Source organism: Melanotaenia boesemani, chromosome 4 (assembly GCF_017639745.1).
Source record: "Melanotaenia boesemani isolate fMelBoe1 chromosome 4, fMelBoe1.pri, whole genome shotgun sequence".
Classification (NCBI taxonomy): Eukaryota; Metazoa; Chordata; class Actinopteri; order Atheriniformes; family Melanotaeniidae; genus Melanotaenia; species Melanotaenia boesemani.
In genome coordinates, this window is record NC_055685.1 from 18,140,673 (window position 1) to 18,212,761 (window position 72,089).

The window sequence follows — 72,089 nt, forward strand, 5'->3', positions numbered from 1 at the left end:
ATTTCCATAATTGCCCACAATCAAACCAACCCCTCCTGGATTCCACCCGCTCCAGATTCCTGCAGATAAGCTGAGCCAGGAATCTGATGAGTGCTGTGGACCCCCAAGTAAGAACAGGTGCCGCTAATGTAACCAATTTCAGGTTCTCTGTGTTTCCAAAAAAAGGGCAGGCTGTTGTTTCTCCAGTAATTGCCTTGGTCGGACATTCTCCTTTGGATTGCTATCATGTGACTCTCGTGAAGATGAGAATGAAAAAAGGATTAACCCACATTTGGTATTATCATGAAAAGAGCCAAATTAAGATGCCTTTCAAAATGTACTTTATGGAAACAAATGACTGGGCTGGTCAACAACTGATTCACATTGCAGCCATTTTTCCAGTTTTGTGATTCTTCTGCCAGAATCACACACACACACCCACACACACACACACACACAAGTAAAATAAAAAAAAAATCAAACAGCTCATTACATTGTGGCCAGAATTGCACTTACAGAAATAGGAGCTGAAACTCCCATGAAATTAGTCTTCTTTAAAAGAATCATAAAGCTGCATTATCATTCTAAATTAGTCTACATGCATAAATTATATTATAAACTGGCTCTGGTATCTTTCCTTACCTAAATCATAACATGTAGAAGTGATGAAAAAAATTCACAAACCATTTGGTAAGGCAAAGGTACCTTTAGCACAACATTCTTTTCCATTGAAAACTTGAAATTAGTACAATTGATCCTGTTAAAGTGATGAAATATACTTATAAACTTCTAAGAATTATTCAAGTGTTGCATATAGTTGAAATAGAGCATATGTAAACTTCTAGGCAGCTCTAAATGTAGGCTATGAGACACGAGATTCTATAACATTACTGTTAGGTGAGGCAAAACCGGCAATTATGACTCCAGGAGTTGTTAATAGTAGCTTATAAGTAGCCAATAGGTAATGATGTGGTCATGTATGAACCACACTGTACAGTTTTTTTTTTTAGTAACTATTGCCTTCCAAGTTAAAAAAAAAAAAGAGAGAGAAAGAACTATAAGGAAATAAAGAAAAACATGCAGAAAATTAAGTTTACATTACTCCCAGAGAAATAAAGATATTCTAACTAAAATGGGAGAGGAATCGTAACTATTTTATTTTCCTTTTGTTAGTTGTATAAATTCTAAGATTTAATTGAAATCGCAGGTTTTAGATGTTGTAGCGATTGGCCACACCGAAAAATATTCATTTTATGCACTTCTCCGGTCGATTGAGTAAGTCAGCAGTAGCGGGACACCCACTGGCTACACTCTGTTTCAGCGCTCTGCCAGGTGACCGTTTACCTCGACGTGGACGCGGTGGCCACACGCGCGCCCCCGCGAAGTTATACGTCACAGTGCTCGCTCCTCTTCTCGCGCGCTGGTTAAAAAGAAGGAGGAATGGGCACGGGAAAACATGTGAGCGCTCTGAGGACTTTAGTGAGAGACAACTTTTTTATTCTTATGTTGTTTTGTCCCGTGCATGAACAAACTATCTTGCTGTGCTCAAAAGGAATTACGTTTGAAAGGAACGTCAGGCTCTCTGAGTTTTGACTTTTTGTGTTCTTCAGGATAAATTCTGTTGCTTTTCTTTTCTATTCTTATTTAAATATATATTTTTTTTCCATTTTCGAGTTAAACCATATAATCAGAAGCAACGTTAAATTAGTTTCAACACCTTTCCTCAAAGCAATAGTAGAAATTGAAGACACCTGCGTTTACGAACAGTATTTCTGTCAGTTTCGTTAACGGTTTCAGTTGCTTGGACAAATATATCAGAATAAATTTACAACTGCACTGTAGGTCAGGGTTTCTGTGCTTTTGAAAGAAGAGGGCATATCTTGTTTTTATTTTGGTTGTACTTTCCTTTTCTAATTTTATATTTTTTTGAAACTATGAAGCATTTGCAATTTGTGCTCGTCTTGGCCATCGCGGTCAACGTGTGGGAATGTGGGGACGCAAAGTTCGGAGAGAGGGGAGAAATGACCTCCAGGAGGAGAAGATGTTACGACGGAAGCCTGCCTAAGCGGCTGAAGAAAAGGGAGCGAAAAGTGTTGCTTGACGGCAGCAGCGGAGAAGTTTGCCACAGGTTGTACCCTCGTGTGTCCTGCTGTCCCACCAGGAAAGCCGCCTATCAGATCCTTCACCGCAGGGATGCCAGGGTAAGTTAAAAGTCCATCCACCACGTCGGGTTTTCTCGGATGAAAAGAATGGATTTTAACACTGAGGCGCAGCACAACGCTTGAGTATTGTCATTATGTTGATTATTACCGACTGACAATTTGGGGACGAGGAAGCTGCCCAGGGATATGCTTCCGATTTCAAAAGTTTGACATTCTCACAGGGGCATATAGTTTTTCTTAACAGTGTTAGACGACGTATTTCGCCTTGTGAAATCTCCATTTCTAACATATAAGTCATAGTAAGTCTGCACATAGGGACTGTTTTTGTTTTCAGTTGCTCTTTCTGTAATAACTTATGATAAACCAACTCACATGGTCTGCATGGTTTTGCTTATGATTTCTGTTTTTCCTCTGAAGGGTTTACGCATTTTTATTATTATTTATTTATTTTTGCACACCTAGCCTGAAAGCACTTCTGGTGTTCCTTACCAACACAGATTTTGTTTACCAGGTGCTTTGCACACATTGGTGCAATTCTAATAAGCATGTCCAATGCGCTTCAGCGTTACCATGGCAATCAATCGCCGATTTACGTTACATTCAGCAACAGCCAGCTACAACTGTCAGGAAAGAGGGCTACTAGCTAAACCGTTGAACCGTTTACTCGAAAAGGTAGGACTGCGATTGTACCTCTTCCTTGTCACAGCTTGGAGCTTCTTTGTTTTAATATTGTTAATCTCATAACCATATATGAAAAAGTTTGGATTGTAAAATGTTCTATTTACCACTGTTAAAGAAAAAAGTTCCGTTTGGCTGTATGTTCTGTGCTTCTTAGGTTCTCAGTTCTGACGGTAAATATTTAATTAAATAAATAAAGTCTAGCCAGGGGTTTTAAATATCGTTATTAAAAAAAATCTTGTAGCGGATTCGGTTAGGTCCTTACCGGGCCATTCTCATGTAAAGCACTCTTCGAATAATTCAGTGGCTGGGTGGTATCTCACTTTGTATTGCGACAAAAAGCCATATTGCATAATTTAATTTGCTCAAGTCAAGTAAAAGAGGAGAAATGAATGGGACGAACTCGACTTCTCCTCCCCACTACACTGCCCACACACGGAGCCCTTTCTGATTATGGCAAAAGAAAAACAACACCATTGTGTTTGTTGGTTTCACTAATAGGAGAAGCTGGAGAACACCACTCTACCTCGGTCATCATCAGCCCTGTCCAAGTGTTAATGCCTTTGAGAGGATGTGTGTTCCTCACTGTATACCCCTGCCAGCAAACTTACACCTATTCCCTGAGGACAAGTGTTTTGTTAAAGCTTAGTGTTTCCTACCTCAGCCCTCCCCCCATCTCCTCTGTCTCTGATCATGAGTGTTATAAACTGTTGCTAATCCTTTGCATCTAAATAAGTGCGTCCCCCCTCCTTATTTTTAACAAAAATGTTTTACTTTTAGTGTGAAACCTTGTATATTGCAGTACAGTAAAAAAATGTAACAATTATTGATTTATGTCCTTAAGGAGACTTTTCATTCTTTTCTTTTCAGTATGAAAAGAAATGACAGATGTGTTGTTTCCCTTTTTGGAGAATAACAGAATCCCATCTTGGAACCCAGAGGTGTGATGAGAATTAGAGTTTTTCAATGTCAGGGAACATTATTTTCATACTGTTTTCTACTCAGTTTTTACTCTGTCTTTCTGTTTGGTTAGATTTAGGGAACTATGGCTTGGCTTAGAACAGATGCTATTTCAACATTTTCTGCAAATGTTTTAAATTACCAGTGAGACTTCCACACTATACAAATGACATTGAATAGACAATGAAGAAGCCTCCAGCTGAAGTATGTCAAATTAAAAGTTGTGCTGCATGTCTTAAAAAATGGACACTTTAAGTCCACCTACACAAATAACAAACATGTAACATTTCACTTTGTGATTATTGAAAGATTTGCTACATATCTGAACTGGTATTGATATCTCAGAGGTGGCAGTTTTGCTTTTCGAACCATTATACAAATCAGATCATAGTAATGATCTTGTAACAGCTGTTCTCCCACATGAAGCTCAAAATTACTGCTTTATAGCCAGTTTCCTAAAATGCATCACAATTATATTATGTCAGACAGCCTCAATCTATGTTATTGACTTTTTCTGAGCCTCATTGGTATTTTTTCCCCGTTTTTGAGGAACATGCCCACTGAGATTTAGCAAAACACAACATACAAAGGTGTACTTGTTCTGGTTTGGATGATGGCAACATTGGAGCCCATCCCAGCAACATATGGACACAGGGCATGGCTGAAAGCACACAAATGCCACTCTCCATGGACCTTGTGCCAGCCCATGGCACACAGAATCAATGGGCAATTTAGAACAGGAGAGCAGGCATGCCCACAGCACTACATGGCATGAGAGCAGAGCACCGAGACAGAGGGACATACCATACATACAGGGTCATAGCCAGTGTGGAGCTCCCTTTTTGAACAAAACGTTGATAGTTTGATGAATAATTATTCATAAAATTGTTACTCAGATTGGAGATTGTATGTGGATATTAATATTAACAAGACTGTTTTGACCTCCTCCTTTTAGTACTTTACACTGCCTGCTCCGATGAGAGTTTTATTCTGTTTCAGTATGATTTTAGGTAGGTAGAACATCAGGTTTTTGTCAGGGACTCTGACACCTGTTGGATAAGCACAGCTACACACAGCCTCTAAACAAAAAGTCTTTTCCACAGTTGCAATTTGTTCTGCAACTGGAGTGTAAGGTGTCCATATGTTAGCCTTGGGTCCCCTGATTTAATTGGCTTCGACAGACTGCTAATTTGTTGATACCAGAGTGGGAATGATGTGCCTGTCTATCACTAAATTGGTGTTTACACATGGACCTCACACAGAGCAAAACACTACCAGCCTGCCTGCCTGCCCAAGCAACACTGCTCTTGACCTAAAACAGATTACATTGTGTTTTATTATGGGTAATTTGTTATGTAAATAATCCTGCTAATTTCTTTTGGATTTACTCTTTGTTTACTTTTTTGCGTAATAACCCTGAGCTAGACTTTGAGGCCCATATTTAGATTGGACTCTTTTTTTTTTTTTCTTCATTTAAATTTTACTGTTCAAGAACTTGAATGAGTTCACAGCTAATGAACATTCCTTTAACTATCCAAAAATAAACCACATGAATGAGTCATGTGCAGTATACTGTATATGGAGTCCATTACATTGTCCCAAACGTTGTGATGTAGGCTGGGGGCTCGGAACTAGTGGTCACTTCAGCATGTGAATATCTCATTTTGTATGTGTTTGATGAGAGCAGAGGTGTGCTGACTTGGAATTTAAATGCAGTATGAATGTGCTGTTGTTTCTGAAAACAGAATTAGTCCACCTTTATGGGCAACAGTGTACACTATTTGGTTTTCAAAGTATTTTGATTTCAGTGGAAAACATTTTAAACTGCCCAGTTGTTCAAATAAAGATTTGGCAATTTAAAGTAGAATCTACACAGTCCTTATGTCGTAATGTTCTGCTTTGGTGATGTTGCTAAATGTGTGCTTATCCTAGAAACATTGCGCATGCAGTGTAAATTAAGGAATAAAAGTTAACAGCCTACCATTTTAATAAGGCATTGGGTCTTTTTGTGTGTGGTCTCTCCCCCAGATTTTCTCCACCAACAACACAGAATGTGGACGTCTCCTGGAGGAGATCAAGTGTGCTCGCTGCTCCCCCAATGCCCAGGTGTTGTTCCACTCCTTGGACATGGATAGGATGCCACACAGGGAGCCAGACCTTCCGTGGCTCTGCCAGGACTTCTGCCGCGAGTTCTATTATACCTGCAGGGGGCGCATACCAGGTAATTACATGCATAGAGGACCACAGTAAATGCAGCTAAGCAAACTTTATGCTCTATTTGCTCGTGTGATACTTTTAAAATGACACTAACGTGTGATTGTGATTCATTAAAATTCGCAGTAGATTTCATTTCTTAGTGACAGTGATCTTATGTAGGCCTGGCAGAGTTTTGTGCTTATGCAATAAGTGGTGCTTCAGTAATCTGGTCTATGAATATTTATTTATCCAGCTCTTACCTCATCTGACCTCACCTCCATTTGTTGCTGAGACTGTCTTACTGTTCACTCGCTACCTCACTCCCCAACTTACTAGTGCATTTTAATGTATCCGTAAAGTTATTTTCCAAATTTCCACTATGCAAATGCATGATTAGACTACAGACTGATCCATCATTTTTTGAGCTTGCAAGAACAGAATTATTTTTGTGCTTCATTTGTGTCTTTCAAAGCTTTTTTTTATCAGCAAAAATAGCAATTAAACTATTTTTGATGACTGTGAAGGTAGTAGTAATGTACAGAGACACTTACTAATAAGGAAAAGAAAATAATTTTATTTGCTTTGTAAGCAAATCCATTATAAAGGCATCCATCCATCCATCCATCCATCCATCCATCCATCCATCCATCCATCCATCCATCCATCCATCTATACTCCCACCAACCCACCTACCTGTTCAACCATTTTCTGTACTTAATCCGGTTCAGGGTTATGGAGGGACTGGAGCTTATCCTAGCTGCTATTAGGCGAGAGGAGGGGAATACTCTACATAGGTGATTAGTAGGTATGTCACGATTACTTAATTCTGTAATTAATTGCAGTATTAAAACTACAATTATTATTATTATTATTATTAATATATGAATATATTTATTTATTTTTTTACTTAATATGGGACTTCTTGCTTAAAGTTAAACAACTTTGTATGTGCAAATAGCCTAAAAAAAAATGAAGAGAGTAATACAATTATTAATCGTAAAGATGCCTTAATATAGTTACTTTGGGGCGGCGTGGCCCAGTGGGTAGAATGGTCGTCTTGCCGGTTTGACCCTAGCCTGGAGAGTTCATGTCGATGTGACACCGAACCCCAAATTGCTCCTGATGGGTCGTGGTTGAGTGCCTTGCATGGCAGCTACCGCCATCAGTGTGTGAATTTGTGTGTGAAAGGGTGAATAAGAGGTATAATGTAAAGCGCTTTGGGTATCGTTTCAGGTACAGTAAAGCAATAAATAAGTACAGACCATTTACCATTTACTTTCTATAAATGATTATGTTTGAACCATAACAGCAGATCAGCTCAGCTCCATTTGAGCAACACTCAAATTGTGTTGCTTTGTTTTAGGTTCCATGTATGTTACAGAAGAGGTGTGTAAGACACTATGGCTAGAGGAAGAGTTATTCCCCCCAAACAAACAGATTAAGTCATCCATGTGGGACTTTTTTTTTGTTTGGTTATAGAAAAAGATAAAGACCATGTGAAGGACATAATAAAAGGAAATACAAAATGTTTTACCACCTACAGGATAATATCACGTACGACTTTGGTTGGTCTTACACCTCAACGTGACACGTTTACTGAACGTTACATTATACAGATAAAAATAAAACAACAAAAACACTAAAAATGTCTTTTGTGACAGATAGTTTCACTCTTCAAACATAATCAATCCGGCATGAGGTCCATGGCTTTTAATAGTAACTGTGTAATGGTCTGTAGAAGAAAGCCTTTTTAATTCCAGATGGATACCGTGCGTTCAAAGTTCATGTGCTGGAGTTGCAGAATTATACTTTATGATGACAACATCCACTGAACAAGGAAAAACTTACAAATGCATAAGGTTTTCTTGTGTATGGTGGCCTCACATTGATGCTGTTCTTGAGCCCCAAAGTGTTTGCTCTTTACAAGAATTTCCTTTGAAGGGACACAAGATCACAGGTACCTGTTACTTTACAGTAAATACCATGCTTGATCAAACATTTTTTGGCTACAGTTTGTCTTCTAGCCAAGTTCTCTTCCGATCTCTGTTGCCACACACTGCTTAGATGTGCAAAGATTTGTAAAGAGAGACTAGTTACAGACACACTTGTCTGCAACCCACCCACATAACATACTGCAAATCAATGTCGAATATCAATTACCTACATTCCATGCGAGTACATCCTTGACTGTGTCTACTAGCCCACTCACATAGAAAGTACATCACTCAAACTACAATTGAGGCTGGCAATTGGGACTTCTTAGACCCACTGCTGATATTCTATGAAGAACTCTTTTCTGAAGTTCCATTACTTGCTCATGGATTGACAGACTTGTGTTGAGAGTCGAACCAGAAATGCTCAGGAGAGGAATCCAGAGAAGGACCCCTCCTCCTTCTGTTCCGTGCTCTGCTACTCCTTGCTCACCCCCCTCAGCCGACCACAGATCAGCATATGTGGTGACGAATGACACATTTATTTTTCTACAAAGGTTGTGTGTATGTAAAACTGCTGAAGTGCATCAAGATGTCAAGTACTTTGGGTGGGCCACCCAGGTTGCCTTGGAAGATAACCAGATGGAAGTATAACTTTAGCACTGTGGAGCCAGGAATATGGACAGAGTTCTGTCTCTGTTTCTCTTCCTCTTATACCCATTCTCCCCTTCTCTTTATCTGTCTTTTTTCCCTTTTAAATCCTACTCTTTTCTGTCTTTTTTATGTGATGGATGGAGTAATGTTGGGGCATAGTCTCAAACCCATGCCATACTGGCAATATACAGTTTAGTTTTACTGTATCTTATAACTGAGAACAGAATTTCTTTTATTTATATCCATTGTTTGTTTAAACTGTTATGGCATTTATGAATATTTGTAAAAAAAATTGTGTATAGGAATATTGTCTTCTGATACAGCAACACTGAAAATTATCCCAAACCTGCAGTGACAATTATAAAATTGTCAAATGCCTCATGTCTTTGTTTTTATTTTTATATTTGTATTGATATTTATTTGATTTTACTTGTGTTCAGCACTTTGTTAATCTGTGATTGTTTTAAAGTGCTTTATAAATAAAGGTGATATGGTATGGTAATTGTTTAACTTTTGCAAACTTAAAATGACTAGCCAGAGGTTTTAAATTAAAAACAGTAGCATTTACAGCATCCACAACTGTCGTCATGCTCCCATGAAAGTGCCTCCTGGCCCTTGATTAGGCCATGTACTTGGCCCCTGTTTCTACATGAAGATATTAACTACCTTGACTCGTACTTTTCCTCATGGGCCTCCCACCCTCTCCATTCTCCTCTTATATCTTCCTTCACTCATTCCCTCTTCCTGCACCAAAGATCCCCAACCAGCATGGTTAAGATAACTGCAGACAGAGTGTGGGTGGTAAAGCCAGAGCTATGTGTGTGTTTCTACATGTTTGATCTTCATGTTTTGTTTAGATGTTTGAGGGGGATATCCTATCACCTCCAGTATTTGGTGCGGTCAGCTCTTGCGGTGTGTGGCAGGAGAGGGAGATGAAAGAGGGACAGGGAGAGTCATGTTTGTGTTTTTACCACTGGTGTATTTGCTCTCCTCTGTCCTCAGAGGGATTGACAAGAGGAAACAATACTGTCAAGATTGTTTTCAGGTCGCAAAGTGCCTCTGAGACCCACTGACCACTTTTTTTTTTTTTTTTTTTTGAGAATAAGGAGTGATTGTGTTGGATGGAGGCATAACTGTGTGTGACAGCTGTGTTTATGCAGATCACCTTTTGTCAGCATTTTAGAACATCTTGTCTTTGTTTTGCTAATTTAAGAGATGAATATATGTAACCTTGAAAACTATTTTGTTTATTCCAAATGACATGGCATATTTAACAGACTGATTATTTGATTTCACATACTGTTACCATGTGTATCCCAGTAACACAAAACACTCAGGCCAGTTTGAAGAATGAAAGAAGTGGATGATTTATTTTGTGTCTATGAAAATGCAGAATATGAAAGTATTTCGTGGGGAATGCGGAAACAATATGTGTATATTTAAGTAAAATGACTGCTCACAGTTTAGCAAAGCAGTAATTATCAACCATAATCAAAATCATGGCAAAAAAAAATCTGTTCGAACATTATGTTAAAAAAAATTGTTCTTTTAGTTATCACATAATATTCCAGTAATGTTGCGGGACAGACGGAAAAAGTCACATTATATTTATCTGTCCTGTTTCCCTGCCATAGGGACGTATTGGTTCCAGGATTGTTTGGAAAATCTTTGGAAAGTTTATCCATTGTCTCACACCTTTCAGGAGCATACTGAAACTCTGGAAAGCGTATGTTGGGGCGACAGTTTTTTTTTTTGCTAGATATACTATAGTTTAAAAATGTATTGAATATATCACCTTAGTTCATCTTAGCTGGTTTTCACAATTGGCTGTCATTAAATACAATCAGTGATCACTGTGAGACTGAGTAAACTTTCTTGGACCAGATCCTTTTTCCACAGGAATCCATTAGGGCTTTTGCACAATCATTATGTCATAAATCAAAATGATGAGCAGGCAAATTCAAACTAAAACTGCAGTGGCTTTCTTCTTTGAAAGATGCATAGCCCATAGCATATCCCCATCTGATCAGTAATCTTTTTGGTTTGGCCTAGCATCTCCTCACTTGCTCTTTTACTCAGGATTTGTTTCCCCGACACAAAAGCATGTCTCGTTTTTTATTTCTCTCTTCATCTGCCTCCTTGTAACTTTTGTCTGGTTTTGCACAGCCATGTCAACCCACATACACTGCAGACATGCACAAATAAGTACCATACAAATAATTCCATGTTTGCTGGATTTTCTTGGTTGAGCTAGTTACATAAGCAGAGTATATTTCATTATTTAATTATGCAGCATAAAAAAATGCAGCATCAGCAATAAATGCTTATGTCTATGTCTGTATCTGTTGTGTTTGCTAGAACTGTTCCAAGCCGATGTGGATGAGTTCTGCCAGTACTATGGGAGGAGAAGTGCCAGTTTATGCTTTCCAGATTTTCTACGAAGGCAGCCTTTTGGGCAAGATTCCAACTATTTGGAAGATGAGAAAATAGAAGATATCAGCAGGTTAGTAGTTGGACTTTTACCATATTTTTTCCAACTTAAGACACATGGAAATTTATGGAAAATTAGCTTAATATATTTTTAAACGACTTCATTAGTTAAAGTTTTAATCATGTCAAAATTACACACTTAATCAGTACTGTAAGTTTAGTTTTAAGGTGTTTAGTTGTGATTTTTTTATTACTATTATCGAAGCAGGTGCAGGTTCTATAAAATATTCTGGGATAACTGGTCCATTTTGACGTGATCCATACTTTTCACAAAAAAATGTGCATTTTCTCTTTTAAAGCTTTTGCTCAGTTTTGCTAACATAATGAAAATGCTTATCCTGCATCATTCTATTTGTCTCCATCACTTCTAAGGTCTATACATCACAGAGGGCTTTGCCCTTTTGTCCACAAGGTATGCCTTTCATCTCAGGTTACCCTGAGGCAAGAAGGCCGGAAGTTATGTACACCAGAATAGCAGCAACCAATTTTTGCTTAAATAACTTCTGTCATTTAGGGTAAAGAGCTCATTTGTTGTCTCTGCACTTTATCTGCTGAGAGTTTTTTTTTTTTTTTTTTTTTTTTTTTCTTTCACAAAAATTGAGAAAGTTTCTATTTGAGACCATAAACTTATTTTTTGTAATTAAGATACAGTAATCAAATGCTCATGTACTCAGTGCACAGAGGAAGGGGTTGTGGTAACTGATGGCATGTGTTACTTACTATAGAAAGAGTACAAGGGATGATTGAGACCTAGAACAGGGTACTGTTGACAGTTCAGGCTAGTTTAAATTGTGACAATCACTATGTTACAAAGTGTGTTATAAATTGTGTTTTTCTCTTATCTCTAATCAGCTGGAAGCTGATCCAAAAGGAAAGTTTCCATGATTTGCTCCACTTCTTTTTTATTTTTTATTTATTTATTATTAATTCACTTAATGTGGTTGGGGGGGCAGACATTATGGGGTTTTGGGAGGGTGGCAGCAGGTGGGAAGCTGCAGAAAAGTGTGTAGGACTACAACTTTGCCTCTTGGTCTCAACCCTAAGTTTTCAATGTACAAATAGACAAATAAATGAATCTGGTTGTAGTTATGGGAGCCTCCCCATGCAGAGGGCTGGATGCCACCTCTCCTAATAAGACTAGAATTTCCCCAGGAAGTTTGCAAATTATCTATGTAGCCCATGTTGTTTGCTGGACACTACCTAGAATCTAAGTATGTTGGCTGTCTGGGACCTAGACAGCCAACAGATGAAGGAGGACATGCAACTTAACATTTAATCGCTGGCTAGATTTGGCAGGGCTCCAGAGATAACTAGTCCAACATTTTTTTGGCAAAGTTACATACTGACGCAACATTAACCTCCAGTTCGTTATTACCTCTAACATCGATAACAGTCTTATTGTACTTATGTTTAACCTTCACCAGCAGGTTCAAATAGGATTCCATGTCGCCTGCTCTGGCCTCTGGAATGCTTTTGACTATGGTTGCTGGAGTCTCTAATGTCACATTTCTGACTGTGGAGCTGCCAGTTACCAGAATTTTTTCCTCAGCAGATATGCACTGAATAGAGAAAGAGTGATCAGGAACTATGGGCTTAGGTTTAGGACTATGCTTTCATCACTCAGCCGGTCTGGGGTCCCGGCTGTGAGGGAGCTGCTTATTTACACTAGGAGGCTTCAGATCAACTTGAGGGCCTGTTACTGGGTTATTGTCAGAAATGCAGATCCTAGCTTCCAAGTCACAGAGCCTTGCCTCCAAAGCTACAAGCAATGTGTTCCATTATCACTAAAGGATGTAGAGGACTAGGTTAACATCTAACCCACAGAGCAAATGACAGCAGGAGACAGAGCAGGAGAGCTAGCAGCCTAGCTGATGTAATGAACTTTATAAACCAATAGCTTAGCAGGTAGTGTCAAAGCAACAAAATATCCTAGAAAACTGCAGAACAAGAGTGTGCTATGCTGTTAATGGTGCAGAACTACTACAAAGAACTGAACAATAACTAGTAAAGCAAGAGAAGCCAGCCATGGAGTACTAACACATGGAGGTACATAGGAAATTATCCAATATGCCTGACAATGCCTCACCAAATGTGTAACACCAAATGTATAACACGAAAACAACTCTGATAGCAATAACACTGGCATCATGCCACTGAGCTTTATCAAAATGTGATATCTAACTGGTGTATGTCAGAAAAAAGTTGTTTATTTTTTAAATCTCCTGTCAAATATTTGTTCTTGAAATTTTAACTTGCTTTTCTTACCTTTTTTTACTGAGTGCCACCATCATTCTTTGACCTTTTGTATGTACCTTGTTACCCAGGAAACACAAACACAACTGCTACTGTGCTCATGAGGTTTTGAGTGGCCTGAGACAACCGGTTGCTGTGGTGCACTGTGGTGATGGCTCTCAGCGGCTTTTTGTCCTGGAGAAGGAAGGAATTGTCAGGATACTCGACCATAACCTCAAGCTCATCAAGGAGCCCTTCTTAGACATCCACAAGCTGGTGCAGAGTGGCCTGAAGGTAGGAATATGTTAGCCTTCAAAATTTATTTATCAGTTTGCTGATACAGTTTTAAAATGTAAATGTATATGCCATTTCAGCCCAGATGCAAATAGTAAAAGCAAATGCATGTGGCCAGTTGACTGGAAGGTTACATCTGCCAGCATATTTCCCAACTTCAAAAAGAAATAACAGAAAAAGGTTGTATCTTGCAGCTTTTGTGGCAAATTCATGTGGCGTTCAGCATTTTCAGACACTAAAAATAAAAAAAAACTAACTAAAAATAAAAAAAACTTACTTCTTTCTTTTTACGTATGATGATAATTTAATGTTCCTGTTTGGAGCACATATTAATGTACTGCACTCTCAAAGCATTGTAAAGAAATTTGTGTTGTGGTATGAAGCTTGTTTGGGAAAGGATAATTATTTGTATCTGTAGCCTCCTTGAAATTTCATGGAATGATAGAGTAAGCCCTTTAAAAGATCTGAGACAGTGAAACTGTCCTTTGGCAAGAATTGAAGAGGATTTGGTTCTCTAGAAACAGAAGGCGTTAAGGATTCTGCTTCAGGATAAAAGCTTGAGATTTATTTGTTTACCCATAATAATTTTAGAATTAGAATTTGAAAATTGTTTAGTATGTTAAGATTGCACAAGAAGATGAGATAGCTGGGATGTTTGGGGGGCACACTCCCAGACACAGTTTATTTATCTTACATGCCCCTTGCTTCTCCACTGACAAGACGTTTGATTACAAGGAGTCAAACGGAGCACAACATGCATATGCAACTACCCCCCATGGGATCCACTTCCTGCTCTTCTCAGCTCTTTTATCATAATGCAATCCAAACTGGTTGTAGAAAAAGTGACTATTATGACAATTAGATGTGGCTCAATCCCCTGCTGGTCTCAGGAGTCCTATTCTGTGATGTTGGCTACTGGAATTGGCTTCCAGTTCTTCAGGGTGGACAGAACCAGACGAGGGCTCAAGTATTTACTGAAAGCATCAACAGGATGGAGCTACCTTTATACACAGAGAGGAACCCTGGCACCCAAGAGACAGGATAGATAGTGAGTTTATCAGCAGCCCCACGCACATGCTTTGATTGTAATGTTCTGTGTTTCCTCTTGCTTTTCTATCCCCCTCCTTCCCTAGATCCCCCGGTACCAATTAAGTTATACTGTACAGAAACGATCCTGTCTAAAAGCGGTGTGGACTCTTGACTGCACTGTGGGTGTTCTGAAATTCAGTCTCTACATTCCAGCCCATCTTAGCTTTACCATTCACACATGCTACCCTAAGGATGGCCCATTAAACCTGAACTAAGAGCTCCTTCTATCAATCAAGATCATAGCAACAGCTTTCAAATGTCCAAAAATCCACAAATGTCCATGAACCAGCTTTTAGTTGATTGTTCTATAATATTTGAGCCCTTAAAAAAATGGTTCTACATATTAGAGACAATTTATTGGCAAATGCCCTTATATTTACTCTAGTCAACTTTTTGTACACATAAGCCATAGTTCTCTGTTATTTTTGTAAACTCAAGATACTAACAGACTAATTCTTTCCTCCTTGTCTCACCAAACTAGAGAGGGAACAGCAGCACTCAAATGAGCTGGATAACATGAAAATGAAAGGCAGGCTGTTAATCTGAGATAGAAATTCTGAGATAAAAAACAAAATTCATCAATTGCTTCAACCCAGTAACATTTGATAGAACAAATAATGTTTTTGTTGTTTTTTTTTTGTTTGTTTTGTTTTGTTTTTTTTAGTAAGTTGTTGGAATTTTATACTTAATCTGTCTTTAAAAATCATATAGGACCATTGAAAACCACTAGGTGTAACAACAGTGAAACAGAGCTCAGTCAATAACATCCCATCTATACATGTGTTTTCTTTACACACTTACTCTAGTACAGCATTGTGGAGGGGCTGGAAGCTCTTCCAGCTACTATCTGGAGACTGGAGGCAGGGTACACCATGGACAGGTGTCAGTTGAAAACAAACCAAGTCAAAAACAAATGGGTAACAAATTTGAGCTTCCAAGCTGCTTGTAGATCTTTTAACTCAGAAAACCAAAGTAAAGCGTGAACTTCAGTGTTATCAGTCTCTTCAGACAAGCTTTGCAGCTAAACAGTGTAATTCATTGAGTGGAGAAAAACTGGAAGTTTACTTGGTCTGAACTGCACTGCAGTTTAGATTGCATTTGAATAATGTTATATAAATTAGGTTATATACAATATAAATTATTGGTGTGGGTCTCTTATAAGACAGCTGCAGCCCTGTATACCAAGAAACATAGTTTAAGTGCAGGAATTGTGAATATCAAAGAGAGAAGACACATAAAAAAAACAACAACAAAAAAAAAACCATTCTGATCAGCTGACATTATATGGTGCAACAGGTAGGAGTCCATCAGTGATAGACTACTACACCCGAAGTGCAAAAGGGAACGTTTCCGCAGGTCTTTCATTCCCACAGCAATTAGATTGTATAATGCTGCATTACAATCTACTGCATCACTGTAACCCACATTCACAGGACAGTATGACTGACAGCTAATTATGCACTTTTACTGTATTGTGTATATAATGTTTCTTTCTTCTAATTGTTTTTCATTTAATTCTTGTTTTTATCTCCTTTTGAGCTGTGGTAACAGTGAACTTTCCCCATTGTGGGATCAATAAAGATTATCTTATCTTATCTTTAGCCTCCAGTGTAAGTTTAGATGCTAAATCCAGTTTTTTGGGGGGTCAAATTTGCAAACCACCAGTCTAAAAAATGAAGATTAGAAACCTGGATCCCCATTTGCTTTAGTCTAACTTCTTTGGGTAAGACATGAAGGCTGAATTTCCGTTTTAATTTAATGCACCCATAAACAAAAGATGACAAGTCTGCCATCTTAACAAGAATAAAATGCCTTAGAAAACTTCTTATGCTTTATTCTGCTGTCTTCTCCACCCAGCTTGTGCTAATTTCACCTGTGTTTTGGACTAGCTTCTTATTTAACTGGGTCTTCACACTGCATGGAAATTAGCTTTAAAGCTACACCTTGCAAGCAGTCAGGAATAGTTCCTCTAATGTTTTATGCTGAACATACAGTGCAATTGATCTTATTTGGAATTTATCTTAAAACAAATGTTTTAGAATGCAGGCCAACAAGTGGTATTTATATATTTATGTTCCTCTGTATTCTTTGCAGCTTTTTATTTTTTTCTTTCTGTTTTTGTAAACTTTTTCAAGCCTCAGCTATAACCTTGACAGCATCTTCCACTCTACAACTTAAGAAAAGATACTTGTGAATTGCTTATGGGACATAAATAATATGTTTATAAATGTGGACATTTGTGCTCAGCACTTCAGGACTGATAGTCTCCTTACATAATGTACCCTATCTAATCGAAGTGAGTTAGCAGCCAATAAAAGTTTCACTATGTAAACACACATGCTGAAGCATATTATTCTTTCTGTCTATTTTGTGTCTTTACTCACCTTAGCTGTTTATTTTGCCTTGTAGTGGGGTGCGGTTACACTTTAGCTGATCTTACTTTGATAGTGGGTTAACTGCTAGTGGAAACTGAAGAGCTTATAAATGTCTCAGAAAAGTTTTCTATCTGTTAACTGTCTGGCTCAGATGATCACATCACATGCTGTTCTTAGTTGGTGGGAAGATTTAAGCTGGTCCAAAGATCTAAGCAGATTATCAGGTGTCATAACTGCAGTGGATGTTGTACTGTGTGACTGTAAGTGCATGAAAAATAGCCTTTAACAAGTCTAAGCAAATGGTTTGCCTCCATGCTTTGGCTATTTTTTGAATGAGTGTGGTGCAGACATGTTTTTGCTTTAGCCAGTTCATGGAATTTCTTTTGTTGGAGGAATGCCCATGGGCCAGCTGGAAAGGATCGAAAGGTTCATGTTAATAATGCATGCGCCAAGACATGTCACTAGAGCTCAAAGAGAAATGCCTCTGTAGAACTAGAAATTGTTTTGTGGTATGTGTCACTCTCATTCAGATGTAGACAGTCTTTAATGTGCTGCGCTGTGAGTTAACAACCGCTCCTTATCCCTGCGCACACATTTTCTGCTTTCTGTGGAATAATGCCAGTGGTTTCACAAGACCAAAACCAAACCCCCAGAGAACAGAATTGGAGGCAACACAATAATGTAGAGGCAGGTGTTTAGGAAAAAAATGAAGAGATAAAACTTCAAGAGAAATTCAATCACAACCCCTGCCTAAAGAATGATGGCTGTAATAAATAAGACAAAGATGTTTAAGGGAAAAATGCATCCAAAGATGAAACGTCCCTGTCACCGATAAGGTTTGATAGAGGTTTGGGGATGGCAGGCAATATAATAAGTTTGTTGTCATTGACAAACAATTGAGAAAATGATTTCATCATGATAATAAGGGTCCTTGCAGTTCTATCTTTTTTCATGAAGCAGTTTCATCCTGAGAATCTTTTATTATCTTCATGTATATGTACTGTGGATAAGAAATAGAATAAATATGCAGTGCAGAATCACAATTAAATGCACAAATAGGGTACAAGGCAGAACAAAACTCATAAATCTAAGCTCAGTTCAGAATCTAAAACCTAAAAATGAATTTTACAGCTGTCATTATGAGAAACCAGCACATTGTTAATTGTTGCAATGAGCTTGTTTTACCATATCAATTTTTGAGCCATGCCAAGAACATCTTATTTACTGCACCTTTGGCAGCAACTTTAATACAGTCAGTACTCTGAAAACTATGGTTTTTATTTTGTCTTCATTTGATCAAACTATCTCTTCAGATTGGTTCTGCAGCAGAGACTTGCTGACAGTGTTTCTTCCAGCGCTGATGCCAGCTCTGCTGTTAGCCTGCTGCTGCGGAGTTAGTCATTAGCAAGGGAGCTAATGTTTCAGCCCATTTAACCACTGTGTGTCCTGGTGGTCCCCCCCTGCTTGGCTCCGGATCTAGGCCTCTTTGCCCCCCTTCCTATTCCAAGTTTATTTTGGGGATGTGGGTCACTGGATTTCCATTTCCATCATATGGATCCAGCATTTCAAGACTTCTCTTCCCAAGATTAAACTTTTTGACATTTTACCAAAGTAGAGCCACCTCAGTTGTGGCTGCTGTCCAGCTTTCATTGTTCTGCAACAAATCCCAAATACTACTATAATATATTACTTCAATGATCTGATAATTAAAATTGTTCACAGTATGTCACAGAAGTATGATGTCTTTTGAGTTGTGGATTTCTTTGTCAACATATTTCAGTACATGTTTAGGCTAATAGAAGTTCTGTGACTTATCATTTTGGTGTTAATGCTTGCTTGTAATTGGAGTACCTTCTTCTTTCTATCCACATGTGGCTTGTGTCACTGCTGTAGCTGACTGAGCTAGGCCTAATGCATTCCATACTGAACTAAGAGATCTGGTACACAGATTTGACATGTGTTTCTAAGCCTATGCAGAACTGGTTCAAACAGATATTTTTTCTTATATTTCAATTAACATTTTGACAGAGAATATCTTAAAGATCAGATAGCTATACTAGTCCTTACATATTGCTCCCTGTTTTTGTAAATTGGGGGGGGGGACACAACTATTGTAAGTACAAGAATCCCGCTGTTTTAGAAAGATGCACTCACATAGGGACCACTGCATAACCATTTGTCACACCTAAGCTTAGGATTCTGTTCATTCTGTTGTCAAAAAGAAACAGTTAGGTCGAATACAACATAAAAAGGCTGACCTGGCTTGCTGTGCCTGGGGTATGAAATGCTATAGCTGATTATTATAGCTAACTATGATGGCTAGACCACCAGAGTAGTGACAACTGATGAAGCTGCCTCCGGGGTGAGACAAAGGTTTACATATTACACAAGCAATTTAGATGTTTTCTAAACATGTTGCCAAGACAGTGGGAGTTGGCAGCTCCCTCCCTGTTAAGGTCCCCCCCCTCCCCAACTCCACTCTATCTTTCCTCCCCCCTCTCATCTAAGTCTTGAATTTTGCTTGGATGTTGTGTGAATCAGGAATGAGTGAGGGGACAGGGAGCAAAAAGCACAGACTGAAGCACTCAGACTTTTGTGCTCACTATGAACTTTGAGTGAGCTAATAAATTCTTTCAGCCACTCAGCGTAGCATTCACGAATATCCCCCGAAGATTACACACACAAATCATCACACAATGGAGGCCACCGGGTGGGTCTGGGCGTCACAGGGCCCCCTGACCCTAAGGACAAGAGCACATAACTAGGCTGCAGGAAAGGCTCTCCAAAGCCGGGATAGTTGTAGAGAAGGTAGAGCTCAACCCAGAGTCAAATGTTTTATAATGGCTGGTAACGGTTAATTAAAAAAGGCTGGTGAAGGTGAGAAATAGCAATAAACAGGAAAAAAAAAAGAATGTGATAATAGCATGGCTGTGAAAGGGAAAGTGATGGACAAATATAAAAGGGGATTAGAAAAGATGGAGAATAAAAGAAGTAGAGGGTGATGGATGTGTAGAGCTTGCATGTTAGTGATGATGAAGATGACCAGGAGGGGGTGATTCCAACCCCATGCAGCTGAGTAGAAGCCAAGCAGGGACATAATTAACTCCTGGATCTTTTGTGTTTTTCATCTGACTGCAGGGTGGAGATGAAAGGGGTCTACTAAGCCTGGCATTCCACCCCAATTACAAGAAGAATGGCAAGCTCTACGTCTCCTACACCACCAACCAAGAGCGGTGGGCCATCGGACCACACGACCACATTCTCCGTGTGGTTGAATACACCGTTTCAAGGTAATGGGAAAAGTGTGTGCCAAATCTACCTTTAAAGATTTGTCTCTGCTTGAAAGAGCATCAACACCTCGACTGCCTCAACACTACCCTTCTAACAGTTTTGGATTAATATGTTATAAACACACATTTCTTTAAGAAAAACTTTCGTATTGGATCTATATTGTTTCAAGGCATATTCAGTTCATAAACACCACACAAGGCAGTTATTGGCCATTCGCAGTAATATGTGAAAGTTGGTGAAAGTCACACATTCTTGCTTTCAACACTTTCGTTAAGCACCTTATTTTGAAGATAGGTATATTACAATATAAATATTAAAAACTGAAACTATGTGATCACAAAATCTTGGATCCATATATCACTGACAGTTCAGGTCCACTGGTCTTGGTTTTTACCAGCAGCCATGGCAACAAAAAATACATACAGAGCATTTATAAAAAGATGCATTGAGAAAACAAAAAACAAGAATTTTTGACTTATGGGGATTTAGAATATAGGCCATACCTCTAAGCAAACTAACTGTAAGCCTTGGTTTGCAAAGCATCTGCAACACTCTTAAGATAATTGCAGTGCTTTGCCTTTTCATGTGTCTGTACACCACGTTCCTCTCACAATGACCTATGTTTAAAAAAACAATGTTTTCTCACGAACATGTTTAGGTGTCACATTTTAATTTACATAAACACAGTTGTATGTTTGACTTAATGTGCTAATCTTAATTATATGTCTTGGCATGCAGTCTTGGTGACTACAGTTGAGTCTTTAATTTGTGGATCCAACAGATAGATGACAGTTTAAAAGTATTAGAGGGTACTTAAAGAGATTTTGTTTTTATCTTTGGTAAGCTATTTCTTTTTTTTAAAAACATTTAGGACTACCCAAAATAACATATCATGACACATTGGGGCTGTTAAACCAAATTCTCTTGTTGCACAAGAAATTGTGTAACATTTCAAAACCTGTTGTACATTCTCACTGCCTTTGCCCTATATTTTAGAAGTTTTTAAACATATTTAATTTTTGGTTTACTTTGGTTTGTCAGCATTTCTTATCCGTGCCTCAGTATAATTTTTACAGCCAATGCAATTATTCTGTAAAGTAAATCCATACAATCAGAATGTAGATTCATTAAAAAATGTCAAATTTTAAAACATGATATTGAATTTCACCAGTGTAAACAGTTCTAAGCCAGTTGTTTCATACAATGCTATACTAAAGCATTCGATTATAGGAATGTTGTAGAAAGTCCTCGTGGGTATTCGCTTTTTTGTAGCACTGTAACCATTAAGTATTTTTGCACCATGTTAACAAAACAGTAATTCATGATTTCCTCAGGAAAAACCCAAACCAGGTGGACACCAGGACAGTCCGTGTGCTAATGGAAGTGGCAGAGCTGCACAGGAAACACCTAGGAGGTCAGCTTCTGTTCAGCCCTGATGGTCTGTTGCACATCATTCTGGGAGATGGCATGATCACTCTGGATGATATGGAGGAAATGGATGGACTCAGGTAAGATCAAAGGTCAAAATATCATTTATAGAGGTTAGTATTCTTTTGCCTGACTCAGGATTGAATTTTGTCATAGCTATTACCATTATAATTTTTTTATTTGTGTTTGTTTTAATGTAGTGATTTCACAGGATCTGTCCTAAGGGTAGATGTGGACACCGATATTTGTACATCAGCCTATTCCATACCACGGGACAATCCCTACTTCAACAGCACGAATCAGCCACCTGAAATTTTTGCACATGGATTACATGACCCAGGCAGGTAAGTAAAACATCTGTTAAGCCTTTTGAACAGCAACACACAAAGAAACTTGGCAGATTATTTCTTAATCCAAACAAATAGTTTCATTCTTTAAACAGCAGCTACTTAGACTGTTCGACATTTTTACAGCTGTTCATATACCATATGGTAATTGTTTTACTGTTGAGGAGCAGAATTTCTTTCTTGTGGTATGTTGATGTGAAGACATTACTTGCTTGTTGTACATTAGTTTATGGCTTGCTGTATTTTGTAGATGTGCAGTGGATCGACTTCAGACCGACAATGGGAGTCTTGTTATCCTCTGTACAGATGCCAGTGGTAAAAACACATCAGCTGGAAGAATTTTGGAAATTACTAAGGGAAAGGATTACGGTGAGTCAAGATCTTCTTGAGATTTTTTTTTTTTTAAAGAAATGGTCATAATATTTACTTTTCATGTTTGGAAATAGTTCATTGCTTTGTAATGTTAATACAGACCATGATAACACTAACTGAGTGCAACTTTCAGCTGATTTTTCTTTGATGGCACAACATCTTAAGTATGAAATGAAAATACATTAAATTCTCCAAAAGCTTTTTACCCTTATGTTGTTTCTGCTATGCTATGTGAGCGGATAAAACGTTGTTAGAAACTGCAGAGTTAAGGATTATTAAGCATTTTGAAAATATTTCACAAAAAAATCGAGTTTTTTCTTCAGAACAAATAGGTATTGAGGATTTCAAAAGCTTTACAATCATATTAAATCTGTCCATGTAAATACAACTGATCGAATCACTTTATCTAGCATCCATGTAAACATGCCAACTGGAATCTCTGATCAGACTGATTGCAATCGAATAGATGAAATATTTGTTCATGTAAACATAGCTATTGGAGGTTAAATGTAAAAGTTATGTGATCCAGAATTATTCTTTCCTTGTGGAGTGAAGATATTCCAATGGAATGTGAGATGTTGTCCACAAATAGAGTCAGAGCTGTCAACAACAGTAACTGTAGATGATAGTTTAGTACTGTTGAAAACACAGCTGAGGGTCTAGTTCTTCTCACATTGAGAAAATAATCAGTAACAGCAGTTTTTTCTTGAGCGCTGAGCTCAGTCTGCTACTTCTCACCAAAAAAGAAACCAAAAAGACAAAAGCAAAACAAAAAAAACAGGAAAGTTAGCTTTGCCTTGGTTACTGATTTTTTTTTTTTTTTTTAGCTGTGGCCTCTCATTCCAAATTACTTTCTAGCCCAGACTACCTCCTGCTTGGTGTAATGCCTGATTCACCATGTTACCCAAACCCTGAAATGACTGCAGGTGTAAAATGAAAACATCAAGCTTTGCTTCATAAATTTAAACTGTTGCCAAGATGTATTTAAAGTAGTCTACTAAACCAGCAAAATCTATAACAAAAATGAAGAAAATTGCTTCAGTATTGCACTTTTGAATAAAGTTATAACAAATTATTTCAGTTTTTATAAAGACATTTAAAAAAACGATACTGGCATTTCCAGACAGAAGAAGTGAGCCAGGCAGCTATTCTGTCTGTTATACTGACAAAATGAAGTGACTGTAGTTTGTTTTATTATTCCAAAGCTACACTTGATAGATAAATATATCATAATAATCGGTTCAGTAAATAGGTATGAGTAAATGAGTAAATCCCCTACAGTACATGTTAGAAGAGCAGGAAAAGATTATCTTAACTGTAGAACATTTCTCTAGTCATACTAACAGTGCATTTTTTTGTTACTATAGTGATTGTTTTAGAGATGAATGACAATCAGTAGCTCTATCAGTTGTGCCTCAAGTAGACTTATAGTTTTGTGTCTTGTCATAGAACATGAGCCATCTGTCTATGACCTGCAGTCCAGTGGAGGTGCACCACCTGTGGGTGGCTTCATCTACAGGGGCTGCCAGTCTAGAAGACTCTATGGCAGTTATGTGTTTGGTGATAAAAATGGGTAAGTATGAATAAGAAATTGTTTGTTTTGTTTTTTTTTTCAACTCAGTTATTAATTGTTATGCAATAATATAGTCTGCATAAATATTTTTTGAAAGACATTCTGGTCATGAGTTGAGAGGGAAGTGGACCCAAATGCAGGACTCAGAGGTAGGAGGCAGACAGAATGTAGGAGCAAAGCTTTAATTCTGAGAACAGACCTTAGAACAAACACCAGGGAAACACAACGGATGATCTGACAAACAAAAACTGAAACTAAGGGGTATAAAGATACCGAGGAACTAATAGGGAGCAGGTGAAACAAATGAGCATATCAAACCTGGTGTACTAATCATCAGGAAGGAGAAAGTAAAACAAAATATACAAAGGGGAAAACTACAGAGAAACAGGAAAAACAGAACTCAAAAACTCATAGAGCTTGACAATTTTAACAGATCCATTATCTTGACACGATGTATAGTTGATTTATGGCTTACTGAGGTCTTTTTCTTATCTTCTCATAGTGAAAAATCTGTCCCTTGCATAGACATGTGCCATTGTAAACACAGAGACTTCCATCCACGTGGGGGAAAACAAGTTTTGTGTTACTGTCACCACTGTAGCATGGTCCATTGAGTGTAAATGGAGATTAGACATCCTGCCCTGTGCTTTTCACACTTTTCTTTGGTTTGTAATTTATCCTACTTTGCTGATGTCAAACGCTAACGCTTGAGTAAGCAAAGAAAGTAAATAGTGTGTAGACACACCATCAGCAGTTGGCACTGTGTTTAAAACAATGTGTGGTCGGTAAATTCAGTGTCTCATTACAATTTGGGATCATATTGTTGTGGCTAAGTAAAGGCTCCGGCATGATGTTTATTTTGAAACTAAAAGCTGAGGTCTTAAATAACACCAGGGCTGTGGAGTGGAAAAGGAAGATGGGTCGTTGAACCATATTATGAAAAGTAAAAGTTGTCTTTGTTTCCAGATATCAACTGTAGCTTGGGTTGCACTTTTTGTCACTTAACAATTTGTAACTGTTAAAAAAAAAACAAAGCATGTGTGTAAAACAGTCTGTGAAGAATTACCTGTAATGGATTATGCTGTAGATTTGACAGTCACAATAATGGACTCTTCTTTTTTTGTCTTAGTAACCTGCGGATCCTTCAGAAATCTGTATTTTCAACATCAGCAAGTGACGAACATTGGCAAGAAAAGGCTTTGTGCCTGGGATCAACTGGCTTCTGCAGCTCTGTCCTTGTTGGACACATCTTAGGTTTTGGAGAAGATGAACTAGGTTAGTAGGGCAGTTGTTAAGGAATTTACAGGCTATATCTTCTCAGATGTCAAATTTAGCTGTCACTGCATTATCTGTCTTGCCTTATTCTTTTCATCTTAAGTCCAAGATATTTTCTGAAGCTAATAAAGGCATCATACTAACAACATGGATCCTTACATGTTTAAAGAATTCAAATGATGGATGTTGAAACTTTGATAAAAATATTGTCGTGTCAATCAGTTGTACTTAATATATTTTTAATGGCACAGATATTTTATATCAAAGAGCAGAGTTTTCCAGTCTGAAGTTTTATCTCAGTATTTATGATGTTTTACTATGACACAAGGTAATAAATAAAATTACTCTTGAAAATCTGGGGGAAAACCCTGAAAACACATAGCTAATGGAAAGGGTCTCTCACTATGAAACCAGTTACCTTCTGATCTAAGTCACACATTCCCAAAAGGTTATTAAGTAGTCCACACTTCCCTCTGGGTTAATTGTTATTTCCATCAGATAGCATTAGCTACGTTTACGTGGTCAAATATTTCATCCATCTGATTGTAGATTCCAGCTGACATGTTTACATGGACACTGGATCTCATCAGTTGTATTTACAGGATAGACAGATTTAATATGATCGTAGCGCTTTTGACATGCGCAGTGTCCTCTAGTTTGTAAAAAGAAGTGTTTTCTTTTTTTTTTTTTATTTAGAGCCTTTTGACCAACCCTTTTAGTTTCTAACAAAAACGTCCCGTTCTCCTTTGCTGCCTCCATTTTTTAAGTCTTTCCTGAAGACACATAACCACCATATGGTTCGAGCTTGCGCAGAGACGACATACACAAACTCACTGTTTATGAGGTTGTTTTGGTTGTATGGTTATTTTTTTCCTGCTTATCCAATTGTAAAAAAGTTTAAACCACCTCTCTCCATCGGATAGAAAATTCTTTCCAATCGAGGCTGATCGGATGTTTACATGACACATTTTTATTCCGATTGGACAGTCGATTGGATTAAAAGTGCTCCATGTAAACGTAGCTATTGGTACCTCACAGTAAGTGTAAGGGATCAATAAAACCACCTACAAGGCATTGTTTTGCATTGCTAGTGAGACTGGTTGCAATTGATCTGGGGAACTGCAGTATTATGGTACATGTTGGGTAAGCTGAGGTAAATGGATTAATGATTCATTATTTTTTTACCAGTTGGACCTCCACCATATAGTTGCAGAATTATTAACTGTCGCCTCTGGTGTTTCTAATTAAAATGAGCACATGATATTTATCGCACACACAGCCATTAAAAACGTTTGATCAAAGTTATTGCCAGGTTTTGGAGTTATTATTTAATGAGGCATTTAAAGACTCCTGCATTTGATCATGCTTTGCAAGCTGTTCAAGAATTGTGTGTCCCAAAGTAGGCCCCTCAGACACATGTTTACAATTTGTCCCCTTATGGAATTTTCTTGCAGGCTTGCTCCTCATTAAATTATCCGCCTGTTTCCCAGTCATGAGTATCCAATTGTCCTATTAAACTCTATCCTAAAGTCCTTTTGGCAAGTGCAGCAATATAGAAGCCTTTAGCTACACTTATTATCTATCTCTTCATGTCTCCTCGTTTCATCTAGTTGTTTGCTTGTCTTGTCTTATTTCTTTTAATGTAATTAATGAATGGATAGTATGAGTATACTGCAAACAGAAGTGTTTCATGCATATAATGCTAATGGCCCTTCTTCGTATCGCTGTTCTTTTTTTGCAGGTGAAGTCTATATTATAGCAAGCAGTAAAAGCATGGCACAGTCACACAGTGGGAAACTCTACAAATTGGTAGACCCTAAAAGGTACAGTCAAGAAATATTTGGTTAATTGTGGGCTATGTAATTTAATCTTTGTTCAGTACAAAAGTGACACTTCAGAACTTCCTTTTACAGAGCAGCAAACTAATCCCACCCCCCAATTTATATTGCCTTGGTTTACTGGTATATAATTCTAGATCTGGCACTCTTCACTGTAACTGACTCCCATGAAACCATGGATCATAGTTAATCACATTAAACAGCAGACAGCTTTTTTTGCACTCACTTTTCCCTTCAAGTCTTCACTACTAACACACATTGTTGTGACTGCAACATTTACACCTTTCAACAAGTCGTCTCATGAACACCTGCCTAGGCCAAAACAAATGTTGAGCACTAATTACAGGATAACGTTTCAAAATATTAGTCTAAAGTATTGCTAGTAGCAACATTTAGTAGCTGGCCATGTGCCCCTCAGTTTCACTTACCTACTGGTTATTTGCAAAACATTTGAGATTACTCAAGCAGAGACACTACCACTTTTTATGTAAGCATATGTAGAAACACTTGCACAGGTCCATATATAATAAAATAGGCAGCCTTTTTTGTTCTTCGTCATGTGGATGGAGTTTAACAAGGTATTAGCACACACATCTACTTAACTGTGAGTGGTGAAATCCAGTCTCTTTATGTGCAGTCTTAATACTGAAGTAGTTGATGTTAAATGACTGGAACGTGAAGGGAACATGCTTGAGTGCAACTTTATAATTTAAATATGTGTATGTGTTACTAGGTCATAATTATTACCATATGCATTATGTGTATGTAGTATTAAAAATAATTTGGATAATGAGGGATATATAAACTACATGTGAAAAACATTTGTCTCTCAATAGAAAAATTATTCGCACAACTGAGAAGGATGCATAACAAGTTCTGTCTGACAGGCAATGCTATATAACTGCCAATCAGAACCCCCTCTGGTGCTTTTCTTATTATCAGCATTTTTCAAGAGGGCAAGAGAAATCCTGTTGGGTTGAGCCTCACAGTTCAAGTCAGTGAATGTGTCATGTTTAGACATATGGAATACACAAGGTCAGATTTGATTGAAGGAGATGGATCAAATACAAGAAGTTGATTCCCAGAAAGAGAATTTTCAGGCCTCACAATCACAATCGAAACCTATCCACAGCTGATTATTCCTGGGTGACTCCAGTGCCACCCAGGCATTAACACAATTAATTACACCACAGATGTTTCAAAGGGGCCCTGGCTTGCTTTGTATTTATGTTTTCTGGCATGGCTGCTTGACGCATTTCTCCCGCAGAACAATTCTTTCCACCATCAGCTGGACATGTTTAGTCTGTATGGACTCTGTGGTGTTGGAGTTCTGACTTCTAATACACCCTGGCTTCGTTATTAGGATCTTGTTACAAGGACCATGGAGAGAGGATGGTGAGGGGGGAGTAAATTGGGTAGCTAACGTGTCTGACCCCAGCACGTTATCAAGTCTGGTGGTCCTCCCCTCTTTTCTCCTTCACACTACAAGGACATCTGGACCCTAAAGCTCATTCAGGCAGAGGTTTGTTTAAGAGTATGGTGGTTTCTGTGGTCCAGTATAGCATCTAGTGCTGTGTTTTGATCAACTGTGTGTTTGAGAATGTGGAGGGGGAGAAGGAGGAACTTAGGGAGAGTGGTAAAGGCTTACAAGGAAACATCAGCCATAAAATCCCTCAGCAGTGTTTGTGTAAACATGTCCTTGCCAGATGACTTCATTTCTAGGTATTTGTTTGTCAGTTTGAGTGCCCCTCCAATAATAAATAGGCCACCATGCATTCTGAAACACACTGACTGTGTGTGGCGTGATTGCGGGTGTGTTTGAAAGAAAGAATTTTAAATGAATGTGATTTAAGGTAGAACAGTGACAATATTTTGAATTATATAATCTATATGGCAAGATGCAGTGAAGGGCGCTTGTTATTATTATTAAGTACACTTCAGAATGTAGATTCCTTAATCCATATCAAGTTTCAAAGGTCAATTAAAAATAGGTACCATATCATGTATATGTTGTGTAGCGTTTTTAACATGGTAAAACAATGTGTTTCACATATTTCACAAAAAAGGCATTATGTCAATATGCAACCCAAAATAAAGCACAATTTTAAAAAAGGCTGCATATGATTGTGCCAGACAACCTGGGCTCTGAAGAGGTAAACACAGTAATATGGGTGAGATCAAATATACATAAAAACTGTAACTAACTGTTTATTTTATTAAACAAAACATTACACATGAGTAAAGCTTTCAGACAAGCAGAAAGTTTTAGAAAGGGATTTTTAGTGCTCCCGAGTTCAGCCAGCAGAGTCCCATCAATTTATGGCTCTTGACAAACTGACATGGAAATAATCAGCATAGCTCTACCATATGCTACAAAATAGGTCCAAGTCTGAGAGGTTCTTAGGGGCAATGGCACCTCAGGTGGCAGAGCAGGTCGTCGAATGACTGAAAGGTTGGCCGTCCGAATCCCACTCCCCCCAGTCCTCTGTCATTGTGTACTTGGGCAGGACACCCGTCACCCTCCTTGCTTCCAGTGGCGACATCGCTGGTGTATGAATGTGTATGAATGTTTTTCGGTGGTGGTCGGAGAGCTGGCTGCCACGCTTCTGTCAGTCTGCCCCAGGGCAACTGTGGCTGTGTGTAGCTTACCATCACCAAGTATGAATGAGGGGTGGATGAGTAATGGATCCAAAGTAAGCGCTTTGAGCACCGAGCAATAAAGTGCAATATAAATCTAATCCAATATTATGTTTTAAAGGTAAATGTTAATTTTTTTTAAGAATCAATATGAAATCTAACGGTCAGTGAAGAGGAAAAAAATGGCACATGGGTGTTATCAAGTCTCTTTGATCTCATGAGATGGACAGCATGTTTGATAGTTATTCTAGGAAAAGACCTATTATAAGAAAGTATACCAACAGACACAATGATATGCTCTCAATGTGCATTCAGTGTGTGTATGTAATAGGAATATTTTGACTTTTATATCATTGTTCCCTTTCAGCCTTGTAGTTGTGTAGAATCTGCCTTGCTCCTACTGTACATATTTGGGAGGAGCAAGACTTCCTGCTGCTTTGTGTTGTAAAATGCAGTTTGTGTTTTTTGCTCAGTGCAGTCTCTTGCTACAGAGAACAGGGCACAGCAATATTAAGAGGGACTTTTCACACATTCAGGTTGTGTCAGCTGTAGACTGGACTGATTGAATTACAGGGAACAGAGAACTTAAAAAGGCACAGTTAATTTCAAGTAGGGTCCTGGGACCTTGTGTATGAACTGTAATGACCATGAAAGTCACAATTCACTGGGTGTGCTTAGAAAGCAGATTCTGTGGGCTTGTATGTAGAAATCCTTATCTGTATGTGAATGTTCATTGTGTGTTCTGTATGTGTGCATGTGTGTGTGTGTGTGTCTGTATGTGCGGATATAAACCTTGTGGGTGGTGGGTACACGCGCACATGCACATCTGTGAACCTGTGTGAGTGTATGATGCACTAGCTCCCAGCACATTGCAGAAAAGGCTTTTCTTTTTTTTTTTTTTTTTTTTCCTATCCCTCCTAAATCTTCCTACATCTCTGCTGTGGTCCTCCCCCTGAAAAAGCTGCTTGCCAGTCCCACTGAATAGCCCTGGCTCCTACAATGCTCAGTAAATTTCTTGCACAATTAAAACAAGGAATGAAGCTACAAAAGGACCCCCCCAAACAATGGAGTCAGATGACAAAACAGCAAAGGAGACCACACTGGGCCGTTTGATTAAGCCATTGTTATGGTGCGAAAGGGTGCACAACATACACCTCTCCACAGCCCTTTTCTCACATATACCTCATGTCAATCAAGCAGGCCTGCAGGCTAACTAGCTAAACACACACACACACACTGTTGAACTTAAAAATCCACACTTCTCTGACATAGTAGACTTGGATGTTGCTGTTCTAATATTTACATGATGGGAAAGATAAAGGAAAGTTTTTCTTGCATAGTGATAGTCTTAATCTGAATTTATATTCCTTGTTTCCTCTGTCTTATTAACTGTGCAGCCTGACCTTAATTTTATACCATTTTATTTTTATGCAGCCATCTGAGTTCAGTTGTCATCATCTTTTTCCTCTGCCCATGTGTCCAACTCATGTGACATCACTACCGCCTTTTCTCATTCCCTCGCTCTCTCACATACATCACCCCTTCCAAAGTTGATAAATTCCCACAGTGGCTGTTGACCCAGCTGCCTTTGTCAAGTGGCGCTACCAGCAGGTGCTGTTTTCACAGCCACCCTGGCAGTCGTACAGACTGTTTAGTAGCGCTGCTGACCCCTGCCTGCTATTAACAGTGTTAGCTACAGACCCCCCAATTCTCAAGGGACTCTTACTCTTTCTCTCTTTCCTTCGCTTTCTGTTTTCTTCCTCCTTTTGCTCTTTTTTTAACTACATGCAGCCTGCAATAACAAAAGCCAGCATGGATGGAGTATAGAGTTGGGTGCTGATGGGAGCATGGGAATCAACCCCCACTACCTTCCATCTTTTAAATTTAAAGCCATTTGAACACATGCAGTCACGTTATTGTCACTGCCTTTAGTCTCTGTGTCTGTCAGCATTTTGAGTACATTTTTCAAACTGGGAAGTAGATTGTCTTAGTTAGAATACATGCAATTATAACAAAATGCATGTTAACCTACAGACTTTGAAAATAAGTACAATAGATGTAATATTGAAAGGGTGGTATACATGTTAACAGCATATATGGATGTAATATATTATGGACTTGTACTTATATAGCGCTTTTCCAGCCAGTTTGACCACTCAAAGCGCAAATTAAGCAAATAAAAAAATATATAATTTTTTTTATAACATTCTGATTGTAGGTACTAAACAGGGTCAGAAATCAGTATCTAGGGCAGGGGTAGCCAACGTTGGTCCTCGAGGGCACCAATCCGGCAGGTTTTCCAGATTTCCCTGCTCCAGCACACCTGACTCAAATTAAATGGATCCAACAGCCTATAAGGATCTCCACAATGGCTTGTTAGTTTAAGTCAGGTGTGTTGAAGCACGGAAATCTGGAAAACCTGCCGGATTGGTGCCCTCGAGGACCGACGTTGGCTACCCCTGATCTAGGGTCTACTAAATGTTTATTATTCTTATTTTGTTCTTATCTGGCACTGGCCAAATGCAGGTCAACATGTGAAGTTTGATCAGTGTACAAGAAAGTACTAAATGCCTCGAGTCTTATAGAGTAGGGCATAAAAACAACTGTACATGACAATGGATTTACTGCAAACTCTGTTTTATCAGTTATAAAAAGATGGGAACCAAGGTGCAGATACTTGCTAATACATGCTAATATCAACCTTGTATTGGTTAGTATTAATAGAGTTTGATGGGTGCACATTGTGTACTATTAGTAAAAAGATTGGACCAAAAATTATGTTATTTTTAAACTTTAAACATGGATGATGGTATCATCTGGAAATCTAAATATAAAGGAATTCACAAAGCTCAGTTGCCCAAAACAGCAGTTGCATAATTGGCTAAATGTTACTGTGTGGGTGTAACGAGATTTCATGGAAAAGAGAATCAAGATGCAATAACATTATCAGCATATGATTCTTGTGATGAGGATGGATTTTGGTTTTTTATAGACGAAGTGAGGCTGTGCATGTGTGTTTGTGTTTTGACTGTTTCCAGATGTTTATGGGTGTTAGAGTTTGCTTTAAAAATTTCAAGTTTTTTATGTTAAAGCAAGATTTTACACAAATGTTACACCCAAAGTGCAACTGCAACATGGTGGCAGATTAAAAAAAAATGGTTTGTAGGTTTTAAAATTCACCACCAAATTGCTGGTGGAAAATTAAATTACTTTCCAACACTGGTCCTGAACTGCATCTGACTGAATGACCATTTGCTCTGTGGCTATGATTGATGAGGCCTGTTCTCTCATGGCCTAAACATTACACACATACACGCTGACATCACTCCCAATGCCTCTCAGCTCTCATACCAGCATCCTTCCACAGGAGTCCAGCTACCCTGCTTGCATGTCTCCATATGCGCACATGTTCTCATTATCCCACGTTGTCCAGCGTTTTTCACCTCAGGACAACAGGAATGTTTACACAATAATTTTTCTTCCTCTATCTCACCGTCTTTCTCAAATGCACACTCTGATTTGTGTTTGCATGATGTGTGTGTGTGTATTTGCGTGTGGGCCAGTGGGCAACAGGCATTAACAGAGGCTTCGCATTTGAACTTGATTATCCACTCACTGTATTATTTCCAGATTTTTAGAGCGTGATATGAAATAATTCAATTTCGTGCCATTTGCCGACATGCGTGTCTGGATGTTTGTCTTAAAATGAAATGATCACAGTATGTCTCTGGTGTTCAGACCTGACACATGTGGTGCGGAGATGTTTGTGCCTGTGTGCATTTTCCAAACCATATTTATTTCTGTGGGGGCCTGTGTTGACCGAGTATATATTGTTTTGTTCCTTATATGTGGAATATAACAATAGTGTTTCTCATTCTTGTGCCCATGAAGTGAACGATTTTCATTTATGTATGTTGCATTTACTTAACCTAGGACATACTAATCTAAGTAATATGTTGAAATGAAGACATGCAGTGGTGATATCAAATAAGTGTCTAGTTTTGCCCCCTAAGATTTCCTTACAATGGCATGTGGCACTTGTATTTCCAACATACTGACTTTCCCTTGTTCTTCTTAACAACTGTTTCAGGCCTTATGCCCCCAAGGAGTGCCAGCGTCAGGTGGAACCACCAGAGCTGCTGATGACAGCTTGTTCCAGACACTGCAAGAATGGACACTGCACTCCTACTGGCAAGTGCTGCTGTAGCCCTGGCTGGGAGGGACCCTTGTGTCGAATTGGTAGGTGTTATAAGTAATCTCATTTGGATCAAAACTCTTTTTTTTTTTCTTACTCTACATGTGTAAATGAGTTTAGTAATGCCTGGCATGTACAGTGGGTCTGCTTTTTTTTTCTGTCAACATCTAAAGCCTGCTTTGATGTTTTATGACTTAAATTTACCACCTTGTGTTTTGAATATTGTTTTTCTTTGACTGTAGCCAAATGTGAACCAGCCTGCCGCAATGGAGGAGTGTGTATAGAGCCCAACAAGTGCCTGTGTAAGAGTGGCTACTCTGGTGCTCAGTGTGAGAAGAGTGAGCGGGGCCTGCCCAATGACCAGGAGAGAGACGGCATTCTGGACCACATTATTGACATGACCTCATATCTCTTAGACCTGACCAGCTACATTGTATAGGGGAGTGCAGAGGGGGATTTCTCCCCACTGCAATCTCATGTTAAAAACAAATCTACCTATCACCACCAGCAGACTCTTAACAAGGTGTCATTAATGCCAATGTCCCCCATCCCCACACAACCATGCACACACCAATGCCCAGATACACACAGGATCCCTGTCAGATTACTTGGATCCACATCACCATACCAAACTTTTCTTCTCTCACCTATAAGCTATTTGCTCTTGAGCACCCGGCCTGGCATCCAAGCCGTGTTCACAATTCAAAGAGGCCTGCAGACATCTGTGAGTTGATTGACGAGCAAGTTATTGATTGACCAAGTTATGGAAGTTCCACTAAGACATTTCCTCACATGCCTAGGGTTGACTCCACATGAACAGAAATGGACTATTCTAACCCAAGACTGGATCTTATCAGGGGCCGTCTGTTTGCCTTTTATATGAACATTCAAAACTATAAGGAACGACATGGCTCACAAGCTAATTCATGCTCATGGTCTATCAGTAATACAGCAAAATATGTCTACATACTAAAGTCTGCAGGGCTTTGTGCTATGCTGGTTTAAAGGCACTAAAAGAAAGATCAAGTCGTCCCATCTGTGATTGCATTGGTCAAAAACAAAGAAAACTGTACACTTTCCTTTTCATCAGAGGGTGGTTAAATACATGAGAGTAGAAACGACTAAGTGATAAGAATGTCCACTTTACTACAATCTGAATGGAGTCTCTGGCACTGTATTCATTTTTTTGTTTCAGTTTAAAGGTCAAAATTAATTTGACACTTGTATTAAAAGCAGAATCAGTAGTTTTACTTTCACATATACACACTACATTATTACAGGTATGGTTTAACAAACTCCTTTCATTGTGTCACACACTGAAACAAAAGTCCGAATTCAGAACTACAAAGGGAAGTGAGAGTGCAGTGATGTATATTTCCAATAGAGCTTACCTAAGTACTACTTAGTATGGCAAAAAAAGCTATAGCATTACTATTGTTATCATAGAGGAGGGTTTATTTTTTTAAGCGTAATAATATATGGGAGAATATGGTGTTTATAGAAGGCAGTTTTACACTAAGCTTGTCAGGTCATGTCATTTCATGTTGTACTTATACATATTGCAGCTTTTATGAAATACATGTAAGAACTTTTTTTTCCCCATTTTACTTTTTTCTTCAGTGTAAAAGCCATGCATGTATGTGCCTGCATAGAGTAATTCAGAGCAGTTGGCAAAGTCCATCTAACTTTTAGTCCTTACATATGGTTATATTACCACTGTCAAAAATGTGTCTCTGTTGTGAGATGATCAAAGATCCTGTTGGACCTCAAAGTCACTGTAGAAGCAGATCTTATCCGTAGGGAGCAGATTTCAGATTATCTTGAAGAAAAAAACCAAGATGAAACCCTCTAATGACCATCTAATTCTTACATATTGTCAGAAAGCAGGCAGGGATTGCCTGAAGCTACATTAGTGCGTGTGTTTTCTGATGCCAGACTGAGGTCCATACATACAGCACACATACATATACACCTGTATTCTTTCGAGTCAGTAATCAATAGTGTCAACAGACCCACCAGTTCTGTGTGTTAGTTCAAACATAAACACTTTCTTTCCTACATATACTTTGGGAAGCAAGTTTCAAGTATCACAGTAAATTGAAGTTCTGCATCTGTAAATTAAGTATTTGTTGTTCATCTCCTGCTTCTCTTGTGTTTGCTGAAATAGATGAACTCTGCCTGGGTTTAATATATCAAAATAAAATTCATGCTGTTAAGAAAAAAAAAAAAAATCATAACTTTTTTAGCACTTAATGTGAAAGTTGCATTGTAGCTGCTGAGATGGCATGGTGTGAATAGAATAACCATTTTCATTATTTAAGTAGTTACACAAATAAAATAATTATTTAAGTTCTCTATGTTGTTTTTACCATTGTATTGTATGTGACAATTCTTTTATGCCTGTATTGTAAATAAAACTAGGGATAACTTTTTTTCTCTTCATAAATATCAATATGTCTATTAAAATTTATAGCATGTCTGAATTACTTGTCTCCTTGTTTTGGGTTTGGTAATGCTGGCTTTGACTTGTTTGTAGAACCTGCACAAACACCACCATCTTTAAAAAAAAAAAGAAAACATAATTGATACCTAAACAAAAACCATGGCAAGAATAATATACCTGGGGTTCAGGTTGGATTTTTGTTCCCTATCAACATCTCATAACTGGCCAGAAATGTACCTAACTTCAGCATGAAGCCTTTAAATAGGTATTATTTTGTCCTTATTGCACCTTAATTTGCACATGAAATAATTTTTTGGGGAAGATTTTAGTTAAAGCATAATTTGTAATGATACAATTTAGACAACTGTAATTTTGAGTAGAAAATCTTGTTAGTCACCAGAAACATTTCCATTTTTTTCCTCCTACCAGGTAAAAACAAAAGGAAGTTATATTTGCACTCACTTAAACTACTGCCACAGGGTTTTCTTTTTATTCTTGCTTTAAATGGAAAAGCTGTCTGCAGAGTAGTCTGTGAGGAGTGAGCCGATTGAAGCCGTGCAATGTCGTCATGCAGCGTCATGCCATCTTTCCAGGCTCAGAGTGAAAATTCCTCTCTGTCCTTCAGAGGTACACACAAGTGCATGGAGGCACACATGCAAGACCCTCTGCTGATGGCAATATTAATTTCCTTCTTAAAATACCAATGAGGCTTTTGTGTTGTATAATGATAAATGAGTGGAGACCACCCACCTCACTCTGCTCTCATTCACACAAACACACTCTCACAAAACTGCATACACTGTCATATTTAGAGTAATGCGATACTAAGTTGTCTATGCAACGTTCATATCCAATCAAAATTGCATAAAGTGGAACTGTCCAATAGTGCTGCATGGTCCAGCATATATTTTAGTTTATACACTATCTGTGGCACGAATCATTACTTTTCATTTGGAATAGTTTTCTTTTTCCTTCCCAAAGGGCCCTTGTCAGGCTATCTTTCCCAAACAGTGTAACTCAGTACTTTGAATAAACATGAGAAGTCTGTATACCAAATATTTGTAGTACTGAGATGGCTGGAAGTGCATGCTATAATATTGCATACATCACTGAGAGTCAGCACAAGCAATACTTATAGGGTAACAGGAGGAGATCTGCAGAGCAGGAAAACACAAGCTCTGTGATGAAAACAAGACATGTTATACTTTTTCTTCTCATCCAGAACAAATTGAACAATCATTCATTATACTGTTTTTACTTGTGTTTTTATTTTTTTGGTAATTAGGGCCTTTGGGAGCTAAAATCAATATTGGCTGCCAGTTGAAATAATTCATTCATTTGGACAATAAGTTGTGTTTTGGTGGAAAATATTAACAGATAAAGCTGATACAAAAACAAAACAAAACAAAACCGCTGTGCTAATTGCTGTCCTTCAGTCTACTGTGATAACCACTGTTCAGGCTGCCAGGGTGTGTGAATACCACCTTGGTTTGTATTTATCTTGGTTGTCTCCAAGGTGTCTGAGCAGCCTGATTGCAGTGGTCTGGAGCACCTGGGCCCACTTCTCCTTTTCCATTCATTCATCAAATAGTTCAGTAAATTTTAGGGCCACCCAGGCTTCCCTGTCTCCAGCAACCTTCTGCAAATCCAGGTGGACGATTGCTAGCCATGCCCAGCCCCCCCGGAGAGAAATACAGCTCCCCACAACAAGTCCTTGGTTTGCCCTGAGGCATTCATCCAGAAGAATGTGTCTTGGAGGCATCATCATCATGTGCACAGGCAAGTTAAACTAGATCCTATCAGAATGAAGAAACAGGAGGTTCCCACAGGTCAGAGGAACTCAGAGGAATTGTTTGCTTTTCTGGTTATTACCTAAAGTTTAAGACCATAGATATGACTAAAAATGTTGACTGACTGGTCAGCTGTTGTGTGTCTGGTAGATGATCTTACTAAGATGCTTAGATCCTTACAAGACAGACTCTCCTAACACCTGACGGAAGAATGCCATCCATGACTGGGGGAAAAAAAAAAAAAAAAATCCTAATTTAGAGGTACTGATCCACATTCAAGTCAGTAAAATTAAGTAAAATGTTCTGATCCCAGAGATGTATAAGTGTCTGGAGTGACAAAATACTTAAGAAACTATCCACATGGTCATAAAAACCATCAAGTATTAGAACTAATGCTGCTAAACAAATTCTTTATTTTAATTGTCATGGGTCAACTTATGAAGTCATGAAGTCTTGTAGAAGAAAGCTATTCAGCTGGAGGAGCACGTTTGTCCACACTGTGTAAATTGAGGTTTTGGATATAAACTGCAGTGTCTTCTAATTCAAACTTATTGATTTATTTGAATATATTGGATCACATATTTAATCAATGCCTGTATGTCTGTGACTGCATTGTTTTCTTTGTATGTGCACGCTCATCTGGGTTTGTATCAGGGTATATTCTATGACCTCATGTTTATTCTAGTATTACTGATTAAACATGAAAATGGCAGCTGAAATCTTACATTAACTGTCCCCAGTTACTTGCTAACATGCTTTCCAAATAGGCTGATGCTGCTGACCTTCTTGCTCCCTCATCAAATTCTCTGTTCATTGCAAAATAATACAGAGCACTTGCCAACAACCTTGAAACATGAATGGGTTTGGATCTCTGTCTCTTTACTTTTTTTTTCTCACTTTATCACATCAGCTTTCATGTATTTCCTATTTCACTTTTCCTTAATTTATTTAATGTCTCACATTGTCCATTCTTTGTATTGGCTCAAGTATTCATCTTCAGCTTCTTCTCCATCATTTCTTTATTTCTGCTCTCTGCTTCATTCTCCTTCTTCCTTCTTTGCTCCTACATTCAGAGCTTGTTTACTATCCCAGACCACAGCACTGACTTGCATCCATGAAATGATGCAATTAAGGTTCCCACTGGGGCTCAATCTGTCACGTTAACACATGCTGAACCCCCACAGAGGACTGAGAGCAGTGCAGAATGTTGGGGTGACAGGTAAGACTCACCGAGGTGAGGGGTAATGGTAAAAACAAGAAAAAAAAAAAAAGAAAAAAAAAAAGATAGAGCTTGGTTTCCTTAACTGCAGGAGAAACATACAGAGAACATTTAGTGAGAAAACAACAGCAGCATGCTTGTGTGTTATTGGTGAAGGAGAGAGGTAAGATGCTGTCACTACCTTTCCCTTCCTGCCTTCTGACAAAAGTGCCAAACATAAATTTTCTGACATGTTTACATAATACAAAACACAGGCATGCATTGATTTTGGTTTGTTCAATTTGTCGAACTACAGACGTTTTTATGGCTAAATCAGGTCAGTCCATCCAATTATTTGTTTAGTTCATAAAAAGACATTGAAATTTGGGCCCTGTTTAAATGTCTCACACGGACCAGAATTAGACCAAAGTTAACCTGAGCTAGGCACAGTTCATGGTAAAATCTGCTCAGTGTGATTTGAATACTGTCTGCTGCAGGTACCACACTAACTCCTCATCATAACCACATACAACCCCACTTAAATAAAGTTGAATTATCCTTTTAAAACATTTTCTACAAAGCTATCAATTATTTTAGTGTGAGACTGCAATGCGATATGCATTATATACAGTAGGTGTTGCAAATTATTTAGAAATTCTGCTTTCTAAATAAACTGTGCTATCCTGACACAAACCCCAAAGCATCATTTGCCATATTTGAATACACTGAGATTCATTCAACGTACTTTATTCTTTGTGATCCCAGTGCTTCTGAGGTCCAGTGGAAGGTCTATAGATAATATGTAAAAGCATCAACATCTATATGGTGCTTTTATACTAGTTTGCATCCATGTTTTAATATGCATATGTCTGATCTATATGAACATGTGTGTGGCTGTCAAAGACAACAAGCTGTTTTGCTTCCCTTCTCTGATTCTATGTCGTGCAAGGTAAACAACCGATGTCAGCTGGAATGGACCACCTAAGTATAAGTTTCCATGTGGGGGTATATCCTCTAAGCAAAGCAAGGACATTTTCCAAAACACATTAAAGGAAGTTATGCAAATGGTTTACGGCAGCGCTCGTGTGGATGTATTGTTATATTAATCTGTATACACTGTGGCTCATCTTGGCAGGAGCCATTGTTTGTCTCCAGTCTTAATCTGCAGCGCTCATCTCGAGCTTACATCGCTCAGAGTCAACAGAGGGACATTCTCCTCAGTCTCACTGCTAACACAAGGGCTAATGCTGAGGTTAAATGGACTGTGTGTGTGCTTGTGTTTGAGTGTATGTGTCAGAGTTTGTGTTAACCAAAAAGACCAGGCAGAACCAAAAAAGGTCAGCAAGTTGGCTAAAAGCATCTGCTGATGTTCACAGTCACCTGACCACTCTGCTTTTTTTCTGTATCTCCTATGTACCAAAGAATAAAGCTGCAACATTGTACCTGCTCTGTGTGACCATATGCATTTCCTGATAAATATCTTCAAACATAGACTTCCCTCTGCAAATTTCATGCCCTTTAAGATATAGAAAAGGGAGCATTGAAAGGAAAAAGAAAGAGAGGCACATTTTCTCTTTGTGCTTGCAAAGATGTGGTTTCCTGTGGCAGCAGTGGGGCAGCTTGGATCAGCCTGTCTGTAAGTCCACACCAGCATACTCCACCAGATGTCTGCTGCCTTGTTATCTGTATAGGCATGGTTCATTCTAAGGTTAGGTGTTGTGTGCACCCGTTTATCACACACCATAAGGAAGTAGGCTGAGACCTTGCACAAGTGTACACAGACACACAAACCACATTAACACCTTGCATGTAGAGTCACAAAAAAATTGCACGCGTATAACTGCATGAACTGTGCACGCCTCTGCTTTATGTCATTATTGTATTGGAGCCTGAAGTTACCACTTATGAAAGGGCAAAACTCTAAAGATTTTTTTTTTTCCCCATGGATTTTACGGTGAAGACAAATCCCAAAGGCTTTTCTGCTCCTTGCTGATATTCAACACGAAGTATGGCTACTAACTCCCCACAACACAACAACCATTGCTTCTTTTTAACTTTCTTGATCAAACAAAGAAGATACGAGATGTTACTATACATGATAGGGCGGCAGCAGCTCAGGCGGTAGAATGGGTCGTCCAATCATCGGAGGGCTGGTGAGTCAATTCCCGCTTCCCATCAGTTTGCCCCAGGGCATCTGTGGATACACATATAGCTTACTATCACCAAGTATGAATGAGGAGTGAATGAATAATGGATACAATGTAAAGCGCTTTGGGTGTATTGAAAAGTGCTATGTAAATCTTCATCATTAAGTACTTTTGATGTATTTTAATCCACAAGCAGCAAAACGTGACAGGATGGCTTTCAAATTTAGGTCCACGATTTGGGTTTGAACATAAATGCCAAAATAGTTGGACGTATGGTGTCAAGCTTGGTTTCTGAGGACTTTCACAACTACCAAGCAATATACGGTTATGAGTGTTCTTAAGCATACACTATGGTGTACTTCTTGTATTTCTTTTTTTTTGTGCTACACACAAGACAGTGAGAACCCTTTTATTTACCTCATTTGTATTTACTCTATAGCTAAATTTGTACTGTAAAGTCAGTATCTATGTAATGCTATAACTTGATATTGAGTAAATTTGAACTTTGATAACAGAACTGATTTAGGGAATTTTAGCTTCCTGGGGACATAGCATCTTTGGAACATCAAAAGTTGCATCCTTTGACAGATTATAGCATGTCTGTATATTCTTTTGAAACAGTGATGCTATCTAACTGCTTCCATTCAAGGTTGGGGCCAGTTGAGTGGCCTGCGGGGCCATGAAACACCCCAAAGTCTGACTGGGGCCCCAGGTGCCACTCCAAGAATAGACAATCACATTTTAAGAAATATGCACTTTAAACTTTGGAGTTGGGTTAACTTCAGATGTTCAAATGCAAGTGAATGCATCATGTATCGTAGTGTAACATTTACTATTTTTCTACTTCAACAATTCCCATAATTCAACATTTATACATCATCATCTCACCAACTGCCTGTGTGGGTGAAAATATTTGTCTGTCCAAACTTTTTACATTTGATCATGAAGATGTAAAAATTTAAAAAAAGAAAATTGTGCTGGAAAAACACTGATTAAAGCTATACACAGGTTCATTCTAAGTAAAAATAGCTGAAAAAAAACAATAATTGGCTATTTGCTTTTACTAATTTTGCTTCTCTTGTTACATTAGTTATAATAATCAGTTAATTGTTTCCTTAATCCAGCCCTATTTAAAAATGAAAGGTTTCCTTTACTTGTACTGCCCATCTCTCAGCCTTTGCCTGTGCCAGGCCCCACATGAAAATTTTACTAGATCCACACCTACTTCCAGTCTGTGAAAACTAGATTTTTTACATGCCCTACTTTTTTTTTATTTTATTTTTTTTTTACATTTTTTACATTTTACAGTCCCTTTAATTCTATAGCATCCATACAATAGGTGCTATGTGTGATAAAGCAAATGTTCCAGTCTGTCAGACATTATGCAGAGTTTCTTTTAACTAAAGATGAATAACTCAGGAATGCTGGATTTAATCACTTATAATCCTTAAAATGACCAACTGTTTACTTAAGCTTTGATTTATGTGAAAGTAAAACCTTTCAATGTGTACATAATCCAAATTATTTAAAAAAAAAACACTTATAACTTGACTAATGAATCAACATTTATTGTACCACTAACTGACAAAGAAAAGCTTGGTAAACAAAAATAAGGGCTAAGCAATCAGAATCTATTGGAAAAGCTAGTGGCCTCTCCATCAAACCCACACATAATCATACAAATGCACCCCCATAATGCCAACTCCAGCATCAAAATGCACTCTACGAAAAAGGAATAAATAAATCAAGTGAGTTTTATTCCAGAAATGGAGGATCACAGACTTTCGTCAGCAAATATTGCTATTTTCTTCAAGAAAAAAAGAAGAGAGAGAAAGAAATCAGCAATTTATTCTCATCAGTGCTACGTAAGGTAAAACACAAATGGTGTACAGATTTACTTGGCAAATCTATGGTGCCTTTTGCATGGCTAAGGGTTTTTTGGTGGTGCTGCATCAACATTGCCAAGGCCTTAATCCTTCGTTTTGGTACAGAGACTGCCTGTGGTGGTAGTGTGCTGTGTGCATCCTAATCTTTCCAAAGCTCTGTGTCTAATGGCTGCATTGCCTTTCTGTACACTGTGTACCTTTAGTTTAGCTGCAGCTTAAAAGGCATGACAAAGTGGTGACAGGAAGAGGTTGTTACACAAATAGACAGGAAAGGAAAGTAAGAGTTAAAGGTTTAAAGTTAACACTTGTTTTTTAACTATCTTCCTTTTAGGTGTATTCATGTTGGGGAAGGTTTTAAATTGAGTAAGCTGATTATGAATGAATTTTTGTTTTGATCTGGTTGTTCCATCATTAATGCCATTCATGTCTTAGTTATCATGCTCAGGTAGTCAAAAAAATCTTTCAGCAGTGCAGATATTATCATCCACAAAACAAGATAAATAAAAGGGCTGTATAAATGCTGACTGAAATTTCCAAGAGCTCATGATCAGATGTTCAAATTGTTTGCTTTGTCTAACAATTGACTTTGAATCTGGAAAGTTTTGTCACAGGCAAAGATCCCCAATGTACAAGCTACAGGTCAGAGGGAGAGCATTCTGTATAAATGAACATGCAACAAAGCTTAGGAAAATGTATCCAAAATATTTATTAACCAATTTCTATTTAAGACAGATAGATAGACAGATAGATAAAAAGCAAAAATGTTCTGAGACCTGGGCCTAAAAGGAGTCATCAGTTAAATCTAAACGGTGATTAGGTAGCCCTCTGCTGGCACAGCTCCTGTACACCACCCAAATCTGGTCCCTTGCCACACGTCCCTCATTGTGCTCTGGGGGCGAAACCTGTGTAAGGGACAAGTGATCAATAGGCTGGATGGGCAGTTTTGAGCTGGTTAAAGTTTATGTGGCAATAAGTGCCACCAGCAGATGAGGGAGCACTTAGCTGAGAGGGGGGGGTTGTTGAGCTCTCCTACTCCACTGGTCTACCAATGCGTGTCTCTCTCTCTCAATTGCTTCATCTCCTCCACCCCAGCGCTCCAAGGATGGGGGAGGCCTGTGTAGGGGACAGGCTGTTATTCAGCAGACCTCTAATAGAAGGGAACTTGTAGGCTCCACTGGTTGGTCAGAGCAGGGCTACAACTAGCTTACTATCATATCATAGCAAGTCCAAACAACCCACTAAAATCATGCAAAGCGGAACACTGCTGCAATGCGACCATTCCAGCACATCCATAAAAAGGTACTTAGCTGACAGGAGGGGGATTGGCAAGCGCTCCCACTCCACGGTTCTCATGGTGTGTCCTGTTGCCAGGCAACTTCTCTGCTGTCTGCACCCTCAGCCCAGCAGGACGCCCCCAGTGAGCCCTTGAACCTAGTCTGCAATCCTACGCTGCCCCAGGATCTGCTCCTTGTGCCCACATGCTGCTCTGCATCTGGAAACCTGTGTCTAATGTCTCTCTGTCACATCCGCACCTGGCTCTGCTGCGGACACACCCACTCCAGCCAGGCATCATCGTAGTCAATCCCCAGAATACTAACCCGTTACACCTGTGTGCAATCTAGCCACCAGGCTTCAAATATCCCAGCTCTCAGTCCTTGTCGGACCTCGTTTCCATGCTGATGGACTTTCCTCCTTGCCCTTTCCCGGTCCCGACTTCCCAGGCTCACCTTTTGGACTCTAGTTTTGGTTTCCAAGATTCTACTGTTCAGTAAGCTCTCTGTGGACTATTTGGAATAAATCTTGTCATACACTCTGCTTGATCTCTGTCAGGTCCTTCATAAATCACTCTCACACATTCAGTCTAGTAGTGATGGTAAGTTTGACTCTTTTCACTTACCCAGGTCTTTTACTCTCGAACAGTAAAGTGAACGAATCTTGAATGAATCATGTCGTTCATTTTTAACGTACTGCTCGCCAAACAGCCTGAATGATGAACGAGAACGAGAACGAGACCGTGCAGCCCGACTTGCTGCTCGCCACACAGCCTGAGCAGCCTGGCTGTCACGTGACAAAAGAACGAGGACCTGAGGACGGACCTGAGCGAGTCCTGAACGAATCATTTCTGTTTCCTGTCCTGACCTACTGACTGAGTTTATGCAGCTGCCTGCCATGTGGCGAGAGGAGGTACAGCATGAAAATGAACGAATTGCTCACTGAGAGGACCCGTTACTCCCGAGTTATATAAAGGATTAGTTCATACTGAACGAATCGTTCGTGACCGACACATCACTACAGTCTAGTCACCCCCTCCATACCAATATGTTCTAGTCCCTGGAACACCATACAAACAACATCTTAGTCCATATACCTTTGGGGTCGTACCCCTATATTAGTTCTTTGGGACCACTTTGGCTCAGGTGGAGGTGCAGGCCCTTCTGAGACAGCCCCTACCACAGGTAGTATGAGCATGGGTGGTTGGTCTGCGTGCTCAGTCGTATCAGTTTCGGGAAACATAATAGATACATGGTTGGAGATTATTACGATGAATGACACGTTCAGGACGTACTTTGTTTAGTCATCATCAGTAATGCGATGCCTTTTTACCTCCAGGTGTACTTTGTAGGCAGGGCATTCAGGGTGGAGCCTGTTGACAATAACATAAATCTTCTTTTCCCAGTGACTGAGCTCACCAGCCTGTCGCCATCTGTGGTCCCACACTAGGACTCACTCTTCGGGCAGAAGTGGTAGTGTGGCCACAGTATTTTGTTTTTCTGGTCTGCTTTCTAGATTTTGTTAGATGTTCTCCTATAGGCAAAAGCCAGCTGTCTGACTGGTTCGATTCTAGGCAGTGGACAAGCGTCTTTGTGCGTTACACTATTTAGCTTGCGATAGTCTCCACAAAATCGCCATTTTTCTTTTGAACAAGGACAATGGGTGCTGCCCAAGGGCTGCATCTCTCCCGAAAGACCCCTCGTCCAATATGTTAATTACCGTTTCAGATACTTCAGTATTGACAGCAGAGACCATTGCCAACATCTGGGACCTGCTGAGAGTACTGAAAGTAACAGCATAAGGATGCACATGACCACCACAAAAATACCCCATTGTCTCACAGTTAGCAGAGTTCTAGCTACTTCTACAACCCTGTTCTCCCCTAGAGTTTCCACCAGTGCATCACATGGCTGATTTTGGGAGGGCAGTGAGATTTTGCCCCAAATAGTCACTTTGCTCTGTGCAGGTACAATGTTGGTAGAGTGACTGGGTAATCTAGCTGTAATTTGCCACCGGTCAGCATTACGGACAGCACAGATGCGTGACAGTCTATAAAATCAGAGTTCCATTCTTTACCGACCAGCAGCTTTGGATGTTCTAATGATCCCCTGTATTTGCTAGAGTTTTTTTTTTTTTTTTTTACAACAATCAGCAATCATCCCAAGGATGGCTTTATTGGCACCAATACAATTCTCTTTAGCCACAACAATGCAGCACCAGAACCTGGACCCCATGGACCACCATGTAACCCACCCACGGGATGTTAAGCCCATTTGAAACCCTCAGTGTTAGCCAGGGTAATTCTGTAAACCTTTAAATTGTTTACTCCCAAGGAGGTTCCTGCAGACACTTTCACTATACTAAGTTCCTTGAGATTCAGCTTCTACCAAACACTTAACATTTAACCCATCTACTCCCACATCTACCAGGGGACAATCTCCTGAAAGCTTAGCTTTAAAACTGCAATCAACTGGGTTACTACAGAGGAGATCCGGACACTTGACCACTTGACTGGGGCACTTAAAAATCCTGACCAGATGCTTTGGAGGGGCACCTACGACAGATATTTGTTCACACTGCATATTGGGTAACCTTGGGGATCACACTTGAATTTAGCATTGTTACAAGGTGTTCCAGATCTTGAGTTTCTGTTTCGGTGTGGAGAGAGTCATTGGAGAGGGGTGAAGGTACTCCTCTAAGCTCTTTTAGTTTTTGTCATGGCAGACATTTGTTCGTTCGCATCATTCATAATTTCAGCATGCATCTGTTACTTCCAGTGAGTCACCTCCTTCGAGCTTGTAGGTGATGTTCTACTCACCACTAAACAATCATATGGTGGCCAGTGTTCTCCCCGTTCATCCTCTAGCACAGGGGTGATAAACTCAAATACACAGTGGGCCTAAATTAAAAAATGAGCAAGTTGAGGGCCGGACTGTTTCGATGTTTATTAAAATCTGATTGAAATTACCTTGTTGTACATACTGAAACTGGAACTAACACAGCCTATAAGTTATTGCCTATGAAACAACAAGAATAATTAATTAAATAAAAAAAAAAAAAGCGAGAACGTAAAATCTGTTGAATTTATTTTCATACAGCCCTATATGCTATATGCATTTTTTTCAGAGTATTTTCAAGTGAAAATATTTTTCTACAGGCAAACAATAGCCAAAACAGAATTTCCTCATTAAAAAAACAAATGCCCCGTTAGAAAGAGAAAAAAAGACTAATATAATAATAATAATAATAATAATAATAATAAATAACGAATGAACTGAAATTAAATGAAAGAATAATTTAGATTCAGGTTTGTTTATTTTTCATATGCAAGTTTTCAGCAGTCAATATTGCAATGACATCTTAACAAAATGAACAGGCCAATTCACTTTTCACAAATGCTAAAAAGAGGAAAATAAATTCAGAAAGAAATATAAGCAAAAAAGTATCAAAACCATAAGAAAAGAATAATTATAATTTGAAAAGTAACATTAAGATGAATAAACTAAACCTTCCTATGTGTTACCTAATTGGTTTCTAAATGTAAAATTGATATTTAATATAATAACACAAGTCAGTTATCAAGTAAAATAATTAAAAAGCAAACAAACAAAAAAACCATATTAATTAAGGCCCTGCTTTAGAATTTCAAATACATTTAGGACTTTACCTGGACCATTGCAGCTGATTTGCTGCTGTGTTTCGGATCATTGTCCCTAGCATGACCCAGTTTTAAATAAGTTTTACATGTCAGGCAGATGTCTTCACGTTTGACACTTAGATACTTAAGTCAAATGGCAGACTCAGTTATAGCAAGGTGTCCAGGTCTTGTGATGGCAAAATAAGCCCAAAACATCACATCCATCCTTCTCCCCCATGCTTGACATTTGGCATGAGATGTTTGCGTTGAAAAGCTATATTTGATTTTGTGGTGCACATGGTGCTGATATATCTACTTTGCTCTCATCTATCCAGATGACATTGTTCCAGTCTTGATGATTGTTCAGGTAAAACTTTGCAAGCCTAGGCTGTGTTTCTTTGTTACTTTGAGAGAAAAGGCTTTTTCCTGACAGTCCTTCCAATCAAGTCATACCTGACTAGTCATTTTCTAACTGTACCATCATAAATTTTACTAGTGTCCTAGGGCTTGGGTTAAAGATGCCATTACCTACTTAAGCCCATTCTTATATGGACAAAGCAGGCAGCACTGTATAGATCATGTTTTGTTGTTTTTTTATTTTTATTTCTCTAGTACTATTCACACAGAAAATAAAAACAGATACTTCTACACCATCCTACATTATTGACAATTTAACCTTTTTAAGACTATGGGATTACAAGTGTCATTTTACACTGCAGGCGACGGATTGGGTGTAAAAGAAATTAAAATGAAAAATACTTTATTTATCCCAGAGGGAAAATGGTTAATAAACAGAGTACAATTTTTGAAACAGAAGAGTTGTGTGACAGCAGCATAGGAGTACTAAAGGGGACAGTACTTTCATTGCTTCTCCTGATTCTGCACACCTCAGACTTCCCGTAAAACCCATATTCCTGTCATTTCCAGGAATACTGAGATGACTGTAGTAGTGAATGTGGCAGTGATGGAAAGGAATCTGAGTACAGGGAACTGCTCAAACACTTTGTGACATGGTGTGGGAATTATCACCTCGTCTTTAATGTGAACAAGATAAATGAGAAGATTGTGATTTCGGAAAGAGAATGAAAAACACCAAAGATGGAGGCAGAGGACAACAGACACCTGGACAACAGACTAAACTGGAAATGCAGCTCTGAGGTTGTCCACAAAAAGGGACAGAATAGACTACTTCTGAAGCTAAGATCCTTCAAAGTTTGTAGCAGGATGTCATATATCTTCTACAGGACTGTTGTGGAGAGTGTTATCTGGTTTGCAGCCATCTGTTGGGGCAGCAGCATCACACTTAAAGAAACTGAACAAACTTACTTAGAAAACTCACTCTTTGCAGAGATCTGCTCTGTAGTATTCCTCTATTCATTTCAGCTAATTTATCTTTAAAAACTGCGAAATGAGGCCTGTAGGCCATCAAAATGCCAAAACTTGTAAGGATCAATATTTTAAGTGCTTATGTGTAAAAACTCATGAATTAAGGTTATAAAGGTGAGAAAGGATAGCTAAATTCCTTTTTTTTCTTTGTTATTTATTTATTTATTTATTATTTTTTTATTGCAGTATTGGCTCTGAGACAAACCACCATAAGTTTTTATGAAGCCGGTACAATGCTTCAAAACACTTTTAGTTAAGTGAAGGCTTGGGGCACCAAATTTTTCCTCTCAAATCTACTACATTGTCTTCTCATCAAAGCTATCCCTGCTGTACCCATCAGGATTTGCAGGTGTCCTTTCTGGTGACCTCTTCTCTGGCCTCTAGCCTTTAACCTCTCACACCTGGACGACTCTTTTGCACACCCTCATTGACCTGTGACCCCAGACTGTCCATCATCCAGGGGTCACCTGTTAAAAGCATTTGCCTTATAAAATCTCTAGTGGCTAGATGGTGGTGAAAGTCTCAGCTCATAAATTAGAGAAGCACTCTCAATGATACAGCCATACTTTTGACATGCAGTTTGATATTTTGGTCAAGTCTTACTCTTCCCACAAAGTCCATTGCACTCTTGTTGGTCAGCCCCAAGGGCCTAAACAGGCGCTGTCCACCAATCTGCCTTTAAGCTATTTTTTGACAAAAAAAAAAAAAAAAAAAAAAAAAAGATCATTCCTGGGTAAACATTATAAGTGCAGGATGAAAACTCCAAAACTCATTTGGGAATACATGTGGGGTGTTTGCTGCAAAACAAAGAACAGGTCTATAATGGGGAAAAGTTTGCATGCTATCAACAGATAGAACAATAAGTCTTGCCTTTCTTTTTACAAATGTTCAAAAAGTAGAGAGAAAAAAGGCAAATGGATTGCAGCAGTTCAGATAACTAAAATCCACGCCAAAAAATGTGGATTTGCAGTGAATACTATTTAGTTTGAATTCTTTATTGTCCCATATATTGATAAATCACAGTGTCCTAAAATAAGGACTTTTATCCAGAATTATTCAAATGTGAAGGCAGCTGAGAGAATCCATGACCTGCTAAAGCAGGCTTTTTTTGTTAAGCTTCTCAGGTGCAGTCAGTTTCTGTAAATGCTCTACACAGGATCTTACCCTCTGACATCACACAGATGCAACAAATCTGATGGAGGAATCATCACACACTCATGAGAAATGCTAAACTAACAAGTCAGTATAACTGTGAAACATTTTCAGATCCATGCACTTTTATTTAACTTCTTTTTCTAGCTGTGCAGAATCTGTGCTGGAAGCTGTAAATTATACTTTCATGTGAAGCTTTGTGTTGATCTGCTTAACAGGAAGTGGCAGAAAACTGCTCTGGGCTTCAATTTCTTTAAGAATAACCAAACAAAAACAGAATTTTTAAATAATTTGGTTATTTAGGCTTTATAGTATTAAACAAATAGCTAATTTTAATAACTAATGGAGTCCTTTAACCCTTTAGCTTTAAGCTGCCCTATTCACATTCAGGGTGGGGGATTGAATCAAAGACGATGGTTTATTTTTATGAATTGGCTTGTATTAACACAGTTATTTTAAGTTGGACTAATGTGGATTTGTTTTAATTGGTTCACAATAAATGGTTCACAATCATTTGGCTTAAATGGATTATGTCTGTAAAGTTGTAAAAGGGTTGTGAATTGGCGATGTTCAAAATGAAAGCTAAATTAAACTAAATTGAATTATTTGCCTTTATAAGGACAGAAAAAAATACAAATGTAATTATCTACTGCAAAGAATTAAATATAATAAAATAAAACAATAGTGTTTTATTTTCACTTGTTGTTTAAAGGTGATGTCACCTTTCCCCACTGTTTTAATGACGTTTACTCAGGCAAAGTAACAACAGCTTTTACCATGAGGATAAATTCTCTGAGGTCCCTATGTACTAGACCCCAAAGACATGCACATGAGCCTCATTAATGTGGAGCAATTCTTTATTTACTTTGGATATGTCTTTTTCTATGTTATTTTCTTGAAAATATAGCCAGGGCTTAATAATGCCACACCTTTCTTGATTAAAACATCCTCTGAATTTGTTATGTCAGCTATTATTAACAGATCACAAAGCCCATTTTATTTGAATATCATCTTTAATAAGAGATACGATAACGATTTTAAATAAATTTGAAAAAAGTCTTTGTAGTCTGGATTGCTTTTAATTTTTTTATTTAACATTTAAACTACAACAACTGGTAAAGCAATATGTAGTATATGGAATATGTAGCATATGGTTTCACTTAAATAGCAGCTATAATACAGAATTATAATATAGTTCTAAAAAATGTCAATATTGCACCTTAAGAAGCTTGTAGTCCAAATTAAATCACTATGGAAAGATATGTCACGTATCAATACTTAATAAATCTTAATAACTTAATAAAAGAGAAGCGCTGTATTGCTAAATGTTCTGGGTGGATAACCAGAAGAGTGTTATTCTCACATAAATGGATTCACTCAGTTTCATCGGATATGATGGGCATGTTGTAATTTTTTGAGTGAGTAGTGGTGGGGTAAGAGCTTTGAATGATATCTGAGCTGAGGATTCAAAGACCACCAGTGTGTTACACTTCTAATGTGGTCAGCAGAGGAGGAGCTGGGGTGGGGGGTAGGGGGGTCTGCATTTCTGGCTCAGTGACACACTTGAAATCATGATCCTCTTCCACTAACTCCACGCTGGCAGATGGAAGAGAGCACAGTTCAGCTCTCTGATCAGCACTTGCACTTGCCACACACTGAGCTAGCACCGACAACATTCGTCATTCTGTTTTACTGTTGACACCCCCCTCCCCATTTCCCTCACTACTTTCCTCTTTGGCAGGCAGGAGTAAGTTTAATTGTATTGTGTATGACTGAGTGAGGTTTGGCAGTAATTCAAGGCAGACCGTGCTTAGCTATTTTATGGTTTCTTTCCTCCTCACTTACTGATGTATGGTGGTGACACATTTGACAAAAACCATTTAAGGTGAAGAGTTTGGTGGGTTTCTCCATACAGGAGTCAAAGTCAAAAATTAACTAGGAAAAACAGATTCATTTTCAGTCCTTATTCACCTTCCACTGCATCTCCCTCAGTACCACACAGTGCCTAATATCAATTTTTTTTCACAGTGTGGCTTGTATTTCACGCTGTTTACTCTAGCTTATAGTCTCTTTTCCTTGGAAACACCTACAAGTGGTAATCTTATAATAAGCTGAATGAGAGAGAAGGAACCTGCCAAATGTTGTTTTGGGGTCAGACAAATAGAAGTGTTGAAATTGGTCCAGGTATTTTGTGTTGTGGAAATCTAAATATCTTTGCACCACCGCAATATGTGTTCAGTTGTTCCTTATGAGTGCAAAAAGCAGGGTTTCATATCATTAATCATTACATTTGAGGGGGAAGATACATTTTAAGGTTAGGGTAATACTAGGGTAAGGCAAGTAGTGGTTATGGTAAAGATTAAAGCAGGCCTCCAGGAAATTAATGTAAGTCAAAGGAGTCCTGTCTGAAGTCATGGATACAGATCTATGTGTATGTGTCACTGTGTGTGTGTCTGCCCAGTGAGCGGACCACCAGGCATCCAGACATGGACTCCGCCTTTGAGCTTAATACAACTGATTGCACTCTGATCAGTCCTGGTAATAGTTAAGGCTTCAAAGACACCACCTCTGAGGCTGCCAGCAGTTATTTCCGACTGTGGGATCTGAGTCCGGGCTTTAGAAAACCTAAAAAAAGTTGAAGGCCAAGAGTTCATGTATATAAACATATATATATATATATAAATTGCATATATATAATATGTGTCTCTGTGTATATATGTATGTGTATACATACATATATACATTCTAACATCCACCATCTCCTTTTGCTGCAATAGGACCCTGACACTCCTGCAATCAGCATTCCAAGCACCCCTTGCATCCTTATCATGGGTAACATCAGTGTTCACTTGTCCTGGTCAAGTCTGATATATTATGTTAACTGCTTTGACACTTTGAGAGTTTGATAATTTTTAATTGTACATTAAAATGGTCTAGATTGATAAGTCTAAATTATATGGTCAAAGAGGTCATAGCTAACATTGAATATGTGTTGGTTGTGCTTATTGTTTTGCTGGCTTTTTAACCGTTTTATTTATATGTTTTGTAAGTGGACTTGTTCTTTTGTTCTGATACTGGTGATTCTTGTGTCCGAAGGGGAACGATGTTTCAAAGTTGCCATGGATGGAGAGATTGTGAATGACCACATCAACTCCCCCATTGTGGCGCTGAGCTATGCCTTTTGTTTTATGTTTTCAACATTAAATATCCAAAGGAGATGTCTCTCATGCTGGAATTCATTCAAAGGTGAGAAGAGCTTTATTTATGCTATGAAATATTTTGGTCAGGTTTAGGTCTCTGGTTCCAATGTTGATGCCCCAGCAGTTGCTGCAAAGACGGTCTCGGTCTCGTGGACAGTCTCATCCATCCAAGCTCGGGTCCTCGAGGCCTCGGAGCTTAAAGGGTTCTGTGCAGTATCTTTGCTGTTCCTAGGACTGCACTCTTCTGGACCGAGATGTCTGAGGTTTGTCCTGGGATCTGTTGTAGTCACTCTTCCAGTTTGGGGGTTACTGCCCCAAGTGTTCCGATGACCACGGGCACCACTGTTGCCTTCACTTTGGACTACAGTAATACCACAGACATTGTGTGTGTTCATGGGGATAATCATGCTTACCCTCATTGATGTTCACTGATGAGCAGCCTTCTCTTCTGCTGTTGGGGTGGTAGATAATCTGTGTCTGGACCTTCTTTTGGGGAGGGACTTGCCTGTTCTGATATATTTGCTACGAGAAGAGTCTGATGAAATTGCTGGGATTGTTAATGTTGATGCTAACACTAATAACAATGCTAATGCTAATGGCCAGGACTGTGTTGCTTGTGCAGTGATCACTCGATACCAAGCAAAGGCTGGTGTCCTGCCTCTCCCAGACTTGGATGGTAGTCTTTGTGAAGATGGCACCAAAGGGCTAAAAAAAAGTCCAGATGGCAATGTTGTTTTGAAAAGCAGCTTGGTATAACTGAACACAATGTACCGGAATAAAACACAGACAAAATGTGGGATATACTTGAAAATATTGTTGACTTACAAAAACAAGATAGCACATTGAAGCCCCTGTTTGCCAAGGTAATTGATGTTAGGAATGTTAATCAAGTAGGGAAGAATTACTTTTTTTTTTGTTGAAAATGGTATATTGTATACAAGAAATGACAACCACAAACACCTTTTATTCCCAGATAATTGCAGACCCTTGGTAATGCATTTAGCTCATATCGTTCCATGGGCTGGTCACCTTTGTTGGCACAAAACCTACATACATGTTAGCTCGCGTTTTTTTTTTTTTTTTTTTTTGGCCCGGCATATACACAGACATTCAATCATACTGCATGACATGCCCAATCTGTCAGAAAATGTGTGCTCCTCACCACCATCCACTTCCAGTTATCTCCACACCATTCCAAAGAGTTGCCATGGACATTATTAGACGGCTGATAAAGAGCAGCCAGGGACATCAATACATCTTGGTCATCTGTGACTATGCCACCCGGTACCCAGAATCATTTCCCCTGTGCAACATTGCCTCTTCAGCAATTGTCCATGCTTTAGTTGAACTGTTTTCCAGAATGGGGATCCCTGATTAGATATTGACAAACCAGGGTACCAACTTCTGTTCCAGACTCATGCAGCAGTTCCACAAGCAGCTAGGCATCTATGCTCTTAAATCAACACCCTACCATCCGCAGAATGATGGACTGGTTGAGAGGTTTAACCAGACTCTGAAGCGGACTCTGAAGCGGATGCTGCAGAAATTTGTGTCGGACAAAGGGACCCCTGGATCTCCTCCACAAAAGTTGGGAAGGTCCTGCCAGCAACACAGGAGAGAGAGGTGTGGTGCAGTTCATCCTGGAGATGAGAGAGCATTTGGCAAAATACAAAGAAGAGGCAGAAATGAACTTACAAGAGGGACAACGAGCACAAAAAATATGGTACAACCAACAGGCATGACAGTGGGGCTTAGAGCCGGGTCCAATGGTGCTGCTACCCCTTTCTTCCTCCAACAGTAAACTGTAATCAAAGTGGCAAGGACCATACACCATTACCCGGAAAATGGGCCCTGTGACGTATGAAGTCCATCATCCTAAAAAAAAAAAAAGCCTAAACAGAGTTCTGTCAATCTACTGAAGATATCAAAGGAACCTCAGGGCCAGGTGGCAACAGTTGGCCTGGTGGTAAGAGGAGAGGAATTTAACAAGGAAAATGCAAGTTGGGACACCTTACTCCAGACTGCAACACCACTGCTTTCCCATCTCACACCTGACCACTCATCAGACATTCTTCACATGTTCCAGGAAGCACCATCCTTGTTTGGGTCGAAGCCAGGCAGAACCTTGGTCACTAAACATGTTATCCGGTTAAAGGACAACCGATCCATCAGACAATGACCATATCATATTCCTCAGCAGCTGGTTGGGAAACTGAGGAAGGAGATCACTGGAGATGGGAGTGATCGAGCCTTAAGACTAGGAGTGGTACAGTCAAAAATTCATCCTAACCATTAAAGATGGCTCACTGTGGCCCTGCATCGATTTCAGAAAACTGAACACCATTTCAGAGTTCATCACCTATCCCATGCCAAGAATTGATGACTTGCTAGAAAAAATCAGATCTGCCATGTACATTGCCACACTGGATTTTTGCAAGGGGTACTGGCAAGTGGAGCCCTCCTGCCGACCCCACACAGCTTTTCACATGCCTGCATGACTATTTCAGTTTACTGTCATGCCGTTTGGCCTCCATGGAGTCCCAGCAAAGGCCCCCTTTCAAAGACTGATGGCCAGGGCCTTCCAGGGGTATGAAGTCAGTGCTCCCAATACTTGGGATACCAGTTGGGATGAGGAGAGGTAGGGCCACAGGTTGACAAGGTGGAGGCTGTCCTCAACTGCCCTCGACCACAGATCAAAAAGGAGGTTCAGTCCTTCCTGGGTTTGGCCAGGTGGTATCCCCCTTCTGTACAGCAGTTCACAACTGCCCACTTATGGCATTTACCACTACATACCACTTACCACTCACCATTACAAATGTTTCAGTAAACTTGTAAAAGTGTTTCACTAGATATACATTTGTATCCCAAAAATGTAAAATTGTTTCACTCAGTGTAATATTATTTTGCACTTCCCGGCCACCGTATAAGTGTCACCTCAGTAAAATGGAATCCTCTGGTGAGGACAGATCCCCTCTTATAAGCTATATGGTTTCTGTGGTTTCTTTGTGTGGTCCTAAGGTCAATTCAAACAAGAACTCTCCAAATAGTGTGTGAGACTGATTTACTTATTGATTTAAGTTATATAATTTTTCCCTCCAGAGAGGGTGGTGCCCCTGAAGAATTCTGTATTTAATGTGTTAACACAGCACCACTCTCTTGTAAGCTTACAGCCAGGCATGAGGAAGTAGTGTCAAGAGAGAAGAGGAAGCCCCAACACTGTACCTTGGGGCACACCTGTGAAAAGGCACTGAGATGTCAACATTGGTCTTTGCCATGACACTTTAAAAGAGCACCCATTGAAATAGGATTCAAACCAAAAGTATGTTTTGTCCAAAAAGCCCAAGAAATGTAGCTTTAGAACATGTGCTAACAAAAGAATATAAGTTTCATGCAAAACTAATTCAAATGGAGTTGGTGTTACATGTAAAAGCCTCAAGCTGTGTTTCCATTGATGTATCTTGATCAGGAGATGTGGAAAAATTGTCTTTCAGGCAAAAACGTCTCTGGACGCTGACTTGAATAATAAAAAGAAGTTTATTACAAAAGTTCAGACATCAAAACAGATTTCTGCAGCAAAATCTGGAGGTCCCAAAGCCAGAACGAAGACCTAAAGACTTGATGTGTCCTTCTGTCTTATATAGGGTTTAAACAAAGAAAATTCCTCAGTCCTGTGTCCTCCAATCATAGAGTTTGCCTATAGGATGCTCATTTGCATGGAATGCATGTTCTTGTGTCAATCCAGTCTGTGGGACAGAGAACCCCATATGGTAAAGACTTAAGTGTGTACCATACAAATGCTATGCTTAGATACCTCACCATTACAGTATTTCGCAAAATAAAAGCGATATTTCTAACATTTCAATAAAGTGCAATTGCGATTTGCAAGTGTTTCCATTGAATGGTGTTTAGCACATTAGGTGGTATTGCATTTTGCCGTTGTTTGCTATCACGGATGACGATTATATATTTTTCTTTAATTATTTGTAAAAAGATTTCCGTCTCCTCCTGCGTCTACTCAGACTGAGCCATCTCTATTTGAAATGAACTGGTCAACTGACCCTCTACGTCACGTCCGGTGAAGCGTAAATGTGTTTGCAAAAGTGTTTCCATTACACTTTTCTGATATACTTCTATATCGAAACCACCTCATGAGAGCGTAAAAACTTTTTAGCAATATTTAAGAGTTTCTTTGAAAAGTAGAAGTTTCCATTACCGCTTTTTTATTGCGATATTTAGCTTTTGCGCAATTCGGGGGGTAATGGAAATGCACCTTCTGAAAGGACCTAAATACTGGCACACTATGAAAGGGAAATTATAGATAGGGAAAAATGGCTAGTTAAAAAAATGAAAGAAAGAAAAACAAAAACAAAAACAGATAAACTCAAACAGGAAAGAAAAACGATAAATAGAGAGAGAGAGAAGATGTATACACACAGGGGCTGATAGGATAAAGAGACACATGTGGAAACATATGAGATGATTACAGGAGCCCAAGCAGGATAAACATGGGAAGTAAAAAAAAACACAATACATGAGGGGAGAGGGCTGACCAATAAGAACAGGAATTAACACAATTAACAAGATTATTCAAACTCAAAATTAACACTCTAAACCAAAACAGTTGATTTGCTTTACAGATTTTACACAGGTAAAGATCTTATCTACTCAGAACAGCTGATTTGCTTCGGTAGGTAGATCTTCGTGACATCTATTTTACAAATGATGATAAAACAGTCTCCGTCTGTGATTTCATTTAACAGGTCAAAGACCATGTGATGTAGTAAAAACTGAATGAAAAAAAAGTACATAAACTAAATCCAAGGCCTTGAGCGCAGATTGGATTGCTAGCTGCTGTTTGCAAAAGTCAGCAAACTGTCAGACTTTTAAAAGAAATCAGACTGATTGATTTTCTTTCCTCTCTGTGTTCACATCTGCATTTCCTTCATTCACACAGGTGAGCTCCCACACCTCTTACTGTCAGCACCATACAATTACACCATGTGACCCACTCCATTCTTCAAACAATCACTCTAGTAGTTTGAAGACGCATCACCTAACTCACTTCTCGTTTCACAGGAACAAGACTGTAGGATAGAAGAAGCTAATATGTAGTTCAAGGGCTCATAACAGATACCCTGCTGGAAAAAAAAATGGTAGAATTAGGCCAACAGGTATTTGTGGTGATGGCACATTTTATTTTGCTGTCTTTGGCTCATCATCAGAAGAGGTAAGGACTTCTAAAAACAGCTCTTTTTTCTTTGTTGGTTTACTGTTAAATAAATTCTAAATTGGATTTTTTGTTGGTATGTTTTTTTTTTTTAGTTATCTGGCTTTCTTGGAAAAAAAATCCAATCGAAATAAAGCTAAATGTTGCATGACAGATCCAGGAATCTCTTGTGTTGTGTGTTTCTCTTCAAGAATGTGTGGTAATAAAGAAGCTATTTCACAAGTCATAACAATATACAGTAGTATTAAATGGTGTACTCGAACAATTGAAGAATAAACAGTTCTCTGGGCATGGTGAAGATTATGTGTAATCTGAGATGTATACAAGTGGGTAAACTTGTATACATCTGACATGACCCTTAAAAAAATAGCTATACAGACAGATGCCGTATTTTTTAAATGAGAAAAACCTTGATAGAACTAAGCTCCAACTGGTAAGGTTTAGTTTTGAAGACAAGAAAAATCATACAAGAACCAAGCATCTTTAAAAGGAAACAAAAATGTTCCCAAAAACTGAACAAAAAGTATAAACTGATATGAAAATTTTGATATCTAAATTTTTTGAAGGGATGCAGCATTTATCTTGCAGGCAAACCCTATCTAATCTGGTTTTAGAGGTGTACAGGACATGGTTTATTATGCAAATCAAGTTTGTTGAAGTGTAAAGAAAATGTCTTAACTGTAATGTCAGGGATGTCATGTTGGCCAGTATGTATCCCCCACTGATTGAGGGGGGCATGAACATCAGAGGTTTCAATACTGTTTAAAAACAGTTAACTATTCCTGCAGTAAAACTCAGTTAACTGGTTTACAAGCTATGGTGGAGATGAAATGTAAGATGGCTGATACAGAAAGGTGGAAATAAATGCTGGGAATACAACACCAATCAGAAATATTTGATGCATTTTCTGTTCATTTACTGTTTGGTTATCTAACCATTGTTTTATATTTCTGTTAAGTTGTGGTTAGTTAAATGTTTGTTTGTTTTTTCTTGTTGTTATTGTTGTTTATTTCACTGGAGTTGTTTGTAGTACTTTGGAGTTGTCAGTGTATTACGTAAAATTTCAAGTAGTCAAAGCATTCTCAGTTTGGGAACCAGAAGTTTCCATTCAGGCAACTATAGCTAGAAGTTACTCAAAGTGCAGCCACAAGATGAGTAAAATTTTCACTATCTAAAAGGATTCAAACCCAAAAAGATTAGCTTGAAGTGACTTTCTTAATTTCTGGGCATTACAGTTCATTGTTCTGTGTTGAAATCGAAGCTCTGACAGCTTCACAATGCTGACTGATCTGATACCCTTTTGTCCCAACCTCCACAGGTCAGTGGAGGATGCACTGAAGCACACTTGGGATCACGCACAGCTGGAAGTCTGTAACTATGGCCAGACCACTTCCTGTTGTTTTGGATGGAGAAATGTTGATGGCGTTTGTCAGCGTAAGCTTTTCTGCAAACCAGTAACATGTCAACAGCAATGATACAATACCCAATGACCAGTGCAGAAAAATTTAAAAACAGTGTGAAAAAAAGAAATAAAAAGCTGTGTAGAATAATATTGAGCAGGAAAGGCATAGCTAGATGATTAGCTTCTGCTGCTTTAGTGGCTACTGTTAGCAATGCCAGGTTTATGATGATAGCACTCAATGGCACTGCTGAAGAGCCATTTGGAGACAGGACACATGACCTCAAACAAATGCTCCTGTTGTTCTGTTCTGTGTCCACTGAATTCATTGACAGTCAACTGTTTGTTGACATGGTCATGTTTAGTTGCCCCCATTACCCTGCACACAAATAAGTTAATGATGCTTTTTTTATTTCTTTATTTTTCATAGTAATATACAGATGTAACAGATATTTATGATAACATGTTTAGCTTTATTTTGTGTTTATTGTGTTTTACAGCAGTGTGCAGGAAGTCGTGTGTACATGGAAAATGTGTGAGACCAGACAAATGTTCATGCTCTGCAGGCTATAAAGGACCACACTGTGATGAAGGTGGAGTGTAATGTATAAAAACATTGCCAGCTTTATGTTTTTAATTTCTTAACTATTACCTGTGTCGTACTGCCTCGTTTACCACATAGATTTCTATTTACTATTTTGATAATATTCCGTATTAACTCCAGATGTGAACGAGTGTGGTTTGTTGGAAAGACCATGTTCTCAGCGCTGCATGAACACACCCGGTAGCTATCGATGTTACTGTGAGTCTGGATACACACTCAGTGCAGATGGATGCACCTGCATCGGTGAGTAATTTTCATTTTTAAATTAACATTCAAACTCTGTAGACTAGCATTTCAAAACAAAATAAAGAATAAACTGTGTTTCTACAGCTAGTTTTGTTTTCTCCACTCCACACTAAAAAATAATTTCATAAACTTGGTGGTGAAATTGTATTTTGAGAATAAACAGCATAAATAAATGATTTGTGGGGATGTAGGAAACTTTTTGTTTGGGGTATTTGATGTTTGGTTGAAAAATCAACTACAACAATGTGTGTTACCCTTCTTCAAAGCCTGTATTTTGCTTCCTGTATTCCAGAAAAGACCACATGTTTTTCCCTGCGCTGCCAGTTTGGTTGCCAGTTGGACAGAGTGGGAACAGTGCAATGTCTGTGTCCCCCTGGCCTCCACCTGGCCTCTGACAATAAGACTTGTGAAGGTAATGCTTCTTCAGAAACATAGTTCAGTGAGTAAAAATGGGTACTTGTTTGAACTGAAATTCCATTTAGATAAATTTAATTATTTAGTTTACCCTTTATTCATATTATGGAGGGATTATTGTGTTGTTAAATGATACATCAATTCAGAATCATACTTTTTAAACAACAAAGAAGCAACAAAGTTTAAGCATATCAACTCTGAAGGCACTTTCTGTCAGAATATGGGACATTAATGTTAATAGGCTGCCACTTTTTCTTATACAAACATATTAACCAAGTGAAACATCACTTAAAGACTACTTCTGATAAGGTCAAGTTTTTGAAACATGTCATTGTGTTGATTGTTTTTAATGCAATTAGACTTTTTGTCAAAGCTGAGTATTTCTACCTTGTTACTGCAGGGTAACAGTAGCTTCTTTCCATTACAGTTTTTTGCCAAATAATCAAAAATTTCAACAAAGCACAATTGTGATCTGTAGGTGTTTCTGTTGAATGGTGTTTATCACATAAGCAATAGCTCTTGTAAAAAAAAAAAAAAAAAAAAATGTGATATTTAGGTTTTGCACAGTTCCAGTGGTAATGGAAACGCAGCTAATGACGGCCTCTGTGCTCCATATGAAACAGACTATTATCCTCAAATATTACTAACGCATTTCACCCTTGGGGTCAATCTGACCCCAGGGATATTTGCCTACAGAAAATGATTTACAGAAAATTGCTGACCAAGTTTTTGTGTCAGGCACTTTGTTTATTTGCTGAATACATAAATAACCTCTTGATAACAAAACCATGGCATGTCCTCTAGCGCCACCATCAGGCCAAAGTTTCATGTGTAGTCCCATCTGTAGTACTGCTCAATGTTTACTCATGGCTGCCTGCAAGGTGCTGCAGGATGCTAATTACAGTTCACTTATGATCTTCAGTCTAAAAACAAGAGTTTTCTGAAAGTTTAACCTTTAAGATAACGAAATGTGTAAGAATTAGATCATTTCTATGTCTTGCTGTGGATTATTATTTATTTGTGAAGCAAGTGAGGAGCACAACTTGCCATGCATCACATCTACTTTACCTGGAGCAAGTTTGAAGTGGCAGTCTAACCAAGCATTTCTAAGAAGCCTTTAATTAAATAACGTAAAGAAAAGCACTAGACTCTCATCAGTGTCCACTTTATGACTCATGCTCCTCTTGAAAACTCAGCAGCAGACAGCTCCTGTCCTGTAATGAGGCTAGCCTCTCTCATGGTGGTTAAAATGACATTCTCACACAGGGGGGTTTGTAGTTTGATGTCTGAAATAGAATAAAACCACAGCTTTGGCCTCACCAGTGCACAAATGTGCTTTGATTATTACAAGGGATATAATTTGTCATCATATTAAGCAATTGGTAATGCAATGAAATTTAAAACAATATTCCATGATCACAGATAACATGTTAGGTTAAGTGTTATTTTTATTGTAATATACCCCAAAGATTCTTGACAATAAAAGTGAGTGTTTTTTGTGTAGACTTGGTTGTTTCTCTGTGACTACTTTCACATAAATTGCATTAATCTTCTTCCATTTCAGATATAACCCTTGTAGACCTTTTCACACATGCTCTACTTTCCATTAATCTGGTGGCAATTGAATGCATTGATGTCATGGGTGAATTACTTAGTAGGTGTTTTTTCCAGAAAGTTTCCAGATAGAATTTTTATAAGGTTTTACCTTGTATACCCTTTTCACATATTAGCTACACACTATTTGTGAACAAAAGGGTGTCATTTTTAAACCGCTGCTGTTCCCCTTTGGAAATTCACACTTACCAAACAGAAGTGACTTATTCACTCTTTAGCATGTGCTTGCATCCATCAAACCTGGATCAGCTGAGTGACAACAGTGTTGTTGGTTAGAGTGACATCCTGTGTTGATTCCTTCTTGCTGAGACTGTAGTGATGCTTTGCAGATTCAAAGCAGAAATCTACAGCTACAGCACTGATGATTTGGTTTATTTGTCTATCGTTTGTAATACATAAAAAATTTTATGAACATGTTAACAAGGTTAAAACTAGATATTTTGCAGGGGGTTTTTAAAAACCCCATAAAGGATTTCACCTCCCATGCCCAAAGTATGTATGTGTTTGTGTTGAACCTCGTCTTTTAACGGCAGCACACTTTTCAAAGGCTCAGTACAAAGAAACAGCCACAAGGTCAAGCTAGTCATTTGTGTCTTTTAGAGGGTAATTGCTGTTTTCAGCATAGACAAGAAATGTTTTGGCACCTTATCCTTGAAGGTTTTGGGATGTGTGTGTGTGTTGTTTTAAGAGGTGAAAGGCTGGGTGGGCGGGGGGGTTGTTTTGCCTTTTTAGCTGTTGTTGGTGTTGCTTGATTGACAGATTTGCATTCTGTTGCAGATATAAATGAGTGTCGGGATGGTGATGTATGTCCACCGTGGCGGACCTGCAAGAACACTTTTGGCGGCTTTGTTTGTGTGTGCCGGGATGGTTTTGTGATGGGGACGGTGGAGGGGTCTGTGGAATGTCGAGGTAAAGAAATAAAAAAAATAATCCCAATCACCAGAGTAAAACATTACCTTTTTACTTTTCCAGAAATGACAGGTGCATTTCATTTCACCATGTGTAGAGTCTTGGTTTTATTCTTCATAAACTCACCTACAGGTTAAGATATTGGGTGGCTCAGTAAGCTCATTGTTAATAAAATGATGTTTAATTCAAGCCCAGGATATAATATGGTTGTCATTTGCTTAGCAGTTAAAGTCCTACACATTCTTCACAAAGCATTAGTATATGATGTGGCAGATGGGTCACCAGGCTCTTTTGGCTGAGAAACAAAATATGAATCTGTAGCTTTGAAGCATTTGATTAAATGTATCTGTGGTCTTTAGACACATAAAAATGTCATTTTAATCTGGCAACTGGCCTGAAAAATGTTTTTGATTTCTTAAGTAGCCAGGTTTTACATAATTTTGCCTGCGTTTTTAGTATGCAAAACTTCCAAACAATCTTATTTGTCATTAAGCAGATGATCACATGGAATCTTTAAATAATTGTGATGGGTTTATGAAGTGTAATATTTGGGTGTGTGAGAAGTTTTCTTGTAGCATTTTGAGAAAGTTTTTAAAGTCAATGCACAGATGTAGTTCATGCAGCCCAAGCTCTTCACCACATTGAAACCAGCGATGTTAAGATGACCGCTAGGCCACAGGATTTCTCACCACACGTTAGATCTGTTTCATGTCACTGCTGTAAATGACTGAAGAGATCATAGCACGTCCCCACATGTTCTCCTCATCTGTGTTAATTGGCAGAGTAAGGGATCTTGTGAAGATGTGCTTGGCAGCAGCAAATCCAGAGACCGTGTTTATTTGATGAACACTCATAGCTCACCCACTCGGCTGTGGGCTCACCCACAAGCTGTTTTTGTTTTCATCTGTGTGATGAGCACTGCAAAATTATCTCTTAAGCAGGTTTGAAGCAGCTGATTCTAAAACGCTTTTCTCCCTTCGTACTGATCTAACAGGGCTTAACAACGAGGGAACTTTGGTTTACCTTCCTGAATGTAATCAATCTGCTATTTGTTTCTGAATGAGAAAAGATTCATATTTATCTGGCAGCCATCATTATTATGCTGTTTTAATCTCCTATTTTTCTTCTCCAAAGATAAGGATGAATGTTTAATCGGGTCTCACAAGTGCAGTCGCCATGCTCAGTGCATCAACACAGATGGTTCCTACATATGTCGGTGTTCAGAGGACTACTTCGGTAACGGACGCACCTGCTGGCCCAGGAGAGCCCCACAGTCCAAGGCTGTCATGTACTCAAACTACAAACTCTCCAAAAGGACCAAGCCTATACACTATTTGCCTTAGAGCTTCTTTTTATGGATCCAACAAATGAGGGACAAAGAATATTAAAGGCTAAATTAAAAGACATTCAGTAGAAAACCTTTAACTTGGTTGAGAAAGTTTTCAGGACTTCAGTAAAGCTGAAATATCAAGTAATTATTTTTTTTACCTTGAAACTTCACTTTCAGTTTCTTTTTGGGATTTTTAGAACCACTTTTTGGGTATTTTGCTCAGATGAGACCAAATGAATTACTGGAGGTTTTGCGTGCAGTGGCCACAGAAATATTTTCCTTGTTGCTACAGATGAGAAATACTTTGTCCAGCCAAGTGCTTCAGAGCATATGTAAAGACCTAATTTACATAACTGGTAATGTATTCCCCTTTAATGTTGGTTTTTGTAATAAAAAAAATCAGTTTTGTGCAACCTCAGAATTTGTTAATAAAAGGCTGACCTCTGGTGGATGGATAAAGGAAGATACTGTATTCTTACAACATTCACACTACATGAGTTTATTTTATAATGATTCTACTTTTCTTCATTTTTATTGAAAAAACTAGGCAAAAGCTATCAGAAAGGCTGGCATAGATGTGATGCGCTTGGTTTGAAAGAATTTGAAATGCAGCTTTAGCGCAGACTGATGTTTTCAAACCTCAGTGTTTATCTTCTGCCCACTCCTCCTGTTAGTCCAAAGGGAATGTTTTCAGACCTACTAAGTCACATGCAGGGCAGACTACCACACAGCAAGAGAGCATAGACAGGTCAGACCAACCAAATACCACAAATCTTTGTCTGTCAGCAGCTGTCTGGAAACCTCTTCCTGCATTCAGACAGCACAAGTGGAAATTGAAGTTTGTTTTTGATGTTTTCCCTAAGTCAATTTCAAGTTTCCTTCCTAACGATTAAGATCATGACCCCGCAAGAGGGGGAATTGCAATACTTGAGGATAATAACTGTAATGATAGGCGATGATGGTAGAGGGCACTATATGTTGTGTCAGGGCTTTGGTTGTAGTTGTGGAGGCTTTGGTGCGCTGAGGGAGACGGGTCTGTAGTGAGAACAAGCAGCTGCTGCCTGCTGAAGGGCCCTGCCACTGACCCTATTCATCCCAACAGCAGGTGTCACATCAAGTCCCCGCCTCACCCTCACGCACATCATTCACACATGTGCTCCTCACACACACTTACGCCCTTGTGGAAAAGCACATAGTCTTGTGCACATTTACGCACACAATCACACACAAATGCGTTTGTGTGTGTGTGTGTGTTCGGTGGGGGGGGCTGGAACTACTTACAGAGAACAAAGAGCGAAATCAGGAAAAAATGCAGCCTCTTAGAATAAATCTCACCACAATGCTGAGAAAAATCCCCAACCTCACCCCCAGAAACACAAGAAAAAACCTGGTTTCTCTCTTTTCAAAGCAGTCAAAAGTGTCTTACAAAAGCAGAAATAGAAAACATTTTAGATAAAAGGATCCAGGCCCCTTACTGAAAAGGACCTCACACCAAGTTGTGTAATTCCTACCAGAAACTGGTTTATTTACCAAAAAAAAAATAAGATTTAATGCCAAAGCACTTAGGCTACAAATAAAGGACAAGGAGTGTGTGTACTGAAATGGTGGAGGGGGAGAAAAAGGGGAAATTTTTCCCTTTTCTTCCACTTGTTATTTTCTGCTTCTCTGTTTACACGACACACAAGATTTTGCTACGCGAACGGTGGTGCTGGAGCCAAGCAGAATGACCTCCACAGAAGAAAAGAAAACAATAAACATGTCAGAGGAATTTGGACATCTGCAGTGACACAAGCTTTTCACAGAGAGGCTGTTGCAGTTTAACAAATCAAAGCGCTGCTGCCTCAGCTTACCTTAGATAAAGCAAAATCAACATTTATCCTGAGAACGCGAGAAAAGACGCTGACAAGTGCATAGAGCCAATGACAATACATTAGCAGAGATGCTAGGAGCAACTGTGCCACCCACGTTGCTGAAAGACCTTGCTTTCAAACACCATCACTGAACTGTAAAACCACTAAAATCCCTGTCTTCCCCACACTGTCCTTTTTATTTTAACTTGATAAAACCCAGTTTTTTATCCCTCATCATTCGAAGCTTTTTGTTTTTTACAGCTATTTCTTGCATTATGTTCCCATTGGACTCATCTCCACTGAAACACAGCCCCTATGAGGAAGACCACTGTGTAGTGTTTCCATGAATGAATTAAAATTAAATGCTGACCAATCCCACTCAGGGGAACAAGCCAGCGCTTGAACCCTTGGCGTAAAATTATAAATCTTGTTAGCAAGGCGTTTCCTTTGGTTTGCCTCTGTCGACAAAATCTGCAGTAAAGCAAAAAGAGTGTGACAGCTCACTGCCTGCAGCATTCCTCCCCAGATCTTTCTTTCACACTGGCGAATTTGATTCAAATGAGCTGAACTAAATAAAGCTGAGCATATTGGTTCTGGTGCCATAACCATTCCCAGTATTCTTGAATTTGTGTTTAAAAGGACAACATGAAAAAGAAATAAACTGGGCTCATTTTCTTCACTTCAGAAATGAAAATATAATCACATCATAGCAGCTTAACTACACCAATATGCCCAATTATGCTATGGGGATCATTAAAGCCTCCTGTTATCTTAAAGGCAGCAATGTCCTCTCAGTCACTTTTAAATCACATTATGTGGTGTAAATGCATGTGAGTCACTCTCTTCTTTGTGACCTCAGGAAGAAAAAAGCTCATGTGCACCCACACTTTCTTGTAATATCCATTCAGTCTTATGAATGTTGTGCCATGTAGTGTATGGATGAGGCTGAAGGAAAACTTGGTGTGGAAATATCCCTAAGACCTTCAATGTCTTAAATTTGAACTCTCCAAACCCTTCAATCTAAACACACACACACTTCCTATTTCTTGCAAATGGTCAGAGCTGTAGTGTATTCGTGACCTTAATTCATTCAAGTTCACATGATGACTTTGAACTCTGTTTGAACAGTTAAAAAAATCTCTTTTCTTCTGTCTCCTCCTATTTCCTCCACAAGGTACGTAGAAGAACTGAAACAACCACATCCTAAGATAAAAGCCGAGGCTTGACCTGACCGAAAGTCACTGTATCTAAATCATTCGTAATTTGAGGGCCGAGCAGCCTTGTTTGAGGGATTATCCTCGATAGAACAGGAAAGATTTCCAGCTAATCTATATTGGAATGCCCTCTCTGGAGAAGGTGAGGGGAAGTAGTTGGGACCAAAGGTTTCTCTTGAAGGCCAGTAAGAACTAAGCAATGAAAGCAGTACATGAAAGCAGCAATGAGGTGGAATTTTATCATTTGTCATGCAAAGAGGGCAACAATTTCTGGTTTCAGCCCCTTAAAATGGCAAAATGTCTTGTTTTATTTCTTATTAACTAATTACAATTTGAGTGTTTTTGGATTTTTACCTGCTCGGTTGGTGGTTTAGGGAAATATGTGATGGATCATTTTCCTTTAGCCATGAAAGCAGATGAATATTAAGCTATGGTTTGACGCACTAAAATGTGACTATAAAATTGGAACTTGGCATTTTCAGTTTTAGATGCAAGAGTAGTTTAAATCAAATCTCTGCCACTGACTATAATTCACTATTTTACCTTCTATTGGCTTTGTTTTTTTAATCAACCACATTTAATGTTTTTGGTTTACTCTTACTGCTCTGATTACCTAAGGCAGCAAACTAAGCTCTGAAAAAACCTTTACTGCACACTACCTGTCCAGCATCAACCCACAAACAGAGAATCTGAAGCATTCATAAGAAAGAGGGATCTATTATTTTATTTAAATGTGCTGGAAAGGGCAGCTCCTGGAGTGGCAGACATAAGTTGGTTACTGGCTATATACAGAATAAGCAGCGAGGAGCATATTTCTGAATGGATGTGTACTTCTATGAATGTGTGTAAGTTCCGTTCTGGCAAGAAAAGGGCTGGGCACAGCTTTAATTAGGGCTGTGCTGGACCACAAACAGTGGAATCGTTGTGAGGACGGCTACAACAGCTGCAAAGGCTGTAAGTTGGTTAATAAACACAGCTCTCCCAGCATGCACCCCATCGCTGTTTCTCCTCCATTTCTCAGCTAAAGAAGTGCAGGGTGACACCCATACAGGCTGGAGGAGCTGGAAGATGCCACTATGTTGACAAATGTATGAGAAGTTTCAGCCAGTTCCCTGCCAGTGATCTCACAAGGGCAGTACTGGAGATGAGGTGTGTAATATAGTGAGCAGCCCTGGCCTGACTACAGGACACAATTTTCAGAGTGGAGCTGAGAAAGAAGAACTGAATGAGGAAATGGTTTCATTACTATGGTGTAGTTAAAACCAACCTTAAATAGTTGATTTAGAGCTCAGCTTACCTATTCTGACAAACCAGAGTGAAATGCATGATTTCAATATTTTCACACTGTTTAGATACACAAATATTCTGATTTCATGTCTTCTTACAATGCAAGGGTGCAACGTGTTGCTCTGGAAGCTTCTAATTTCCTACTCCATGTCTAAAGCCACACAGATGAGACCACATCAAACCTCAATGTCCACTTAAGCTAAACATGAGGAGGAACTGACAAACCCCAAAACCTCACCTCAACCTGACCCGCAACCACTGCTGGCAGTGCTTCCTATTGCTGAGATGTTATAAACGATTGGTTGAGATATTGTTTTCTTTAGGCTTTACTCTGTCTATTTTGGCACTATTGAAATCAACACTGGCCTCCACGTTAGCCCTATGAATTACTGGCAAACCATTTCAGTTTAAAAAAACAAAAAATGTAGGAGTCTATTTTGATGGAAAACTTTAAATAATTTGACATGGAATGTTTCATGAAGCCTGAGTAATAGTCTGATTTTTCCATCCAAATATACCAGTGTTTAGTTGAGAGTCAGGCACTGCCAAGAGACTCAGACTCCTTTGAGTCAGCTTTATTGATGTACTCGAACTTTATGTTGGGTAACACTGACACCTTGTGGACAAGTACAAGATGTGCATCATACAGTTATAAAGACCTGTGAGAATTTTACAAAGAAAAATGGTGTTTGAGAACACCACAAAGACATCCAAAACAATCTACACTCATTGCACTTTATTAGGTATTATTTATTATTTTCACTAGTACCAGGTTGGACCCCCTTTTGCTCTTAGAATTGCTTTAATTGTTAGTGGCATAGATTCAACAAGGGGTTGATTTTGCTCCATATTGACATGATAGCATCAGGCATGACGAGAATCGCCCGTACCACCACATCCCAAAGGTGACTTGATGGATTGAGATCTGGTAACTGTGGAGGCCATTTGAGTGCAGTGAGCTTATTGTCATGTTTAAGAAATCAGTTTGAAATTATTTGAGCTTTGTGACATTAGAAGATGGGTACACTGTGGTTATAAAGGGATGAGGATGGTCAGCGACAACTCAGGTAGGCTATGGTGGTAGTCTATCTGCTTCAAGTTGTGACGTGCTGTGTATTCAGAGATTCGTATTCTTAGTACAATGGTTGTAATAAGTGGCTGTTAGCGTTACTGTCTGCTCATTCTCCTCTGACCTCTGACATCAACAAGGCATTTTTGTCCAGACAACTACTACTCTATGAACATTTCTTCTTCTTCAGACGATTTTTTCTAAACCTTAGAAATGGTTGTATATGAATATCTCAGCAGATCATCAGTTTCTGAAATACTTAGAGCAGCTCATCTAGTACCAACAACCATGGCACAATCAAAGTCACTTAAATCCTCTTACTTCGCCATTCTGTTGCTCAGTTTGAACATCAGCAAGTTGTCTTGACCCTGCATTGCATTGCTGCCATACGATTAGCTGATTAGTTATTTGAATTAACAAGCGATTGAGCAGGTGTACCAAATAATGTGGGCTGTGAGTAGATGATTTAGTAATATATGTATTTGTTCTTAAAGTACCATTGTGCACGTCTATACAGAGAAAATAGTCAATTGATGGATCTTTGTGTGATTCAGGAAGATTGGGTGCCAACATGAATGCACACAGTCTGTTTTTGCATCAATAGAAAATTTAATGGCATCACTGATGGCAAAGAAATTATGGAACAATAATAATACATTTTGAAATCAGTTGTTTTCTTTCAAATGCAGTTAATCTCTGCACAAATAATCTTGTTATCTGGTTCATGGTCAAGGTTAATCCATAAGGGAGGTTGTTCCTTTGTAGCTGTATGAAGAACAAACTTTCAGAGCAGAACAGTCCTCCCTGAAAAGGAGCTCT

At 38.8% G+C, this 72,089-nt stretch overlaps 1 protein-coding gene across 1 annotated transcript; it reads left to right on the forward strand.

Annotated features, from left to right (window-relative positions):
* The first annotated feature begins 1,428 nt into the window (after positions 1–1,428).
* Positions 1,429–36,209, forward strand: LOC121638171 (hedgehog interacting protein). The gene is made up of 13 exons (XM_041982740.1): positions 1,429–2,180; positions 5,808–6,000; positions 10,919–11,063; positions 13,375–13,576; positions 20,179–20,330; positions 21,666–21,839; positions 21,960–22,103; positions 22,357–22,475; positions 23,928–24,051; positions 25,181–25,326; positions 27,068–27,149; positions 33,892–34,040; positions 34,239–36,209. Exons 1-13 carry the CDS (start codon positions 1,914–1,916, stop codon positions 34,433–34,435), a joined length of 2,094 nt encoding a protein of 697 aa, XP_041838674.1. The 5' UTR covers positions 1,429–1,913; the 3' UTR covers positions 34,436–36,209.
* The last annotated feature ends 35,880 nt before the right edge of the window (positions 36,210–72,089 follow it).

Bases quoted from the DNA above. Each gene is read 5' to 3' on its own strand.
- LOC121638171 (XM_041982740.1), top strand. From the start codon at position 1,914: ATGAAGCATTTGCAATTTGTGCTCGTCTTGGCCATCGCGGTCAACGTG. The intron at 20,331-21,665 runs GTAATGGGAAAA...TGATTTCCTCAG, and splicing joins GTTGAATACACCGTTTCAAG to GAAAAACCCAAACCAGGTGG. The intron at 27,150-33,891 runs GTACAGTCAAGA...CAACTGTTTCAG, and splicing joins AAATTGGTAGACCCTAAAAG to GCCTTATGCCCCCAAGGAGT.